The sequence below is a fragment of the Symsagittifera roscoffensis genome, chromosome 3 (assembly GCF_963678635.1).
Source record: "Symsagittifera roscoffensis chromosome 3, txSymRosc1.1, whole genome shotgun sequence".
Lineage (NCBI taxonomy): Eukaryota > Metazoa > Xenacoelomorpha > Acoela > Convolutidae > Symsagittifera > Symsagittifera roscoffensis.
In genome coordinates, this window is record NC_087064.1 from 68,552,889 (window position 1) to 68,609,188 (window position 56,300).

Below are 56,300 nucleotides of genomic sequence, written 5' to 3' on the forward strand. Positions count from 1 at the left end.
AACTTGCGATCATTTACAAAATCCTAGGATAGGGGTCCTCCAAAAAATTAAGGACCCCTTTCCTAGGATTTTGCTTTACGTGAGGACCCCCCTTAGGAAGGACCCCCCCTTAGGATCCGGGACACGATACAATACTACTACCAACTATAGTTTTTTACCATTAAAATTGTTCCGATGAAAAATTTTTGAATAAGCATTTCTATTGGCTAAATGCCTTTCTCACAAAATCGAAGTCAATATTAACAGAAAAGGTATTAAATCAGTGGAAAATAATCAAAAATATTACAAAATGCGGGTTACAACCGCTTCACTATTCAGATAACCATCAAGATTAATGAGTTCAAAACCATAAGCATTTTTCAGTCTTGAAAACTCATCTGCTTATTATCTAATCGGTCAATATTAGAACCAATGGCCTGGATTTGTTTTCTAATTTTGAGATTTTCGCGATTTACTCCAAGATTTTGAATACTCATTTCTGATTGGCTGAAAAAGTAAGCTAAAATTAATATCAAGCATTCTGTCCTTCAAGCATGAGGGACGCCACCCTAAAATTAGTTTAGTGTATTTTACGCCTTTTTGAGAGTTCTTAGTGAAATATGTTTGCTTGAGTTTATCTATGAAAATTTTTTGAGCGCTGTACGAACCGAACCGCCTTCGAATGTTACTAACAGATGCAAAGCGTTCATAAAAATGTGAACCAAACATTTTGTAGGTTTTTTATTCGCGTTATTTTTTTTCATAGTTTTGAATTAAACAACATTTTTTTAATCTACAATTTACGCTTATATCCTTCACCTCGACCAAAAAAGTGGTCTACATCAAACCTACAATAGTAAAAAAAACTTCTGTGCAAGAAACCTAAAATGATCATGTAGCAGACTTTTCGTCTCAATTAAAAAAGTTTCGCATTTTTTTAATGGAAAAAAAGTCAGAACTATTAGTTTGATTTTGTTTTTTTCTGAATGCGTTTGTAAATAATAATTTTCGTTTAAGTGATCGTATTGCCGAAAGTTTTCTTGGATACTATTCAATCGGATTTTTCCGGATTTTTTTTTTTCATTTCACTAATCAGAGACAATCTTGGAATTGGGTATGGTTTCTCCGATATATTTGGTCTACTTCAGATAAACTTCGTAGAGAGTCGAGTGTGAATTCGTTAAAGCCTTTTCAGTTGGAATTCAGACTCCAAAAGAAAATTTTTAAAAAAGTTGTCTCAGATTCGACACAAACTTGTTTGCTTATTTTAGGAAAGGTAGGATAAGGATATAGATATGATAATTAGATGGGAAAGGCCAGTTGACGAGCTGTTCAACTTAATACGAAGACCCGCTTTTCTGAGTTGACTTTATTAAGACTAAATTTTCTATGGACAATGAATATTTCCTCGCCACCTCACGCAACATCGATTACGCGGATAGTCGTTTTTGAATATCATTTACATGACCGACTGACTGTTGACAAGGGAAAATGAATGTCTTACTTAGGGATTAGCGAAGCGGATATAACACCTGGTACAATATTGCATTGCACATCAGATAAAGAGAGAAACAGTTAGAAAAAAGCACGCCACTTGGAAGATTTAATCCAAAATCAGTCTTTGATAGTGGCAGCAGTTCATCAAAAAGCTGATGGCTTAAACCTATTTTTCCTATGCTTTGACTTAAGTTTGATTCCAGTTTACAAATTATAAGTTCTATGAATTAGTACAGACAAGTGTTTTTATTCTCGAGTTTTGATTTGAATAGATATGTGCAAATAAATGAGTGCTAAATTTGAACTTGACCCCCTCTCTCTCAAAGCAGTAAATGGGCGAAAAGAGTGACTAAGTTCATGAGCTGAAATACACTTGTGGCTCTAGTTATGGTTCTTTCATGGGCGTGCGAGGAGAGAGTTGAATTACTATATCTGTCTGCTAGCATATAATGGAAGCATGGCCTCGTGCTGATCAGATCGACATAAATCAGCCACAACAGTCACAACTGAAAGGAAAACTATCCACCTCCGAATCAGCAAACATGCCTTTGACCGACAACAGTTAGTAGTTATAGGAATATTCACACTCAAAATTGTAAAACGAAGTTTTTTTTTTCGTTTTACAATCTCTTTCGCACCCTAAAAAACGTTAAATTTTTGAATATTTCTCAGTTTGTCATTCTGTGATATGACTAGGTATATCTAATTTAACTACGCAGGAATAAGAATTGTTTAAAAGTTTAAAAGAAAAGAATTATCCTTAATAAAGTAAAATGCAAATCGACAAAAGTATGTAATTATCTTTCAACGTACATAAGGCAGAGTGATAAAAGTTCCAAAGATACCTTTCTCGACTTCGTCACATTCAATTTCAACGTCTATCTAAATACAGCTAAGCTAAAAACGGTACGCTATGCGGTACCACTCTTACCCCTCCACAAAAAAGAAAAGTAGTTTTTTGGGAAATGAATACATTTAGCGCAAAGTTCACGCAGTGTCAGTTCAAGTTTCAAGAATTTGAGCAAGTTAGAGTTTTGGTGAACTCTTTATAAAAACTTTAATTTTTAATATGTACTGGCGAGGAATCTAATTTACCTGCTGAGACGGGGACCGAGTCATCCAGGGTAGATCCTTTTGGTGTAGTTTTTCTACGGCTTTGATCGCGTGCCTGACTGGGTTGCCAAGAAACTGCGTTTGACGCTTGTTCCGTTCGGAAGATGTCAATGTCAGAGAGGTATTGTCATTTTGATCGTCTTTGTCTTGCACTGGTAGTTTGGCAGGTGAAACAGTTAGAGCAGAGGTGGTAGCTTTTGGAGCTGCGATATGGCGTCTGGAGCTTTTGTCACTAAGATGGGGCGGCAATCTAATGGTTTTGGCTGCGAGTTTGACGGTGACTCTTCTGTGGATGATATTGGGATAAGCTGTCCCAATGTCTTATCATGTGCTCTGACGGCTTTAGTGCTTTTCTCTTGATAGGAAGAGAAACAGCAACAATTTTCTCAACAGGCGACAACGTCACAACAGGAGGTGGGATCACCCCACCCGAGCTCGATGAAGATTATGTTAACTCTACCAGTTGGGCTGTCTTATTCAACGAGAGAATGGAGCGTCTAAAACCTGAGATGCAGGTTTCGGTGCAATTTTGCGGAGTTTTGAGCTTGTTGGCTGGTTGAAGTGATATGATTTTGGAGATTTGGGAGATGTTGTTTTGGAGATTGCTGTCATATTTTGATTTTGGCGGTTGTAGGACTTCGTTATCAGATGAGGATGTTGACGATTGGTGGGTTTATTTGGCAGAGATTTTGTGGCCCTCGCCTGTTTTTGAAGAAGGCTGTAGGGCTGGTTCGTTAGAGTTATTGATTCATTTTAACCTGATAGAGATGCGGTTCTTCTGAATAATGTTCCAGTTCGATGTAATGAAAGTGTTACTAGTAATTTGATATTTGTTTCCGGAAAATTTTTTCAAATAGAGGCTTTCACGATTTGCGATCTTAAACGGTTCCAAAAACTTCCACCCGATTTGTCGCCGAATGATGGGTATTTTCCAATTTACTTGACATTTTCACGTTGGTTGTATTGGCCGGAAGCGACCGAAAGCGAAGAGTTTCATAGGTTAGACTGTTCCGTAAAGAGACGGCAAGTGGCAAGTGTTTATTCGATAGAGACTTCAATGCTAAAGCTCCTTCGTCTATGCAGAGTGTCTTCTTCTGGACCATCCATTCGCTGGCAAATTTGACGAAGGATTTCAAGCAATTGTACCAGAGAGTGTTTGCCATTTATGTTGACTTCATTCTGAATTGAGAGCTCAAGTCTCTGCAGTCTTACCCTTTATGCACAATTTTAACTCTTGACCAGCTGTCGTAGGTTTTTCAGCGTTTGTGTACGGTTGGTGCGTCTCTTGTCAAGTGTTCTTTATCTAAGTTATTTTACTAGTAAAGTTTATCTAGAAAAAAAGACCATGGTGTGTTAAGTTTCCTGCCAAAATGACGTTCGAAATGTGTAATATTGGCCCCTGAATTCTATTTTAGACGAACACTGTTAACGAGTAATTTGAGAGAGTCTCGAAAATCTGATGGGTTATTTTTTTCCGGAAGCGACCGAAAGCGAAGAGTTCCATAGGCTAGACTGTTCCGTCAGAACTGATAAGTTTAGTCTTACCAACCCCATTTGCGCTTTGAAATGATCTGAAGTGATTTTTTGACCAGACCGCAACCTCTGTGGTCCCGTATGAGGCAAAATATATGTTTGATGACATTATTGAATGAAATTTTAGATACTATTCTATTCTAAAAAATCGAATCCAACTTAAAATCTTTGTTTGGTGAGTTTTTGGTCAGGTAGAGGTTTTGAGGAATTAAACACACTGGAAGGCTTTAATTTCTTACCAAAAACTGTGCATTGAGTGCAGTCCTTGCAAGTGCTGATTACATCCCTGTGAAGTCTGAGCCGCCCGACATATTATATTAGACTGCGTCAATCAGGGCTTTTCTGCCAGCGTGCGACATGTGAAGTCTTACCAGCACTGTTCGTTGAAGACTTTGGAGAACTGATAAGCGATTACCTATTGCAGGTTCATGTAGTATATTGGTCAAAAGTCAATTTTGCAAAATCTTTTGTAATATTTAGCGTTCACTGCTCGTCGAATGAGCTACAGTGTTGAGTAGTCCGATGTGAGTTTGGCCAGAAAACGATGTCCAGACTTCCCATAAGTCCATGTAGCGATCTTCTGTCCTCTGATGTGTTATTCTTGTGTTTCGTCGAGACCTTTCATACTGATTGGCGTTTTGCATACCTCGCTAAACGTAAGATGGATAAGGCTGTTGCATACGTCTGGCGGAGAGAGACACTTTTCGATATCACCGACTTTCGTCTGAGGTGTCTTGCTGAGGACACCTGTGCGTCGTGTCACGAACGAATTCGGAGAGCGGAACTACCTCATTGAGCAATCGGTCAAAGCTTTCATCGCTATGAGTGCTTAAGTTTAGTCTGCAGGCAGATATCACTCCTGAAAAGTAGCAGTTTTTGTTATTTAAATGAATGGGTTTCGGTCGGTTGTATTCTTTGTAAAAATGGTAGTTGGAATTGGAGTTATTCTAAGGTATGTTGGGTAGGATTTCCCAACAAGAATTGACGGACAATTAAAGTCTGATTTTTAATAGTTCCCAAAATGCATGAACCGCTTTTATTCGTCGGAGAACGCCGTGCTTAATTCGACGCGCTCTAGTAGTTCTGCTGACCCTGTAATGCTAAAATCGGGTTGGCTTAAAATGAAGTTGATATTTTAACTCCCTCATGTGTAGATGCGTTAAAATGCGTGCTGTAATTTCTTTGATTTGAAATCATAAATAAAATTTGGTCGCTCTCTCACGAAAAGTATCCAAATTAATTGCTCAATCTACTGGTTGAATAATTGGGGACCTGTGGTTAATTACAAATTTGAGCGTTGAAATTCGATTGGGTAAAACCTAGGGATGAATTTTTTGCGAATGAAAGCCCTGTTCTCGCCGCTTTTTTTGCAGAAAAAGCCGGCGAAGTCTGTTAGATCTGATTGAATAAGATTCGAAAACCGGTGTAAATTGAAAATTATAATTTTCGGCCAGTAAATTCTGAATAAAAATGGTAAGAATTTTTTACACCGGATTTGTTGAGTGAAAGTTCCCGAACGACTTGGAAGTAGAATAGATAAAGTTTACTGGGCATTAAGGTCCATTTCTCTGTTCGATTTGGTAGTTCGTTCAGATGCTACTAAATTGTCAATCGTACCGCAAGCTTAAAAGAGTTTTTCAATCGAATTATCTACAAATTCCTCATCATAAAGAGATGAATAAGAGGCTGAAGTAAATGATAATACCCAGTTTGCAGCCTGCGATATGATATACTTTGAAATTGAACAGTAATATTATCAGTCTCTCTACCCATATAGTAAGTCACGATTCGTAGGTCTTGTTTTCGCGGTTGATTTTGAGAGCTCATATGATGGCTTTATGGTCAGTTAAGGTCTCGAAGTAATTTCTCAAAAAAAAAAAATTCTGTTAAGTTCACAATACCATAATAATGCTAAAACCTTGAAATTTCTAGTACTGTTTTGGTTTCTTGCACGTTTTGGAATCTGGAAGCAATGAATATAGGTACCCAGGATCTTTGAGATCTCGCTCAAGGGCGGAACCCAAACCAGCGTTACTAGCGTCATATTTCCTTTTTGCGTCACAGCGGTACGTTTCAGTTATGCCAGATATTAGCTTCAGCGTGTCTTCGAAAGCTGGCTGTTGGTCGGGTCCGGAAATAATTTTTTTTTCTCAAATTTTAGAGATGGGCTGAATTTGTATGAGTATTTCTGAAGGATAATTACCACGATAATCTGTTCACTGAGAATTCACAGGTCGACAATCTTAATGCAAAACGTTCTTTATCACATTTCAGTAGGATACACATCTACTGTTGCGTTATGTTGTGATAATGAGCCTTTTGATACTCTAAACTGTCGTCTAGGAAACATATAAGTTGGCAAATTGGATATATAAGGTCCAATGACGTCAGCCAAAACTTATCAGTTTCTTCCGAAGTAATGAATTGAGTTGCTATATCCAGCTGTTGTAAAAAGTTGGGCATTTAACGGCTCTGCCTCCATGGTTAATTCACAGTGCCATTTTTCTTAGCTGTGATTACAACTGGAGCTACAATACAAAGTGTTCGCTGTTATCTTCATTGAGCTTAACGATTTGACCTTCTTTTATCAAGTTTGCAATTTCGTCGTCCACCTTCTGCTGGATATGATTAGGTATACGTCGGATTTTCTCTTTTACTGGAATGATGGACTCCTTAAAGACCGAGTGTACTTTTTCGGATTTTGATCTGCGTATTCTAGAAAATAATTCACAGTGATTTTCGTGTGGGTATCTCTCTAGAATCTCGGTTTTTCGGATTCAGGATCGTTTGAGATATTACTTACCATTTAAGTAATGGTTGAGTTGTTTGGATTTCCAGTAAAGAGTGAGGATCCAGCCAAAGTATGCATCTTGTTCGGTTTTCTGTGACCAGAATTTTTCTCTCTTTAGTGAGCACCCATATGAGGTAAAAACTGAGGTAAAAGGCGAGTACCGTGAATAAGAATGGCTTAGCGATTTTAATCCAATTAAACAGTATCAGTACGTGATTCGGAAGTAGAAATGATTTTGGCATTTTCCCCAATAGGACAAAAATGTCTGCCGTCTTTTTGTTGATAAAAGAGGAAAAGAGGCAGGGCTGCCTGTGTAGATAGTCGCCCTAAAATAAAAGTTTTTTGCCCTCAGGGTGATTTGGAGGCATTGGATCTTCCCCGTAGCCAAATTTTTACTTCAGTTTTCTTTTTTGAGTTCGGTTTGGATTAAGTTGCTTGAGGATGAGATTAGATGAGCAGGTCGCTATCAACCGACCCCGAAATCAAAAAGGTACTTAATTCAGTCTTACTATCGAAAGTGACAGTTTGCAGTCTTCTTTTGCTGTTGACCCGGAATTTTCGCTAATATTAACGACGTTGCATTTAGAGTTGCCTTAGCCAAATGATATTTCTCGTCGAAAGACTAGCAGATCACATTTTTTGCGGAGCAAGTTGCTCTATGATTTTGTGAAAAATCGTTTGCGCAAAACAACAAGATTTGCTGCATTTAGCTGACTGATTGTTGCTCGATTTCTGAGTGTTTTGCACTCTTGACATACAATTCTGCTCCTTGATTATCAATTACATCGAGAAGGCTGGTTCTGGCTTAATTTTCAATGGTTGACTTGATGAACGAGTGAAAGGATTAGAACCCATTTGCCTTTGGAGGGTTGATGCTGTTGCGTAACTTTTCTCATGAAGTAGCGCCGATTTCTTCGTCTCTTCAAAAAATCTCCAGGGTGAAAACCTAGTTCTTTTGAGACGTCTTCGAAGCGCATGTTTGCAATAAAAAGGTCACTATCAACTTTTTTCTGAATCGCGACTGACCATCCACACTGGGTCGCCTGGCCCATGAACCGTAAGAAAACGGACTCAAGGCAAGCTTTCTCGGATTGTGAAGAGTTGTATAAATGCATTCGTTCAACTATTTGATTCTTCTCCTTCTTGAAAAGTGATTCACAATGCTCGTAGAATACTTGACAACTGGTTTTGGTTAGATCTATATGAGCGCAGTTCTGTAAAAGCTTGACTTGTCTATTTGGTCAGCTTCATAAAAAAATACGTTAGGGCCAATTTTTGGTCCCGTTTTTGCGTCTTTCAGAACTCTCCTTTTTTTTCGTATTTTTTTCGTATAAGAGTCGCATGGCTTTTCTGGTCCAGGGGGATGATCGTCGAGTATTTCATCTGGTGGGTGCAAGAAATCATTGGGGTCGCAATGTTCCTTCAAGGTGATTGCGAGGAAAAATTGTCCGATCCAGGTTTTCCACGGTAGAGGTGGATCAGCTGTTGCTTTTTGCCAATCGACAGGATCTCCTAATAGGTCTGATCAGGGGCGGATTTAGGGGGGCGGACGCCCCCCCTCAGGGATTCGAACCCCTGCCAACCCAAAGGGTCCCCCCTTTGGTAATTTTTAAGAAAACCATTTTTGGCCGACCGACCCTAAAAATTTTCTAAAGGCGCCTTTGGCGCCAATATATACTAGTTTTGAGGGGGAGCGCGCGCCAAAAAAACGCGTTTTTTTTGTCAAAATTTTCCAAAAAGTGCCCAAAAACGGCTTTTTTGACCTGTTCTTTCGGCCTGCGGCGCAGAAAATTTGGCCAAAACAGTGTCTTTTTACTGCTTTGGGAGAGCTCCGAAAATCAATCTGATCGACCTAAAAAAAAAAAGGTCGTCAAAATTTTCGAAAATTTTTTGAAAATCCGCCCCCCCCCCCCCCCCCCCTCGAGAAAATCCTAGATCCGCCCCTGGGTCTGATTGCTCATTGAGATTTATAACTCATGGCTGCGCCTTGTGATATGTCTAGGTATAAATAATCTAACCAACTAGGAATAGAATTGTTTTAGAGAATAGAATTATCTTCGATAAAATACCATACAAACCGACAAAAAATGTGGTTATCTTTCAATGTACACAAAGCAGAGTTATATTAGTTCACAAGTTCAAACGTCAATCTCGAGATATCTTTCTCGACCGTCTATCTAAGTGCAGCTAAGCTAAACACGGAACGCTGTGCCGTACCACACCCCTTCAAAAAAGAAATGTGAGCGTTTTTTTGTGGATAAGGTATACTTGTTTTGACGCTCTCTTTTGATCATCAGTATAGAGCATTTGTCGTTGTAGCCTAAAAATGATAATTGATTGGGCGCCGCAATATCTGGGGAGATTCAATTAAGGACAAGAAACTCGAATCTTTACTTGACACCGTTTACTACGCCTCGTTTTGTGTCAAGTGTTATTTTGACCTCGATTGTTTGATACACCTTGAAATCAATTGGCTGAAAAATAGTCCAGGTTATTATCAGTTGTTGCATGATTCCAGTTAGTTGTCCGGACTTAGTTTGTGTTCTATTAAAAAGTGGATTCATTTGATGATAGTTATCTTACAGGTGGCACCCGTCACCGGGGCAACCCTTCATCGGCCGTCACACCTATCAGTCATGGCCTAGGAGGGGGAATTGGCGTGGATAGAAGTAGACATGGTTCCAATGTAACCATGGTGGGAGGAGTTACACCCCAGTCTCACAAGCGGAGTTTACACGGTGGTGACATGGATGGCAAGAAAGCAGTATCTAGTACCACTACTATAGTTGACGATGACGTCAACAGGCAAGTAATCATGATTTTACTGGTTAGTTTTGGTAGCGCACAACTTTTGTAGTGTAATTTTATTTAAGTAAAAATTTTGTATAAGAGTTGTACTGCGAAAAATGTAGAAAACATCAATCTAGTGCTGCCTCATTCATTGCACTGACTTATTAAATAGATTCTGTAGAGAGACAAATATTAATTTCCAAGAAAAAAAATTCAAAAATTTCAACCGATCAATCCTGAAAATGCGCCAATTTATTCTAACTTTGAACGATACCGCGCGCTAATTAAAAGACTTTTTTTCAAAAAGCTGGAGAAAAAAATAATAAGTAGCACCATTGATTGTCTCTAATTTTCTCTTTTTTTCTCTATTTGTCTCAAATTTTAAAATTATATCTATTTTTTTGTACCTGCAGGAAGGAAAGTGAGGATGGCTCCAGAGAATTGTTGGCACTGAAGTGTTGTATGGACTGTGGCGATGGAGTTGTGGGAGTGGCCTGTCTTCACATTGCAAGTGTGGTCATAGCTATGGTCCTGCTAGTGGCCGCACTCTGTTTCCACTTCCTTCTTTGCTTCAAGCTTGGTAAAAAGAAGACGGGTTTTCGACTTCTTCAATGCTCAAAAATTTCCTTTTGACACTATTTTACGACTTATAATTTTGACCAAAGCAACCTAAAGTGTTAAGGCGACCTTCGAACTCAATATAAATTCTAACTTTGGAGAAACGTACCCCAAAAAAGAGACTAAATTTTAGTAGAAGGTAATCTAAAAGCGCTTAATGTTTTATTCACTCATGGCATATTTATTCAATGTTAGCCAACAATTTTTTTTCTTCCTCACATCATAATGTTCGATTTAATTTATTATATTTCTTATTATCCTTTTCTCGTTGTTTTTTACTTTCATTAATCTTAAAAACTTGTTCAGCCCTGTTCCGGGACAGGAAGGGTGGCGTGAGGGGATTCGGAGACCACGAGCTGAAACTGGCTCCCAATGAGTTCAACCTACTCTCCTTCCTCCTGAACGCAATCAGTCTACTCGCACAGGTTAAAAAATTTCAAAGAGATTTGGCCTTTTGATTTGGAGAAAATAATCAACGAAACGTTTACTTTTTCGCCTTCACCTCATACAGTGCTGATTTAAATTATCCGGACTAAAGGTGTGAAAATAAAACTGAACAGGGCGTTAATATTTAAAAAAAAAACTCTCATTATTCAAACTTAACAATTTTTACAGATTCCTGCTACATTCAACAATATATAAAAAACTTTGAAAAAACGAAACAAAAACCTTGCTACCTTTTTATGGGCTTATTTTCGCTTCGGAAAAAATTCCAAGTTTTGGAATTTTCACAAAAAAAATTCAGTTTACATAGAATATTGAAAAAAACTAAAGTTCCTAAATCTACCGCGTGGGATTTTTTAGAAAAATGCCGTAAGTTGGAAATTGGACATTATTGTAACGCCAAACAGGTCGGTCGGCCGAAAAAAACTACCGAAAGAGACGAAAATTATATTTATTTGATAGCAAAAAAATATCCTTTTGCGACGTCTCAGGAGCTTCGAATGAAAATTGAACCAGCTTTGTATTTATCCGCCAGCAAAATTCGATCAATTTTGGTCAAGAAAGGACTGAGAGCACGAGTCAGCGCCAAAAAACCCAAAATTTCGGACATCAACAGAAAAAAACGCAAAAAATGGTGCCAAAATTTTCGAGAAAAACCACAAAATTTTTGGGAAAATGTGGTTTTTTCAGACGAAACCATCGTTGAATTATACTCCAGTGCCAAGATTTATGTGAGACGACCCCCAAATATGCGTTATCATCCCAACTATATTACTCCAACGGCAAAATTTGGAGGAAAAAGGGTGATGTTTTGGGGCTACATAAAATTTTCTGGGGAAAGAGATATTGTAGTCATCGACGGAAACATTAATTCTGCCAAATACTGCAAATTACTTGAAACGCACTTGATGGAAAATATCTATCTGGACGAAATTTTCCAGCAAGACAATGCCAGTTGCCATAATTCGAAATTTTTGACAAATTTTTTCCAGGAAAATGGTTTTCAAGTTTTGGAAAATTGGCCCCCACAATCTCCAGATTTGAATATTATCGAAAATTTATGGAATTACATGAAACAGAAGATTCGTGAAAAACACCCTACAACATTTAAAGAACTTATTCGTCAAGTTTTTGAAACATTTTTGGCAATTCCGGACGACTACATTCATCGGTTATATCGGAGCATTCCTCGTAGAATAAATGCAGTTCTTAAAAATAATGGTTATCAAACCAAATACTAAATTTGTTGATTTTTGTTTAATTTTTATCTGTATTTGTTAATTAGTTATAAAATTTTAAGTAAATGTCAAAATAAAGTGTAAATTAGGTGTTAATATTAATAGAGTTCTGAGTTTTCACATCTTTTCTTAGTCCGGTTAATTTAAATCAGCACTGTATGAACATGAATTTATGCAAGCATAGTGATTTTACCTGCTAGGTGAACAAGAAAAAAATCGAAAAGTCAATTTTTGAAGAGAGATTTGTGCACATCTAGAAACTGCACTCAGACAATTCAATCAAGCTCAAATGAAAACATGAAAAAATTCAGACAAAAAAAATATTTTCTTTGCAGCCAGGGGACTGGCCTATTAGCATGTATGTGCACATAAAAGATTGCCGTTGAGTCGTTCGCAGCTTCAGAATTAGGTTATTCAAGTTTACGATAATAAATTGCGTGCACATTACCGAATGTTTAGTTATACGAAAATGAAATTTTGTAGTTATTTGAAGATTGCGGCTACATGGTTTTTTTTGTCTGAATGAACACTTTGTTGAAACAAGAATCGCTTCAGCCAGAATTTTCAGTTAGTTTTTAGTAGTCTATGTCTATCAGAAAATCTAAAATGGTTTTCTCTTTCACTTCGTGCCCGGTAGATAGAACGCTAGTCGAAAACTTAGTTTCTCTTTAGGATATTCAATGGAAATTAACAGACAAAAGATTTGAAGTTAATAGTTCGGAATAACATTCTATATTCAACACATAACGTTTCTGTACGTCATCTTTGCATCAAAACACTGACAGCAAACACGAAAGTTTGCTGTCAAAAACCTGTCTACGAAGTCAAACAAGGTCAATTTTAGATAATAATTTTCGTTTTTACGAGCTTCCGTAATTTAATTACGCAACTATTACATAACATTTACATAACTGTTATGAAATTATTAAGCAAAAATGTTCATATAAGGGTAATTAATTCCTATTACCTAATCACAACTAAATGGCCATATGGCGATGAATGGCTCGAATCCACGCCGAAGCGACAAAAAATTAAGCGTGGAGGTAGCGCTTGCAGTGATCAACGTGATCAGCCGTTGCGACAGAAGAAAATGAAACGGAGGGCTATTCCACAAAAAATGGTTGAGTGTAAGTGCCCTAAGTTTATTTGGATCAATGCTAACGGATGTCAGAGGAAATGCATTCAGAAACTGCTGCACAAGGCCGAAAATTGTCTGAAAGACTTTTTTAGACATTTTACGACATGTGAGGATCGAATTGAACAATTTCTTGCAATTATGTACAAGCCCTTCTAACGAGCCAACACATACTTTCTATACTTTCTATCCTGTACAACAACGGCTGGTGCGAGGTCGTGCCACAATCGAGTGCAGAGAAGAAGCTCTTTCTCTGCAATATCGAAGTTTGTTCCATTGTCACACCAGATTTTTGATAGGGGTCCACGCCTAGCGATTAACCTCTCCACTCCCATTACGCAAGATAAAGTCCATAGACTAAACGAATTCTATGTGGATAACTCATGTGGTCAAACAAAAGAACAAAAAATCTCAACGTTCTCGAAACTCCGGCTAATCGTTAAATGAGCCTAAGTAGTCAAAGTCGAAATTATTGAAAAGCGACTGACGGTATCCTGTGCGCCCGACTTTTACTTCAGGCAAAAACAGTGTGACAATCTTCTTCTTCATTTTATGGCACAACACGCAGGTAGAGTCAATGTTGCAAAGTAACGACGTTAATTCCAAGACGGCATTAGTTGTCTGGATGACCGAACTTAGATAGTCCAAAGGTTGATGCTCGCGATGATTGTGCAGTAAAAATACAAATAACTTTGCTATAGGGTGTTTTGCTCTAGATTTTTTTTCTCAAGGACAACTTTTGCGACCTTTTTACCAGAGTAGACCACCAGTATCGATGAATGGGAAGATGTTGCGATAAGGTTTACATTGCTTACACGTTTCTAAGAATTTAAAAATTTAAACTTGACGCCAAGCTTCTCTTGGAAAGAGAAACAAAATCTTGTTTTTTGCATTTTCGAGCTCAGAAGATATTTGTTAAAATTTGCTCCACGGTAATAACGGAACTTGATATTGGGTTCGATTGGTGCCGGGCGTTCGATGAATTGAGAGGTGGTACCATTAACATCATCAGAGGGAAATTTGACTCTTGTTCTAATGACTACGTCAATTTCTGGAAGGAAGGGCCTGTTAAAGGTTCTGAAGCAACTTGAACCTTATGTCCATCGGCCCTCTTTTAAAACTTGAGGGCCCGTACCCGCGGTTTTTTTTTCTGGTGTCGAATTGACAGATTTCATCGACGATAAGGACATCCAGTATTTCGCGTACTCGATTTGCGAAAGAAACTAATTGCTTTGATGACAAAATGAGTCACTGCAGCTTAATGGCGCTGACTTTCCACGTGATGACATCGTTTATATTGACAGTGATTGCTTTATCAGTATCCTCCTTAAAGTGTGTGGCAAAAAACGCAGCTTTCAGTTTAAGTTTAGGGATAGACAAATCTTTCAATAGCGCAGCTTTGGCTTTATCTAGAACGATGGAGAATTTGGTCTCTTGAATATTCAATTTGCGCGCACGAAGAAAACCAACTGCCTGAAATTTTCTTGAGAACTGACGTCAAACATATACAGTTCAGTTTTGTCAACTAGACACAAAAAAATTGCAGCGCGGGTTGGTTTGCTGTCAAAAGTTGGGTAGGCCAGAATCCCACTCAAGGAACTTTTAGTCAAGTTTTCCAGAAACGGGTCATCCCATTGCTGACCCCCGGGTCTACGGCTTTCTTTCTTGAAGAGAATGGCTCTTACCGTCTATGGAGCGACTCATCCATTAGAGTCGAAAACTGATGAGACAAAGCGTAGGACCTTGCGCTGTCTAATTTTCATTTTCAGTTCTCAAAACTCGGCTGTGGCAGCTAATGTGTCATTTATGTGGTGCTATTTAAAATTTAGTACATGTGATGCTCTGACTGCACTGCCTAAGATATCCTAGACTTGATCTACTTCGTCGCCCGACGTATTTCAATCATTTTGTATATTATTTGCATTACTTACAAACTTTTTCATTTTGAAACTTCCAGTCTCAGAAGTTTTATTAGGTCTTTTATTAATTCAATGCTTCTTTGAAATGTTTCATGAAATCGAGATAAGTATTCGAATAGAACTTTTTCAACATTGCAGAAGCTGCGTGTGGAAAAGAGGCTTGATTGCAACGAGCGATTTTTCTGAAGTGGGTAGTTAGCACAGTTGGGGCTCGGTCCAGAGCTCTGAAGGTATGTCGTTCGTATTCGTACTTTACCACTTCGGCTGTGGTATCCTCCAACCACAGGAACCGCAGTGATATCTGATCATCGGCAATTACACCAACGTGAAGGAACATTTCTTCAATATCAGCAGATACGGCATATTGATGCTGATTGATGGAACCCCATTCATACGGCCAGAATGCTTTGAAGCAAATCTGAACCGAACGGAAGAACTATTTCGAGGAAAGAACCTTGAAATTTGGATGCTCCCATGAGGACGCACTCAAGCTGTTTTTCCCGGCTTGTTGGGGTTAATCACCGGGGGGGGGGGGTAGAAACCACTCTCTTGTGGAAAGGTTTGTCGGATCGTAGGCAGTAACTTTGATAACATAATTTTTGTCATATTCATCACATAAGGTTTTGCATACGACTCTGCAAGTGTTTTATGTGTTTTTCTAAACAGTGACAACGCGGAAATTTTTTGTTTGATAATTCAGAGTTGATTTAAGCGCAGAACTTGCCAACTGAGTATTTGTGATCATCATGTATAAAATTTGACTCAAATAATGATACGCTTTTTTATCGGCTGAGTACTAAGCGTCTTAATGGTTGTAGGCGTCTTAATGATTCGAGGTTTTATCAGGATTTTACCCGCTCTTGCAAGCTTAGATCCTCCATTGTTCAATTCATATAAATAAGATCAGACAACTGGAAAAAAAACAGGGCCACTAACACCTATGCAATGGGAAAACGAAGTCCAAAGCGAGCTTTTCGACTTTTATCCTGACAGAAACCAAGATATCATGGACATCTTGATCTAATTTATTTCCATATCCGCATATCGAAGTACCAGGTTCAATGTGAGGTTATATTTTTTGCAACTTAAACTAAACTTAATATTGTCATAACTCACATAAGCGTAGACAGAAATGAAATTTCCGGATGAAGTTCAGATCATTAAATTTTTTTTCTGAGGCGATAACTTCAGTTGAGTTTAATCCATTTACAGTTAGCTTAACTTTCCGACCTGTCAGCTAAATCTACCAGCGAGATCAAGTGATAACAAGAGTCAATGCACGTTGAGTCAGATAACAAAAGTGAAGAAATAAGCACTGGATAAAATTTATAAACTTATGACACGCATTAGGCGTTTGCACTAATTTTTGATGTTGCACAAGTGAAATTTTGTTTTACGTTTGGCTTAATTTTGTTTTAAGTGTAAAAATGTTAACAATTGTGGGGAGTGCACCCACAAAACTTGTTATTTTTTGCAGTACGGGCCAAAAAAAAGTTGCACTCAGCTCCATGTAAAAACTCCTTTTGAGAGCCCATGCAATCGGATTTGAGCTAATCTTTTCGTCTAAGGACTTTTTTTAAACATTTGTCTTTCTGTAAGGCAAAAAAAACGGAATTTACACTCAGCATAAATTTACACCTAGCGTGTTGAGGTGAGATTTTTCTTTGAACAAAATTTCATGTCCAAAATGGTTGCTTGCTTGTCCAAAGTTCTTTTGGCGGCTTTTGTGGCTAAGAGTTTTCTTCCGATTTACAAAATGGGCGCATGCCCTCAATTGCTTTGGATCAGTCTTAGAGCCAATCGTTGAACTAATGAGGGGGCGTGCAGATCGTGCCTTAGAGCTTGGAGTGATTTATACTTTTTCCTATTAGGTGGAAGCTTCTCGATAGCTCTATCAAGAGACGTTGCACTTTCGAGGTCGGTGGTGTACTACAAAATTTGGAACACACCAACTAATTTTGTTGCAAAATTTATGATGGTATCGGAGTTATGCATCATAACGAGCAGTGTCTTGTTGAGTTCATCAAGATGTGCATTGACAACCAGTTGTGGTCGACCAAATTGTCGCTCAAGTTTCATGACAACATCCTTCTACGTTGCGCCACTTTTTATCAACTGCGCTATAGCAAATTTTCGTAGTGGTGATCAATGTTTTGGGCCTTGTTGACCTCTAAACTGCTCGAACTATTCGTACTACTCGAGTGCAACACCCTTTTTTTCGCGTTGAAGTGTTCATTTCGGCATTGAGTTCTTTTCACTAACGATGATGACGTTTTTCAAATGTTTCAGCGATATCGGACCAGACATCGATTGATATGCGGAAGAAGCAAAGTAATGTTGCTGCCATACTATTGTTGGTACAAAAACCGGCGCGCTGAAAGAATAAAGCAACGATTTTTGGCGAAAGCTGCGTTTACTTGCCTCTCGTTATAGGGTTAAAGTGACCAGTTCCACAAGCATTATATGAACTATCTGAAGCAGATGGTTGCATCATGGGTATGATATACGCAAAAACTCTCATCTGTGGCGCACTATTATAAGCTACATTATTAAGTGCAGAAAATGATGAAGCAAGCACTCAATTATTCATATTTGTTTTGTCATGAACCAAATGCGGATGAGTAAATGGCGGTTGTACCGAAGCAGCGCATGTGGGCTGAGTGAGACTTGTATGCGAAGAGATGGTTCAAATTGAGTTGAACAACTGATGTGACTTAAATAAAGATATGTTGACTGGAGCAGTCATTGACAAAGCTTCTGTTGATAATGCCGCTCATAAAGAAATGAAAGAAGTCGGAGCTGGTGGAGAAGGGGTGGTGGTGGTGGGGTGGTGGAAATTGTTTTCCAAAATAGTGAGTGGTTATGGTTTCAACTGATGCTGACGAGAAGCCAACTAAAATTAAACAAGTTGGAACAAAGAAAGAAGTAATTCCGGATAAGTTGTATCGCTTTGAGAGGATTATTCGGGGATTGATCTTGATATAAGCAGCACTTGAAACGTTTTCCCCAACCCGGTTTGAACGAAAGACTGGGTGTATGTCGTCATCAAGGTTCAATCGTCTCAAGCGAATACAGGTATAAATGCTGCTCAGCAAAATGATTTACAATGAAATGACAATGTTACTTTGCTTGACTCATCTAGCAGTCAAGCAAACTGACATTTTCTTTCAGTCTAAAACATTTTTGATGAGCAGCATTTAGACCAGTCGCCGCTTGAGATGATTGATTCTCTATGGCGATATATACCTAAACTTTCGTTCAAGCTTGGCTGGGAAAAACTTTGTAAGTGCTCTTTATGTGAAGATCAATCCATGAATAATCGTCTTTAAGCTCGTGTTCGGCGAATACAGCCTCAATCGTTTTCCATTGATTGTCTTCGTTAAGTTTTTCTGTATTTCAATTTCTTCCCGAAGCAGTTTTGAAAAATTTAGTTTTTGTCTGCGTTGATTTGAGGTCTGAGGCAGCCATAGAGCGCGTTGAGCTGTATCTATTTGATCTGCTTAAAGCGGCAGAACGTTTCAATTCTTTAGATTTTTCATTTTCATAATCCAAATGTAAAATTTCAGACGAGCTTACTTACTTCTGTGTTTCTTCAAGTAAAATGTCGAGGGCGTCAGTTCTTTTAAGACCTCGCTCTACTTGGCTCGAGATTGTGCTCAGCGAGACTAAAAAATTCATCTTTTTTTCTTAAAGCGTTTTCTAATGCTGCTATACACTGCTTGGTCAACCTTTCATTTTTTTAACTACCGCTTCATTTGATCGGAGAGAGTCTCTGAGGCTAAAATTATGTACGTTCAAGATTCATGTCTCGTCATAACTGAAGGTTCTGTTCAGAAAAGTTCCGATGCGTTCTGCCTTCCCTATTGAATTGCTTGCTGCGGATTTTTTGTTGTTGGAGCATGTCTGAAGAACATTTCCCTTCTATTCAAGTTTTTAGCCAAACACACGTTTCAGCTCAAATAGCATGTTCGGCTGAATCGACATTTTTTTGCGAAATCGACATTTTTAGCTTCATCTACACTTTCGATATTTTTCGGTTAACAGGCAGTTTTTCATCCGTATTTGTGAACTGGACGTTTAAGGGTACAGTTGAAGATACTACAATTGCGGGTACTGAAACTAGCTGGTACTATCAATAATGAAACAAAAGTCGAAACAAATTGGATTTGCTTGCGTCCGTTTGTTGATCAATTGGGTCGTCTTGTTTTCGTCTTAATCATCGGCGGACCATGTTTTCTATTGCTTCGTGTCCGTTAGATAGCACGCTTCTCTAATATTAAAATGTTCTAATACATTTCTCACTTTTGCCTATAATCTCAAAACATAACATTTCTGTACGTTAGTTTTGCAGCAAATGACTGACAGAAAACCCTCAAGTTAACAGCCAAAAACTTGTCTACAAGTCGGACAAGGCCGATTTCAGATAAAATTTTACGTTTTTACGAGCCTCCGTAGTTTTTAGATAATTATGTAACTTTTACTCTAACAGTACATATTTATTGCATATCTATAATAAAATTATTAACTAATAACAGTCATAAATGGGTAACCGAACACTATTCCCTATCCATAACTCAATGGGCTTGTGGCGAATAGACCGACATAGGTTTGTAATGTTATCCTAGACCGCTCGGCCATCAGCTCTTATTCAGCTTTGTTTTTAATGCATTTATAATTCAAGCTGATACTGGCATTTATTTTTGCCTTTCACTCATTCATTTCAAACAGAAACAAATGCAGTTAGTTAATTACGTTCCAGTGGAAACTTGTGAAGACTTAGCTTGGTTGTGAACGATGTTTTTGCAATATACACGAGCCCTTTAAGGTACGGTAATCAGTGATTGTCGTCTAATTTTTTAAATGGTTTCAATTAAAATTTTTTGATTAACGTGAATTTGAAATTTGACTCAAAAACCACGAAACTCTTTTTTTTGGCTCACAGTTTAGTCAAATTGTCGGTGGCTAAATAGTGGAGTTCAGTCAAAAAATTAGAAAACCTTTTTTTATTTTTTAAAGAGTAGACAAGTCACAAGGGGAAACGTCATTGAAAAGACAATTACTATATAAGCCAATGAGAATCGAGAACAGAGAGCAAAGTTCATTCAAGTTTGCTTGACAAGGCTTGCATTCTTTTTTCAATTTTGATTGGTTTATTTAGTATTTGTCTAATTTATGACGTGTTTCCGTGTGATTTGACTCTTTTTTGCTGCGTAACCCTTAATAGTGTATGTGAGGGGCTATTCTCATGCGCGAAGGACCGAATGCGCGAAAAAATCTGTGGGCCGATGGCGGAAGACAAAATTAGCCGAAAGTCATTTTTTAAAAAGAAGTAAATGCCATTCAATTAAAATGAACTAAGTGAAGCAATATTTTGCTTCTTTCATAACGAAACTTTTCAACTGTAAAATTTGTCTCAATTCAGCGGCTGTCAGTGACAATTCGAAAATTTTGCATATTTTTGCCGTTTTTATGTTCGGTTAATATCAATATTCAGTCCCTGGAAATGTTTACTTCCTTTCCAAAATTTAGATTACTGAAATCTGATTCGCTGATTTTTATTTTCGCGCATTCGGTCCTTCGCCTATGAGGGATTCCACCGTGTATGTGATTTCAAATTGGCTCAAGAATTTCAAATTTAAAATTGGCTCTATAAGTGTTTTATAGCTGAAACTTTTGTTTGAACATTGTTTGATCGCGCATAAAACGTTTCTAGGTTTAAATTGTTCCATCTAAGTTTTATCTAACGTTTTTGAAGCAAGCAGGTTAGTTTGTATACGAGCAGAAACAAATACAAATGCATCAAAAAGATTCCTTCGATGAAGGCAATGTCCTGATTGTTTGGTTTGATCACTTTCTTGTCCCGGATGTAGCTTCTCAAAAAGCAAAATTATTAGGCTAATATAAATTTTGAAGTTTCGGCCCATGTGGACAATCTACCCCTTCAAAAGGCAACTTTTTAGCTTAAAATAATTTTTGAAACTTTGACCCATGTGGACCATTTCCCCCTAAATACCCCAAGTGAACAATGTCGCCTAAAAGTATTTGACAAATTCCAGCAGTAAGGCCTGCAAGCGTTATGCTCAATTCTGATTGGCTTTAAAATATTACTTTTATCCAAGTGAGTAATCTCCCCCTAACTTTATTTATGATGAAATTAATTCACTTGGTCCTAATTTGCGATTTTTGCTGTTATTCTTCATCGCCGTCAAAATTAACTTGTAAATGTTATTTTTTGAGTTTTATAGGGAACACTTAAAGTAAATTACCTTAAAATTGGGTTAAATTTTCAACCGATCGAAAAAAGGCACTTTACACGCAGCACCTAGCATATTCAGTTTGAAGATGTTCACTTGGTTGGTTTGGATGGGGGAAGGTAGCTTGTTAATTTCGTCCACCATTTTATTGATAAGTCTTTAAAAGCGCGCACAAATCAAAAAACCGCATTCCTTTAAGAAAAATGATTACACTTGAAATATGTTTTTTATTTTAATTTTAGTAGCTGCTACCTTGGTTGAAGGATTAAACCTGAGTTTGGTCCGATTAAAAACCAGGCCGAGTATAAAAACTTGACTTTCCTCTTTGATTGTCCGAACAACAAGCGTGCTGCGCATTTAGCATAGATATTCCAATCACAATACGCATTGCAAAATTTTGATCAAAAACAACAAATTTTAAAATAAATGATAAAAGATTGTTTTTCCCCTGTTTTCCCCCAACGATTTCTAAGATGGATTAAATCTCCGCTTACGCGTTAATAGCGCGAAATATATCGCGTGTTAATTGTCCAAAATTGGCCAATATTTAAACCCCCTTAACTTAAGGAAAAATGATCACAGGTGAAATAACTCTTCAAATTTAGGCTCAAGACAACAGTATCTTTTGAATAACAAAAAAACGTTCGTTAAAAATGACTAGTTTAAATGTCGAAATTTGACTAAAGAAAAAATTCACCAGGAGCACAAATATTCTGTTACTTTCCTTACGAAAGCCGGAACAATACTTTCATGAAAAAAGTTCTGGGAATGTGTGAAAGATTTGCACTAATGTGAGTCTGAGATTAGCACGTCGTCAGCGAGCTTGCTAGACAATGAAACAATTAGAGAACGAATAAGTAAGATGTAACTCAGATTGACATATGAGTGCTTATGATGCTGCACCACGCAATCTTCTAGCGATAAAAACAAAATTGAGCTTGGACAGCGAAAAGGTTCGGACCAATTTTCTTGACATTGAGAAACTTATAGCTGCAGTTTTCGGATTTCAAATCCCGGTTTCAAGAAATGCGTCAAATAAAACCTCACAGACCTCCCATGAAGTTTTATGACTTTAGTGCAAGCGCGCAGAAAAAAAGCGAAACCCATACTATAGCTGCTTTACGTTCTTGGACAGCTTTCGGAACTGAAGGATTCGAAATAATTTAAATTCTTTAAAGAAATGAAGTTCTTTATTGGACAGCTATTTGTCTATACTTCGGGTAGACTCTCGATAGGTGGGTGCGCATTGTGCTTTCAGTCTATCTACTCCATTTTAGTTTTTGCAAAACAAATTTGATTTTAAGTTTCCTTAAAAAATGTGTAAATTTCATTGTTGTATGTGTACTTATACGATAATGGAGAAATTATTTCTTTCTCTTTTTCTTTCTTTATTTATTTCCTTTTTTTATAAATATTTTGGCTACTTTTTTCGTTGCAGATAGCCTGGCAGTATTTCTTGTGTTGCAAGGTGAAGCTGAGTTGGGGACATCTGGGCATCGGAGAGTTCCTCATAGTTATCTGCTCGTTGTCTGAGTAAAAAATTAGGCCTAGCATAAACACTTATTATTTCTCTTAGAATGCCGGAGTAACGAACGTGCTGTGCCAATAGCATAGATATTCCAATCACAACACACATTGCAAAGTAATAATGAAAAACCACAGCTTTTAAAGTTAATGAAAAAATTCTTTTTTTTTTCTTTTATGCCAAAGAAAATTTTAAGGTCAAGAAATACGTGATTAGATGTTTTTCATCGTTGTCCGATATGTGGTACCTTCGAATACTCCTGAAAAAGAGGAGTCAAAACTAGGACTAAATTCGTCAATTCAAATAAATTGAACAAAATTTTTCGGATCAGGGCGAAGCCCTGAAAATTCTGGCTGCCTTTTAAGGTCTATGGAACAAGAATAACTTGAAAAAGTTTGAATGTAATAAAAAAGGAAGCTTTTGTAAGTTTGAGATCTTTTTTTTTGAAATTCATCACAACACACGCCGGAAAAAGTACAAAAAGATAGATTTTGCTCCTAGTAACAAATAATTTACGGCGAACAAGCCTCCATCAACCAATTTGGAACGATTTCTAAGACGGATTAAATCTCCGCTTAAGCGCTATTAGCGCTAAAAATATCGCTCGTTAATTGTCCCAAATATGCTTTTACTTTTGTTAAGAAAGTGAGAACAAGAAGAGATATCGGAGCATTAGGAGTTACTTCTTTACGAAAGTCGGAACATTAATTGTCATAAAAAATCCGTTAATTTTGTTGCGAAAGTTGTGAAAGTGAGAGAATACAGTGCTGATTTAATTAATTCGAAAATATTGATTGAATTTTGAAAAGTAAAACGCGTTTTTCTTAAAATGGGACAGATATAGACAAAAATTGATAAAAAAATTGTTGCTTAAAGATTATGAGAATCAAATGGTGCAATTTGTAGTCTAAATTTCGTGCCCATAACTTTACCCCAAAATGTTAATTTATTCAAAAACGATCATTTAGTCCTTGTTTAGTCATTAAAAACACTCAGAACTGGTTTGTTTATTGAATGACAAATCTATATCACTTCAAGCCTCTTATGTAGCTTATCAATATTTAAGAAAAGCATAATCGCCAAAATTGTGTGCAAAAATTTCAAAAATGTTTTTTTTTTAAATGTTGTTTTTTATATAAAAAGTCAATTTTTGGCTATGAAACGAAAATAAATGTTTTCAGAATAAAACTGAGAAAATTGTTTCCTTCTTAAATTTTGGTGGTCTACAAAAGAGGCTTGCAGTGATATAGTTTTGTCAGTAGACAAACAAATAGATTTGGAGTATTTTCTGATTGACTAAACACTGCCAAAAATGATTGTTTTTGGGGTCCTCAGTATTCTCATAGCCATAAATGACCATCGCTGAGAGTTAGTTTCACCAAGATGCACTATTCTTAGAGGGTAGCAAGTTGCCTAGCTACCCACCTTTACGAATCCGAGCTTTTTAAAATCACCGGGTATGAACCCTTCCTAAAATTACATCACAGGATCCACAGTGCTAAAAGCATTGTGGCGGTTACCATTCATGGCAACTTCGGGAAAGCCTATTTGCGACAAATAGCTTTCTCAACATCAGGGGATTCTGTAGAACACAGTTCCCCGTTTCTGGTCTCCACTAACACAGAAAGTTGTACCAAAAGTCGACTCTATCCGAAGACATGTGAGACAACTAATGGCAATTGGTCTGGTGGCTTTCAAGGCCGTATCCAGCCGGGGCATGCGTAACACAGAAATGTCGAGTGACACCCAAGGCTTGCGTTTGCCGAAGCAAGGCTCCCCAAGGTTCGCACATACATCTTTGAGCAATGAGCAATGCGGCGTGTGACGTTCGCAGAAATGGTCTCGTTTGATGAACCGTCGGTGACATACTGGAAGCACGTGATCCAATACTCGCGCAGGTAATAGGAAGTACAAATACCTGCCCGACAGCTCAAAAGCTCAGACCAAATCCCAAGGAAACACCGGGGTAGATCCGGTTACTGCGAACCCCACCGCAAAGGACTACACCACTCGAGGAAGTGTCACACTAACTTATCCCTTCCTAAGATTACATCATAGGATCCACAGTGCTAAAAGCATTGTGGCGGTTACCATTCGTGGCAACTTCGGGAAAGCCCATTTTCCTTAAATAGCTTTCTCAACATCAGGGGATTCTGTAGAACACAGTCCCCCGTTTCTGGTCTCCACTAACACAGAAAGCTGTACCAAACTTGGGGTACAACCGGAGTAGATCCGATTACAAATAGTTTTGGAGTATTTTCTGATTGAATGAACACAGCTAAAAATGATTGTTTTTGGGGTAAACTTTCGGACACAAAATTTTCGAAACAAATTGCACCACAAATTTTTTGATAAAATTTGAAGCAAAAATGGTTTTCATATTTCTGTCATCATTTTGCGAAAAACACGTTTAAATTTGTAGTTTTGATTCAATTTGTCCGGATAATTTAAATTGGCACTGCAGGAATAAAAAAAATAATGACTTGATAAATTTCATGAATAAAACTCAACTTAAATTTTTCATAAGCGCAGTAGAGAATGTGTGAAAGATTTGCACCAATATCAGTGTGAGATCGGTAGGTCATCAGCGACCTTTATCGGCAAGAAACATATGAGAGAAGCAATATGTAAGAACAATGCAGAAAGACATCAGTGTGCCAATGATGCTGAACCACACATTCTGTTAGCGATAAAATCGAAATTGAGAATGGACAGCGAAAAGTTCTGGACCGTTTTTCTTGTCCCTGAAAAACTTTCAGCAGTAAGTTTTGGATTTCAAATCCCGGTTTCAAGAAATGCGTCAAAAAAACCTCACAGACCTCCTTTGAAGTTTTATGAGATTGGTGCGAGCGCGCAGAAAAAAAAACGAAACCCATACTATAGCTGCTTTACTTTCTTGGACAGTCTTCGGAACAGAGAGATTCAAAAAATTTTGAATCCTTTAAGGAAATGAAGTTTGTTAGATTGCTATTTGTCTATGTTTTGAACAGACTCTCGATAGGTGGTTGCGTATTGTATATTTTGTCTATCCACTCTATTTTGCTATTTATACAACAATTAACTTTAGGTCTTCTCAAAAAATGTTTAAAATTCCTTGTTGTATGTGTACTTATACGATTATGGAGAAATCATTTCTTTCTCTTTTTCTTTCTTTCTTTATTTATTTATTTATTTCTTTATTTATTTCTTTTCTTCTTTTTAAAAATATTTTTGCTACTTTTCTCTGTGCAGATAGCGTGGCAGTGTTTCCTGTGTTGCAAGATGAAGTTGAGTTGGGGACATCTGGGCATGGGGGAGTTCCACATAGTGTTCTGCTCATGGACATCCCACCTGCTAGTCTACAACGGGGCCATAGCACTCGAAATTGCACACTCTTTCACAGGTCACACAATTAACCCCCATTCCAGGAACAATGAGAAAATTTGGAAATTCAAATTGAACCTATAATCCTTGCAAAATTGACCTTAAATTGCCGAAATAATTAATTTTGAATCCCAATTTTTGAAAACAGAATTTACATAATAACGCAAAAAGTATGTTTACATAAGCATCCAAAAAACTTCAGCCTTGAATGTAGGGAAATAATAGGAACCAGGGGCGGATCTAGGATTTTCTCGAGGAGGGGGGGGGGGGCGGATTTTCAAAAATTTTCGAAAATTTTGTCGGCCCTTTTTTTTAGGTCGACCGAATTGATTTTCTGAGCTCTCACAAAGCATTTAAAAGACCCTGTTTTGGTCAAACTTTCTGCGCCGCAGGCGAAATTTTGAATAACAGGCCAAAATAGGCGTTTTTAGGCACTTTTTAGAAAATTTTGACCAAAAAAATTGGGTTTTTTTTTGGCGCACGCTCTCCCCCCCCTTGAAGTAAGTATATATTGGCGCCAAAGGCGCCTTTAGAAAATTTTTAGGGTCCCACACCAAATATGGATATCTCAACATAGTACAAAGGGGGACCCTTTGGGTCGGCAGGGGGTCGAATCCCTGAGGGGAGGGAGCAGAAAGCTCAAAAAACGAATGTGAAGCATTAAAATAAACTAGTACAAGCCCAATAAAATCAAACTAAAATTAGGAGGCAATGGAAAAAAGGCACCACATACGTCTAAAAGTAGATCTGGAAAATTTGAAAAATGATTTTTCGTTGTCCGAATGTTTTCAGTTTTCCAATTTTTATAATACTTGGGCTAATACGAGATAAAATCCTCGTTGCTCAAGTGGTTTAGGAGTGGAAGTTAATTCAGGGGTTGTTCTCGTTGGCGTGGGTTGGTTTAACTTGATACTTGATTCGAATGTTTCATTGTGGTGGTTGGTGTAGTGTACAGTGGCGTGGAGTGGGGAAGTTGTCTGGTGAGTGGACTGGCCTCCTTCCTCCTCCTCCTCTCCCTCAGACACCAGTTCAATTCACTCGTCAGAAACCAACACGCAAGTCATATATTCAATGCTCCTTCTAGTTATTATTCGCTAATCAAATCAAGTAATAGTCAAAACATACATGCACCCAGGGGCGGATTTAGGGGGGGGGGGACGCTTCCTCTTCAGGGGATTCGACCCCCTGCCGACCCAAACGGTCCCCCCTTTAGTACTTTTTGGCCGACCGAAAAGGCGCAATTTTTTGGTCAAAATTTTCCAAAAAATGCCTAAAAACACGCCTTTTTGGCCTGTTTTTTCAAAATGTTTAAACAGTGCTTAGGGAGAGCTCGAAAAATCAATTCGGCCGACCTAAAAAAAAAGGTCGACAAATTTTTTCGAAAATTTTTGAAAATTTTTTGAAAATCCGCCCCCCCTCGAGAAAATCCTAGATCCGCCCCTGCATGCATCGCTCTCTCCCTCTTCCCCAATATATTACCCTCTCCCCTCCTCGGTCCTTTTCGCTCTTTTCTCAATTTTTTGTAAAATTTTGCTATGCCACTAAAGTAGAGATAGAAAGACGTAAATTTCATAAATGCGCCAAAAGTCACAGGTCCAGTCAGGGGCGGATCTAGGATTTTCTCGAGGGGGGGGGGGGCGGATTTTCAAAAAAAATTCGAAAATTTTGACGACCTTTTTTTTTTTTAAGGTCGACCAAATTGATTTTTCGAGCTCTCCCAAAGCACTTTTTTGCCTCCAATTTTGGCTAAATTTTCTGCGCCGCAGGCAATTTTTTGAAAAAAAAACAGTCAAAAAAGCCGTTTTTGGGCACTTTTTGAAAAATGTTGACCAAAAAATGGCGTTTTTTTTTGGCGCGCGCTCCCCCTCAAAGTTAGTATATATTGGCGCCGAAGGCGCCCTTAGAAAAATTTTAGGGTCGGTCGCCCAAAAATGGATTTCTGAAAAAGTATCAAAGGGGGGACCCTTTGGGTCGGCAGGTGGTCGAATCCCTGAAAGGGGGGTGGGGAGGCGTCCGCCCCCCCGCCCTCCCCTAAATCCGCCCCTGGGTCCAGTCATATTGAAAATTTCGCCAAAATCTTAATAATTCTTGAAGATTTATCAATGATAGCAAAGAAACTTTTAAATACCTACAGCTTTTTCCAAGCTACCTAAGCTTCCAAACATTAGATATTATGCAGGCTGTCTTAGATCATTCAAACACCAAAATTAAAAGAAGTTTTTGACCATTCGAACCCTTTTAGACACTCATTCAACACAACTGTTTCAAAAGACAAAATGTGTTAATCTATTGAAATAATTGCTCTAGATTAGAATCCCTTTGTCTCACTTACCTATTAACAAATTCCAGGCAGTATTCATTCGGTTCGATTTGTCGGCTTTCGGCTCGATAATATTGCAGTTGTTTGTGTAGGCTTCGTTCCTGTGGTGTTGGAGTGGGGTAAGTGTGTGTGAGAGGTATCTGGGCCACAATGCAGTGGGGGTGTGGCTCGTACTCCGAGTGACTGACTTCATCTTCTACCTGGGACTCTCTCTCCACCAGACTGTGGGTCTCTCAGTCCTCCTCTCTGATCTTGTCATATTTCTCATCTCCCTCTTCGTCCTCATCACGTAAGTGTCATCTGTGATTAAATCAGTTCACGAGTCCGTTTCAGTTGTAGTTGAGTCATTTATTCATTTATACTGTCAATCGAATGTCAATCTTTCTTATCTAGTTCTCGTACTAACAGGTAGTGACCTTCGGAGTTGTCTGTCACCTTCGGCCGACCTCTAAACCATTGTCTCCGATCTAACTTACGAAATCTAGTCATCCTTTATATCTGAAATGTGCAGTTTTGATTAACTTTTTCAACATAAGTATTACAAACCATTTGCTTTTTGGCGAGTTTTAGCCCCATGCATGGTATCAAAAACTATGGTAGCCCCGCCTCACCGCTAGTTTTGAAGTCATGGAGGAGCTTTAGTTCTTTAGTTTCTTTGCTGGTGGTGTCGGTCAGGGGCGGATCTAGGATTTTTTTGAGGGGGAGCGGATTTTCAAAAATTTTTCGAAAATTTTGACGACCTTTTTTTTTTTTAGGTCGACCAAATTGATTTTCCGAGCTCTTCTAAAGCACTAAAAGGTCCCTGTTTTTGCCAAATTTTTTGCGCCGCAGGCAAATTTTTGAAAAAACAGGTCAAAAAAGCCGTTTTTAGGCACTTTTTGAAAAATTTTGACAAAAAAATCGCGTTTTTTGGCGCGCGCTCCCCCTCAAAGTTAGTATATATTGGCGCCAAAGGCGCCTTTAGAAAAAATTCTAGGGTCGGTCGGCAAAAAATGGATTTCTTAAAAAGTACCAAAGGGGGGACCCTTTGGGTCGGCAGGGGGTCGAATCCCTGAGGGGGGGGGGGCATCCGCCCCCCCTAAATCCGCTCCTGGTGTCGGTTGTGGGGGAGGGAGGGGGGTTTAGCGTGGGCTTTTAGCGGAAAAAAGCTCAACTCCTATACGCATATCTTTTTTTTTCTTTCTAATTGTGTTATATTGTAGACTATTCGTGGTGGAGGTGTTTGTGTTGGGAGATGTGAGTACCCTCTACTTGTGTGTGTGGCCCTACTGCACCCTAATTTTCCTCAACACCCTCCTCTCGAATGTGGGGGGATCGAGAGTACTCCAGTCCTACTTCTCTGCATCCCTCCTCGGCATCAGCTGTTTCCTCTTGTGTATCAAAGTGGTCGTCACAATGGGTAAGACAGTGATTTATTAAGAGGCGGACTTAAGATTTTCTCGAAGTGGAGGGGGGGGGGGGGCGAAAATTTTGGCGACCTTTTTTTAAGGTCGACGAAATTGATTTTCTGAGCCCTCCCAAATCGCTTTTCGGACCAAATTTTCTGCGCCGCAAGCAAATAGAAAAAACTGTCAAAAAACGTTTTTAGGCATTTTTGGACTATTTTGACCCCCTCAAAAGAAGTATACATGGGCGCCATAAACTTTAGAGCATTTGAGAAATATCATTTAAAAATTGAAAATGAATATGAATTGATATTTTTACAAACGCTTCAACAGAGCAAAATTTTGAAACTTTTTCAAGTACCATTCATTTTTAAAACATAGGCGCTTCTTTCAAGATCAAAAAGCTGAAAAAGGATCTTAACAGTTCTATGAAACTGATCAGTGTGAGTTTGAAAAAAAAGTATCAAGCAAAACGATGAATGATTTTACCCTTGTGCCAGGCTGTTTTTGGGAAAATATTTAAAAACAGCAGCATCAAACACATTAAATTTTACTGTCATGAAAAAATTAACAAAGATTGTGTGGATCGACAGATGAATAAGGGATACCTTATTCAACCCAAAAATTCAGTAAATTCTACCAGTAAAACTGCAACTATAAGAAAAAGTATATTTCCCATTCAACAGACACTGAAATTTTTGTTGAAATTTTTCTTCTGGCTGAATTTATTGACACTCAGATTATATTTTGCTTTCGAAATTATGAATGAAGCATTTATTTGCACAAATAGGAGAAAGAAGTAAAGTCATCTTGTAAATTAAGCCTCACTTAAGCAAAAAAAATCCAACAAAAAGCTCAGACCAGTTTTTTTCGACTCTTGGATAGTGTTAAATATTGTTTTTCGAAATCTGGGTTGCCATCAATAGCTTTAAACTCATTCAACATTCCAAATTGGCTCAAGTAGTCTTTGATTCAAACTTAAATCGATCGGAGAAAGCTTGACCTACTTGATGATTCCTTGCCAACCCTCAAAAGACTGCGATTTTTTAGCCACCGGCAAACACTAACTTCAGATGAAATAAGCATCAAAAACCGTAAAATTTGTTTCATATCATCCATCAAAAATGCTTAAAAGTTTTTTTGTCTTAAAATTGCCAATAGCGTGAAAATAAGCTCAGAGAGGGATTTATCCATTTATCGGAGACACTTCATAGATTTATCTTGAGTACAACAACCTAGCGTTAAATGGATACTAAGGGTCTCGAACTATTTTTCCACTGCTCTTTTTTCATTGCTGAGATGCGAGCAATAGCTTTTCTTGGCGGTAGTTTAAAACAGAGTGCCATGCACCAGCGGATTTGGGGGGGGGGTGGGGTGTTTGGGGTGAGGGTGCGGGCGTTTTTTCCTTCAGGGATGGATTCGACCCCCTGCCGACCCAATGGGTCCCCCTTTGTACTTTTTCAGAAATCCATTCTTCGCTGGCTGACCTTAAAACTTTTCTAAAACATACTAATTTTGGGTGTTGAGCGCGCGCCGAAAAAACGCGATTTTTTGCTCAACATTTTCCAAAAAGTGCCTAAAAAAACGCCTTTTTTGGCCAGTTTTTTCAAAAGTTTGCCTGCGGCGTAGAAAATTTGGTCTACATGTGGTCTTTATAGTGATTTGGGAGAGTACAGAAAATCAATTTGGTCGTTCTAAAAAATAAGTCGACGAAAACTTAGAAAATTTTTGAAAATCATCCCCCCCCCCACTTCGAGAAAATCCTAGATCCGCCCCTGGTGCCATAAATTCTTTTTTTTCAGAGCTTCGGAACCAGTCGCCAGAGAAGGAGAGTTTCAGCTACATGACGAGTGAGTTCCAGTTTGTGCTCAACACGAGACAGGGCAGAAGTGCGAGAAGTAGGAGTGCCCGGGCGGCCACTGCCATGTCCGCAACATCCACCCGCGGACCACAACACCACCAACACCACACACCCTCAAATGCAAGTGGAACACTAAAACTCCATTTGATTCGAGAAAAGCAAACAAAAACATTTACTCGTTTACTTAAATGCAACAAGTCTTAGGAGGTTATCAAGTCTTGCAACCTGTTTTTAACCCTGCAATTACATGGTAAAAAGCCATTTCGTTTACGCACATGGAAATAATGCAAGTATAACTCTCATTCTGATTATGCAATCGGGCTAGCGAGCGTAGTGTCATATTACGAAGTCCTTTTTTTCAACCGAACTAACAAAAAAAGCTCATTTGGTAGCAATTTCACTGCGGCATAGCATTGGCAAAAAACCATCCGTGGCATTTAAAAGTCTGCTTTATTGGTGGCTAGCTTTATTGACTGTCAAGTGACCATGGCGCAGACGTAATAATATTCAGATCGGGGTTATGCTCCGGTAAAAAACTAGCTCAAGTAATTTTTTTCTCTTTTTTTTCTTTTTTTTCTTGATTTCGTATTTTTACCTTTTAAGAGCTAACTTCTGCCATTTTTTTCCTTGTGTTTGCGAAGCGAACTTTGCCTTCGTGTTAAATTTTGTGAAATACAGGGTGTCACAAATGGATCACATAAATTTTACGCAAATTTCACAAAATTGTTACGCTTTTTCATACGACAAAATCCTAATACTTTGCATTGACTTTTGGACCATTTTCACGTGTACAAGGTAATTTGACATTGAGCAACGTTTTCGTTTTGCTTCAAATTTCTCAAGCAAATAGATGAGAAAGCGCGTTAAATTTCTCTCAAATTTATAAATTGCTCTTCTCTGAGCAGCTCTCGTGTTGGTAGTAAAAAAAAAAGTTGCAAAAAATGCGCCAGCCAAAATCGTTTTGTGGGAAGTTTGTAGTGAATAGACGCGGAAAAAATCCATGGTTAGTGGACTATTTGAATTGCCGCACAAGATTTATCCGCGCAACGTGCTAGATTTGAATGCAAATACTTATTTAATTTTCCAGAGTTTTGCGATTTGTTTTTTTAGGGGGCCTTCTCGTGGAGCATTGTATCAGAATTTCTTGAGACACCTTGTATCAACCTTTTATGCAATTAGACTTTGTCCTACAAACATTTAAAATACCCAATAGTCGCTAATTTTGTTTGAAGCTGCCACCACAGCTTGCATTTAGTTTGGATAGCGAGTACTATAAAAGCAGCAATAACTCAGTTTTTAACTCAAATTTTTCCTTTTTTTTTGCTATTACAAGGCCCAAGTTTCTATAGTTTCCGCCCACAGATATGTGCAATGTACGTTCGGCTGCACATTAGTTTCATCGCGGATTCCTCAGCAAGCGAAGTTAGCTGGTTACTCTGAAATACGCAAATGTAGAGTTTCGCAAATGTAAGCTGATTCCGCAAGTTAAAGAGGAAAGTAATTTTGTTTTTCATTCTGAACTAGACCAGTTATTGCGTAAACAATAGTGATCTATAGCTAGAATTGATAACAAGCAAATGCAGAATTTAAAAGGAAGGACTTAACTAATCTTAGTGGAAACCAAAAGCAAACCTCAGTTCATTTTGTAACTAAATTTGTGAATATACTCTTTTAGCATTGGGAATAAATTTTTCATTATTTGACAATAGCAGTTTTTGGTTGGACTTGGTAATATGCATCTGATAATATATGTGACTAAAACACTATTCAGCATATCAGATTATCAGTTCGAACTTTTCTGAGTTTAATCTCCTAATTTAGATTGAAACTCGGATGAGAACAAAAATTTTGCTATTTGTCAATTTAATTTCAGAAAACTAATTTCAGAAAACATGACAATGAGGGCTAAGTTGAAAAAATATATATGCTTCAGCATTATAAATTAGGAAAAAGCTTAGCTATTGGTTCGTGAAAACTAAAACAGCAAGGAAGATAAATAAATGGCAATGTCCTGGATTTGGCAACAACACTTGGCCGTTGACTCACTTTTAAAATGTTTAGTTGCGTTTTGTTTTTCGTTACGCTTAAGATTAGCAAGCGTTATCCACAATCGAACTCTAGATTTTTTTTTCGTTTTAAAAACTAGTTTAGTTAAATCAGTTGAATCATTTTTGATTCTAGTATGCTGCTGACTTATCAATGTTCTGAAAATTAAAATTTAATTACTGGCTACTAGTTACTGTTGGTATACGCTATAACTAAAATTCAAACTATTGTATTTATAATAACGAAGTTTCGATGTCAGATTTTATGCTGTTGACTTTTAGCAACTTATATGGCTATTCTCAATACTATTTAGGCCTTTTTACAATATGCTTTTTTGCCAAAAATGTTTGGTAAAATTTACGCTATTCTATTTTTTTTTTCAATTTTGGTGCATAGTTACAACATTTCTACCAATTACTTTTCAGATTGATAAGATTGTTGCACCTATTTTTCAAAGGATCAAAGTAAGCCCCACAAAGAGTTTTTTGAAAAATTTAATAATTGGATGATTTTTATTTCGTTCAATTTTTACTTTATTTTTCCAGTTCCTTCTTCAAGTTGTACATCATTCGAAGTTGCTTATCACTTTTTGAGCGTCAAAGTGCTTTCATTCTATGATTCTTGTATCGCAAGTTGTCCAAAGCTCAGCTTTGCTCATGTGTCCAATATGAAACAATCGCTGTTCTGCTTTCAGGGGTTCTGTCAATGTAATAGCATCAAAATATCAAGTTTTTTGATATTTTTTCCAATATTTTTGCAACATTTTGTTGCAGTTTTTGATTCGTTGCTTTTTGTTTTATTCTTGTAGAAATTTTGTACTGGAACTGATATTAATGTGTTTTGTGCTGAGCGAAAGAAGTATCTACGATTTATTTTAATTGATTTTTTTTTTACTTTTCGTGAAATTTGTTCTTGCTTAGTTTATCTGAAAACTTTTGGAACGCTTTGATAAGTTTTCTTCAAAAAAGTGAAAAAAAAGTTTACCTGAAACGTCTCTTTTTGAGTCCATAATAGCCTCAATTTGTTGACTTTTTTGAAACGTTTTCAAGTTTTCGAAACGTTTTTAGTTGATTTTTTCTCAAAATGTGTTCTCAAAATTTTCAAAATTTTTTTTATTGGAACCATTTGAAAAATATGGAAGAAATTTGTATTCTGTTGTGTTTAAGTTTGTTTTGTTTTCCACGCGAAATCTGATACCACAAATAATTATTAGATTAAGTCTAATTAAATACCAAAATGAAAATCTTCCAGTCGTGATTCGAACGATCTTTAAAAAATTTCAAAAGGTTTATCTGTATTGAGAAAAACGGGTTGAAAGTTCATTTTCAACTAGTTTTTCAATCAAAAAAATTGTTTTTTATTTTAATTTTGAGAGCTATTACAATACTTTAAGTATGCTCAATTTAAGCCTAAAAGCATTAGTTTAATAAATTAAAGGGTTTCTGGAGTGTTTTTGCGTGGTTATTGGAATCTAAAGTTTCAAAATATTCAAAAATGTTCAGCAAAACAGCCTGAAATTCAGCAAAACAGCTTTTTTTTGAATTTTTTTTTCCAGTTTTTTTATTTTTTTTTTCAAAATGTTTATTTTATTATGACATTAGACTGTGTCTTTATTATAGTCTTACGTCAAAGCGTTTTATCACACCACGCAGAAAAAAATTTAATTTTAAACATAACTCTTTAGCAGTTTTTTATCGACTATAGTCGGAAAATTCTGTGCTACTCGCACAGTAACCGGCTATGCTTTTTTGAATGATAATGCAAAATAATTGGGCAATTAATTAATTGTATGATGTTAGTTGTGAATGGTTCAAAATTCTCATTTCAGCTTCAAAGTTCTGCAATTTGTTTGAAGCAAAATTTAAACAAAGTGGCTATAAAAGTTTTCTTTTATTTGCTGGCCTTCAATGAGCTCTTTGTTCTTTCAGGCTAAAGTTTTTCCAACTTGTCTATCTGTCTAGTTTTTGACAGCTCAGATTTTTTATATTTTGAAAATTATACAGATTCGGAGCTTAAAAATGCTATTTAAATAATTAATTTCGAAAAAATTTCGTTTTTTTTTCGTGCTATAATATACTTCAAAGCTTCAAACTAGTTCGAATGATTTTTTCACACGAAAAGTTCTATGTTGTTTATTGTTTATTGCATCGCCTTTTTGTGTAGAATAGGTGATTTTACTTTATTACGTGCCGTAGTAACCCAAGCTTAAGATTTATTTGTCAATAAATTAACTAGTACATCAAATACGTTGTCGAGCCGAAAAGAGTTTCAAGGTTGCAAAATCTAGTCTCACTCATACCAGAATGAAACAAAATAAAAATGAACCAAAATTGGCAAACTCTCCACCCTCAGATTCAAAACCACTGGGGCTAAATGTAATAAAAATCAGACTGGCGCTACTGGAGATGATTTGACCAAATATGTACAAATCCGGACCCCTCAAACCCTCTGGCCTAGGTGGTAACTGTTCACAGAAGTGTAATTGGCACTATCAGAACTCGGTAGCTAGCGGTTTGAATGAGACCAAAGTTTGTATGTTACCCCCTGGACCCCTTTTTCATTTTTATGTTCTAAGCAACAGTCCTCACACCTATATTTTGGTAGTCGTTTATCAGACCCTAAGAAACGCATGAATCCAAAGTTTTGAGATACGATAGGTAAGAACAGGGTACATCTTGTATTAAGACTTTTATCAAATCCGACGTTTGGACTGGAAGTTATTAGCACGTGGGAACAACGTCTCAAAGAGCGATAAAAGACAAATTGGTTTTATGGCGGCATTAGACGCCGGACACGAACACCGAAAAAAAACTCCGTGCGAGTAAAATCTTTTTGGCGACTTCTTCCGATGTTTACAGTCCTTCCCCGGAATTAAAAATTTTTGACCCGAGAAATGGGATAAATTGGGAAGTTTTAGTCCGATATGAGAGAAAGTTATTGAGTAGGACTTCACTGAAAACCTAAAACTGTCCGAGGAAGTTTGACTCCGGGTGACACCAAGTTCACCTTATGAATCAACCTTGGGCGTTATGACCCAAATTGCACGGTAAACCCAAGTAAAAACAGCGGAAAGTGAAACTTTTCTTTTAGAAATAACTACTGGGAATAGAATGTGATCATTTAGTAGGAAGGAGGTGCATTTAGGGATGAAAGGGATTAAAGGTACATTTAGGGGACACGTTAAAACTTGCGGCCTTAAAACATATTGTTACTTTTCTATAGAGTTAGATTAGTGGAATTAAATAAAGTGAACTTGTAAATTATTGAGTTCAATTTGGCTCGGTGAATCACTTTCTAATCGAATTTCAACTAGACCGAAAACGACTAAAGGAGATTGGCAATAAGAGGAGTGAGGCAAGGTGAAATAAAACTCCGAAATAATATGAGTAGACGGGATATTCTCTGGGCTTCCAGAAGTTAGTTTTTGGCAAAATTGACCCCTATTAGACGAACAACGTTGCACTGATAGTTAGAATATCGGGATTGGAATAGAGTCTAGATGGATTTTTTAAATGCATGAATTGATTTGTATACTCATGAAAAGGGTCTCCCGCTACCTTCGGCAGTTCGGAACGTCAACCAGATATTTAGATTTAAAACCCTGGAAGGCTCACTGAGAAAACATAGTATGATCGGGTGATTTAATTGAACTAAAGGACTAGAGTTCACGGAGGTCAGGAATTAGTTGATTAAGAATGTATGATTGTCTGCTTTGGTCGAATTGTGACACTACCGCATACCGGGTATCTAATAAACGTGACAAATTACTAAAGAAACCATCGGTGATAAAAGAAACCGAATATAAAAGTCGGTGGTATAAGAAATCGAACGTGGCACTGGTCAGTGTTGACAAGGGGATGGGTGGAATAAAAACTATTGGCGGTGGAGTGAATTTCAAAAAATTCCAGGACTGCTGACAAAGAATGGCGTGACTTTGACCAAAAAAGGGAACAACGACAAGTAAGGGTTAAAAGAGGACGCTATTGCTTAAAGCGAGGTTAGTTGTGTCTCTTAGTAGTTTAGCTGATATGAAGCCGAGTTTAGCAGCGGATTGAATTATTTGCGTGTGCAAATTGCGCTGTTGGAGTTGTTGACTAGTTTGGGATTGAGTCAAGCAAAGATTGACGAGGGAGTTAACGGATCGATTGAAGTAACGAAACGCGGGCTTCTTTATGGAATATTTTAGTAGTAGTTAGCTAATTAAGAGCTTGGTAAATTACTTGTTCTGTGTCGCGGTTAAAGAAGAATTTATGTAATGAGCCCACCTTTTGTTGAACTGGATATAAAATGCAAGAGGTGAGAAGGGTGAAGTTGCTGAGCTAGCTAGACTTGCTAGAATAGTGAACTTGTTGAAAAAAACTCGTTGGGTAAATTGGTTTTGGCGACTTCTCCAGGCGTTAACAGTCCTTTACCGGAAGAAATGATGTTGGACCTTGGAAATGGGATAACTTGTGAAGTACTACTCGAATATGAATGAGAGTGGTTGAGTAGGACCCCCATGAAATCCAAAAACTGTCCGAGGAAGTTTGACTCCGGGTCGCACTAGCTAGAAGGGTGAAGTTGCTGAACTGCCGAACTATCTAGAATTTTTTAATCACACAATTCCCCCCCCCCCCCCCCCCCCCGTGCTTAGAGGAGACATCTCTCCAATTATTCCTACACTTTGTGAGAACATGTGCCAAAGGGGAGACTGTTATTAGCGAGGGGGGAGAAAATGAGTTTTCAACGTAACTACTGGATTTTTATCTCAGAACTGTACTTGTGTCATCCAGCAGTAGTAATTTGAACATGTCTGCCTTTTAAAAACCGGTTTTTATCAGAAACATATTTTTATGTTGGTTGCAAAACTATCAACTTAGATTTTGTACAATTGTCTTTTTTCCCTTTTAATTGGCTTGAAATATTTGGGCTAATATTATTTTGGCTTATAGACCTCATATTGCATTGTGTGATGAGCAAAAAAGTGTTTTAAACATGTGCGTATTTGAGGGTGGATCTAATTTTTTTGAGTTTTCAGTTTTCTATATGCAAATAATATTTTGGGTCAAATAGTGTCTGCTCAAGTGTTGTTGGTTGGCTTTGTTACCGCTTAGTAAGTTTTGTTCCGTTGCTAGTTTAGCCTTAATTGACCTACTTAGCAATTTTTCTCAAAATTAACTTTTTTCAAAACAATTCGAAACAAATATGAGCAATTTATACATGTTCCCCTGAATCGGGCTCTCTGAAAAACATCATCCCAAGTTATTTGTTCAAACTAGGACTTGGGGCACAGTCAGAACACACAAAGAGGAGGTGTTGGGGGAGGTGCACACAGTCGGAAGATATCAGTGGCTTATCGAAACCAGAACAACAGCAGAACCAAGACAGCAGTCGTCTCAGTCACTCACGAGAACAATGCATCCCCTGTCCATTTGAGGTTAGAACACAGTGCTACAATTGATATTACAAGTAACGCGAACAGTTTGAACAAAAAAGCAAAATCTATAAAGCCGGAAAAACATTTACCATTGGACCAGTTTTTGGCAAGTTGAACTATCCTTGATACGCGTTAAGCCAGCAGATAATTTGCTATCCGCATAACAAAAGTGATATAATAATCGCAGAGGCGAAGCTGAGCTTCGCATCACTTGCGATACAAAAATGAAAAACAGTGATGAAAACCAAAATCAAAGAATAATAAAAATTTAAAAGAACTATTCATGACATGAATTGTCTCACGTGAATTAAAGAAAAATGCGGTAAAATCTTTTAATAATAGCATGATTTGTTCCTAACTAATGAGTAATAAATTTGACTTCAACAAAGTGACATTCAAGATATGATCACCAACTTGTCTTGAATATCTGGCGACCACAACTAGAATTTGAAGTCGGCAAGGCAACAGAGCGCGGATTCATTGCCCCTCAGCTATTCAGCCCCCTCACCTTCAAGACATCCTACCTCCAACAGGACAAGGGCCTACATACGGGACAAGAGCCTTTCTCTCTCCAACAGGAAAAGGGCCTACCTCCAACAATACACGGGCATACATCCCAGGACCTATATACATCGGCCTACATACAACGGGCCTGCATCAACGATCTACATACAGGAAAAGGGCTCGCCTCCAACACTACAAGGGCCTACATACATTTCGAAAGGGTTCGAACTCCCCAGGATCTCAACATCAACATCTCAATTTCAAGACTCAGGCCAGATCCAGTTTCTTACAAACTTTTCAACCCTATAGTCAGACTATCATTCAAAAACTCAAATCGCAGAGACGAAACCCATTTCTGCTAAAGTTTAACGCTCATTATTTTCATGCTACAAAACTTAACAAAAATTTGTGTTTCCGAACCCTAAAATCTGCAAGATTCTCGTAAGTTTTTGTAAACTTGTGAATCCCAAACTAGCACATAATCAAAAAAAAAAATCATTGTGCTTGTACTTGTCAGCCAAAACCCACACTGTGCTAGATTTTTCAATTGTGCTAAGCTTTCGTACAGTTTTTTTTAACGAAATCTACAACCTCCAATGTGAAATCTTAGTGCTGAATTGGTCAATTTGTTTTTAATCCTCGGGGTACTAAGGTAGTACCTAAACACAAAAAAAAACAAGGTTCCCACTTATACAAAAAAAAATACTGATAGCCAAAACCCGATAGCCAAAACTTTCTAGCCAAAACTAGCTGCTGCGAATTTTCAAAAGCCTATTTTTCCGAAACGTTTTCTTTAAACCCATATCTAAAAAAGGTTTTACTAGCCACATCTACAAAAGTTTTACAAAAATTTTGAAAGTCTCAAAATTTTTTTAACTCATTTGAACTCTTAAAAAAAGAAAAGAAGAAAGTTTCACCGCTTAGTCCTTAACCATAATTAAAAAGCTCATAACTGCGTGAGCTGTAGCTCACTTTGTTTAATTAACCACCGGGTTAACCCTCTGGCTGGTTGACTTTAACAAAAAAATTAAACGTAACTTATAGTAAAAACCTTGAGAAAGCTCAGAATAAAAGCTTCATTACCGGAACTACTTTGCGATCGCTGCCATCCGAGCTCGTAAACTTTTAATACATATTTTCTACTCTTTGTACTACTTTCTTGAATGGCTCCAACAAAGCCGACCTTACAACAGCTACTCAATCAATGGAGACGCCGCTACAGTACTTTCGAGGAGCTTGAGGAAGAAGTAACGAGGCAAATAGCCAACTCAAGCGAAATCGAGTACGTTAAACTCAGTTTTGAGGAGATAACCACTTGTTTTGATCTGCTTGATACGCTCGCAGACGACTTAGCCGCGTTTTCTACTCAGGAAGCACAAGACTGCCTCAACACTGCTTCAACGCTACGAAAACGAAAATGCGACCTACTAATCAATGTTAGAAAATACGAAAAGGTCTTAACAAACGATGGTTCAATTTCCACAAGGTCTAACAGCCCACTTAGAGTGCAAGGCACATCTGCAACAGCCAGTGTACCAGTAAGAAGCTCAAATACTACTGAAAGCTTGGCCAACAACTTCATCAGTACTACGGCTGCCGACTTCTCAACTTACACATCCACATACGGCTTGAGTACATTCGACTTAGACGCTCCCCAACGCTACAGTTTCCCACCTCTACCGGGAACCAACAGAGCTATGGATCAGACAATCAACGGTGTCATCACTACTTCTACAACTGATTTCAGATCAGTCTCACCGTCTGCAAACCCATGTACTTTCAACTTTCAAGCTCCTCTACGATACAACTTCTCGCCTCCACCAGTTTCCAATGAAAATCACATTTGGAACGACAACTCAAGACACGAAGCCCAGATGTCAACTGGCAATAACCGATATGGTCTGCTAACAACTTCAATTGCAAATAGTCCTGCTACTACATCTGAACAGTTCGTTACCAACCGCTTCAACGACCATCATAGGACTATCCTACAATCACACGAACAACAACGCAACAGCCTTTTCGATAATGAACAAAGACACGTCACCAACCACACTACCAGTCATCCGACCACTGCCATCAACTACAGTTTGAAAGGATTCAAATTACCAGATATAAAACTACAAAAGTTTGACGGCAACCCACTGGAGTGGAACAACTGGTTCGAACTCTTCCAGACTGCGATTGGCAACAACCCACGCCTAAGCCCGGTTGAAAAAATAACTTACTTGCAGTCACTTTGCACTGATAATGCTAAATCTCTAATAGAGAGTTACGGAACCAATTCTTCTCAGTATGAACAGGCAATACTTGAATTAGTGCGTAGATACGGTAACCCAAAATATGTGGTGTCAGCGTTCATCAGGGAACTTGAAAAATTTGACAAATTGATACTAAGCGAACCACAGGGCTTTATAAGATACGCTGCTTTCCTACGGAAACTAATCCACAATTTCGAACTCAACGGCTACACCGCTGATCTAAATTCTAGTAACCTGACCCGACTTGCTCGATCAAAACTCCCAGTAAGTCTACTAATGAAGTGGGAAGAACACTGCGTGCTGCACGATCTCGATTATGCTACACTCAAAGACTTGACGCAGTACCTCAATAACTACTCGCGAGCATGCGAGAACCTGGACATAGAGCCGTCGACTCCAAACCAAGCGGGACGAAATCGCCAACCTATAAAGCAACAACAACCCGACAGCCGACCCAACCAATTTACTTCTATGTCCAGGCAAAACTACGACAAATCTTCAGGAATATCAGCAAGACCAACAACTTTAACATGTCCAATAGATAACCAAGTTCACTATGTTGGAAAATGTCCGGACTTTTTGAAACTTCCCGTAGATCAACGGGCAGAACTGGTGAAGCAACATAAGCTGTGCTTCAACTGCTTAGGCCAACACAGATTTAGTGAATGCACATCGTCCAAGCGATGTTTCATCAACAACTGCGGAGGGAAACACCATTCAACTCTACACATCGACAAAAAACCATTTCAAACGCACAACCAAAAATCAAATAACATGCAGCTTGGCACTACAGTAACCAAGCCCTCGGAACAAGCTGAAGATCCAATCCAAAATATGAACAACATCAGAAATCAGTTACAGTTTATGCCGGTAACACTGTTTAACAATGGCATCAAACTAGATTGCTACGCCATACTCGACAACTGCAGCAGCTGCTCATATATCGTCAGCAAAACAGCTGAAACACTTCAGTGCAAACCAAGCCAACAACTACAGCTTAGCGTACGAGGTGCTTTCAGTAAGGACAAAGTGTCTTCCTCGCTGGTCCGGCTTAGTATCGGACCACATAACGCTACAAAACCTACTTTCACCCTACAATCAGTCTATTCAGTTGAAGCTCTGAGTTTTGACGCTATCGACGCAAACAACCTTAACAAAACGTGCTCACTCTACAATCACCTTCGACATGTCAACTTTCCTGAACTAGGCGACAACACAGTTCAAATTTTGCTTGGCGTAGATGCTTTCTGGAATATTGCGGAGCGCGATATCAGAAAAGGTCCTACAGGCACCCCCTACGCTGTAAAAAACCTACTAGGTTGGACGATCACTGGCCCACTCAACCAGAAATCTAATAGTTCCGGACCAAGTTCACACTCAACTAACTTCATTGACTTAAATGATCAAGAAGACGCTAATCTCACTGAATTAGTGGAAAATTTCTGGAAAGTAGAAGGATCAGGCATCCAGGAAGATAACAAAGCTACATACTCTGATAAAAGCAAACGACAACTAAGATTTATGGAAAAAAGTATTGAGCACGATGGAGATCGCTACAAAATAAATCTGCTCTGGAAAAACGAAATAAAATTGCCAAACAATTATCCGGTAGCTAAAGCTCAACTGCTATCGCTACAAAAACGGCTCAGAAAAGACCCTGAAACCATGCAACTCTATGAAAAATCGCTTACTACCGACCTGGAAAATAACTACGTCAAGCCCGTTACTTTCCAATACCCGCAACCTGAATTACTTTGGTACCTCCCACATCACCCTGTAACTAATCCAAACAAGCCCGGAAAGGTACGCAGAGTGGCCAATGCCGCCTCAACGTACAAAGGCGTCTCGCTGAACTCTTGCCTCGAAACTGGACCTGACCTCCTGAACAACATGTTTGGACTTCTACTACGATTCCGGGAAAAACCTGTGGCTGTATCAGCGGATATTGAAGGTATGTTTATGCAAATAGGTATTAAAGATGAAGATCAAAATGCGCTTCGGTTCCTTTGGCCTACTAAAAATGGTATCAAACAATACCAATACACGCGACTTATCTTTGGTGCAAAATGCTCACCATCCATTGCCATCTTTGCGCTTCATCAAACAGCTGCCGACTACTGCATAACCAAACCCAGTATTGCTCAACTGCTTCACAAAAGCTTTTACATGGACGACTTCGTTCACTCGTTCAACACGACACACGAGGCTAGAGACTCTACTACGCAACTAAAATCCTCCCTAAGACAGGGGGGATTCAACCTAACTAAGTTCGTATCTAACACTAATGACGCGATCTACTCCCTTGATGGAGGCGAAGTTTCTACTATTGCTACAGTGCATCGTGTTCTGGGTGTCAAATGGGACACAACTGACGATACGATGTTCGTGCAACCAACAACCAATCTAAATAATACTACATCATCTACACTCCGAACAGTTCTTTCTACAGTAGCAAGGGTTTTCGACCCCTTAGGCATCCTAGCGCCGTTTGTCATAAAGCTCAAAATTCTTCTGCAAAACTTGTGGAAGTCTGGTATCTCTTGGGACGAAACAGTGCCCAGTGACTTTGTTCCGATAATTGACAAATGGGTTGACCAATGCAAACAAGTACCCCCTGTTAGACTGCCGCGCTTACTTGGTCCACAGCTGTCACCTAGTGATATACAGCTTCATGTTTTCTGCGACGCGTCGCAAGACGCAATGGCTACGTGCATCTACTTCCGAACTGCTTGTAGCTCTGGCATACACGCTACTTTCTTGATTGGCAGAACCAAGGTAGCACCACTGAATCAAGAGAGCATTCCTAAACTGGAATTACAAGCCGCCCTTATGGGTGCTCGGCTATGCAAGTTCGCTACTGATGAAATGCGATTAAAGCCCCACTCCACTCACTTTTGGACGGATAGCACTACTGTTTTGTCCTGGATCGCTTCACCTGGTAAACTGAAAACTTACTGCGCAAACAGAGTTGGTGAAATACTTACATTATGCAAAGCCGAACAATGGAAACACATACCTGGTAAACTCAACCCAGCAGACAGTGCTACACGAGGAATTGAACTTAAAGACGTAGCAAAACTCTGGCTGGATGCACCACAATTTCTACTCAACAATGAGCCTATTTGGGGGACCAACGAAATAATGGAACAAAGTAATGCTACAACGGTTAGCCCCTCAGCTACACCCTTAATCGATTCTTCCAGGTTTTCAGATTGGTTTCGATTAGTTCAGGTCACAGCTCGGGTTATAGTTTTTGTCGATACACTTAAGGGAAACGGCAAACGTCCCACCACTATGGAAGACCTAGAAAAAGCTAAGCTCCTCCTTTATCAACAGTCCCAGCAAGAAACCTTTGGCGACACCTACAATCAACTACGAACCAAGCAACAAGTTCAAAACAAAGACAAACTGCAACAGCTGTCACCTTTTCTCGACAACGGTGTTATTCGCGCGCGAGGACGACTACGAAACTCACCTTTACCGGACGCAACAAAGTATCCAATAATTCTTAACGCAAAGGACCCAATTGTGCGTATGATGATCGAGAGCGCCCATCGCCGCTGCATGCACCACGGCACTGAGTACATTCGCAACTACCTGCAACAAAGTTTTGTCATTATTGGGCTCCGAAAAAAACTCAGACAGATAAGACATAACTGCTTTCTCTGCAGAAGATTCCAAGGCAAAGGGCTACATCCAGTCATGGCCGACTTACCGCCCGCTCGTTTCGACGATCCGTCTGACGACCCATTTCCGTTCAAAAACACAGGAATTGACTATATCGGGCCATTCTACATAGCAACAAAGGATACAACTGAAAAAAGCTATATTTGCCTCTTCACATGCCTCTCTACTCGCGCGGTTCACCTGGAATCGACAGACAACCTTACTACGAACAACTGTATAACGGCAATTAGACGTTTTATTGCTAGGAGGGGCACACCTAAGCTTTTGATCTCTGACAACGCTACTTACTTCGTCGGCGCGCGTAAACAACTACGCTCAGAACCAAACAACTTCAACGAAACCACCCTAACTGAAACGCTACAAATCCACAATGTTGAATGGCGCCTAAATCCTCCGGCTGCCCCACATTTTGGCGGCGTGTGGGAGCGACTCGTTTCATTGATAAAACGAGCATTCTTACTAAATCTCGGTTCTGATCGACTATCAAGAGATCTATTTGCTACTATCGTAGCCGAGACCGAGGCAATCCTCAACTCACGTCCGCTAACTCATGTCAGTAGCGACCTTGACGACGACCTTCCACTGACACCCAACCACTTCTTAATGGGTCGTCCATTCGTCTACGCTCCAGCAGCAGCCTTCTACGAAGCATCTACCAGTAAACTGTCCAACAAGTCCTGGAAGCGAGCAAAAGATAGACTTGACAGCTTCTGGAGGCGTCTACTTAAAGAGTACGCTCCGACTCTCATCAGAAGGACTAAATGGACGCAACCCGAGGAACCACTCGAAAAGGATGACCTCGTGTGGATACTTGAGGACTTTACACCACGAGGCATCTGGCCACTGGGTCGAGTGTTAGAAGTTTTTACCGGCTCGGATGGCATCGCGCGCTCTTGTAAACTGAAAACAGCCCTAGGTACTTTAACGAGACCAGCGGTGAAACTTGCCCTCGTAACCCCAAAAAAGAAGATTTAAGACCACTTTAATTGTTTTACAACAACAACAAAAAAAAAAAAACTTGGCTCAACTCCTTCCCCTTCGGTTCCAAATAAGATCTCCCTCCCCCGAGGATATTCATGACATGAATTGTCTCACGTGAATTAAAGAAAAATGCGGTAAAATCTTTTAATAATAGCATGATTTGTTCCTAACTAATGAGTAATAAATTTGACTTCAACAAAGTGACATTCAAGATATGATCACCAACTTGTCTTGAATAAGAACCTTCAAAAATCGTTCAAAAACCTTCATTAAAAACGTACAAGGAGCTGCAAAAAACAAGTACCGACTGGAATCCAAATGCCGAGCTTTGAAGTCAAGTATGGGTCTTACAGAAACTTCGAAAAAAAGCGGAACTATCGAAAAAAAGTTTTACGGGAACTAAGGCAAGAAAACATTTAGACGAACGATTCCAAAAAATTACGAAAACTCAAGTTTGCAACAAAAGGCCCCGTCCGGATGCAAATCACAATTTTTTGCCGCCTCAAGCAGATGTGTTGCCTCTAAACGAGTTGCTCCATCTAATTGACTGAAGTTGAATTTATAACTAGCAGACAGGAAAGAAGCCATTGAATTCGAAATAAATGAAAGATTTTCAAAAAACCTGGACTCAAAAAAAAATCAAAATGGTGTCTGGAATCATGTTCTGCTTTCGGAAAACATGTCCAAAACACATTCGACGGCGTTAATTGAAATTTCAAAAATTAAATAACAAGCGGCAACTGGTCGGATTCAGACCCACAAATTTTGCCGTCCCAGGCGTATTTGTCACCTCCAGGCTAATTGCTGGAGACGCATAAAAGTTTGAATTCATTATGAACTAAGATACAAGTTATTCAAGCGGTCTGCTCAACAAGTTGTTAACCCGAAAAAAAATCTGTACTCCGATTTGATAACGCTTGCGAATCGCAAGCGTAAATATCAATTTTTTTCCAGTAACCGCGACATTTCTAATTTTGACATTTGATGCCTCATTCTTCTTGTTGACGGGCAATATTTATTTCAACTGTTGTCGACTATTGTCATTTTTTGATTGCATGCATGCTTGTGTTTGGTTTTCAGTCAACGAAATCAGACTAGAGCAGTGACTCCAGTGAGCACCCAGACCACAGCCGGAGGTGAAAATGAGAGACAGATCCAAGTAGACCAGTACCACAATCCCAGGGCAACGCCCCTAAGCAACAACAACAACAATAACCAGATTTACAACAATAACCAAAATAGCTACAATAACAACACTAATTCAAACGACAACAATAGTAACGGGGGAACCGGGCAGCAGAATCATCAGGAGTGGAGTGCCTTGGAGGACTCGGGAGTGTCTTTCATGGAGTTCCAGAATGAGTTCTGTCGGCACTATCCTAACTACGGATTCGTTGATCACGAGGAACAGGAAATGTCGCCTCAGCCTCAGTAGCTGAATTTTTTTGATGGTGGTGAACTCTATACTTCGATCATCCATATCTTTCTATTGGAGGGAATTTTTCATGCGTCAAAGTAGTCAGAAAAACTCTTTTCAATTTACACAAAGAACATGCTCCTGCCTTAAGACTAATGATCTTAGATAACTCTTAATGATCTTAATAAATAAGATGGAAACCGGGTGACAGTTAAATATTCATTACCTTCCTTTGATGCTGAATTAGAAAAACCTTAAAAAAGCAAAATTACTTTCATCTATAGCGAAATCATCATAATAAGATTCGAAATTTTAACTGAAAGCTTTTCGTTTCTTTGAGTTCACTAGAGATGCTGGGAATAAAACTACAAACTAAAATAGTTGGATAAAGATGTTGCGTTTTTATGTCAATAGATAGTCCTTATCCAGATATCTTAGAAAAAGTTAGTAACTTTCGACACAAACCAATTAATCGCTTGTAAGGTTCTTTACCAATTGCGACTTTTCAAAGCTTTATTTGATTTAAAATTATCACAGCCATTTTGAAATGTTAGTTTTCGAGAAAATCTGACCGACCTTGAGATACGAAAGCCAATGATAAAAAAGATTTGGTGCTAAGATTTTATGCTACTTTTCAGTCCCAAAAAATCTGTTTTTTTTTCTTCAAATTTCCCGTTTATTTGATTTTTGAATTGACCTGTTTAAGAATACAATTTGCACGAACTACGTTGATAAACTAGTCTTTTTTCTGGAAAGTGGGCAATCTTTCAATTGATACCCTTTTCTGAAAATCAGTAGAAGTTTCGGAGAAAAATTGATATTTTCTCTAATACATTCGGAAATAATTTTCCATAACGAAAAAAAAAATTCAACAGACGGGACGCCCCATCAACCCTCAGGGATTGGACCCCCTGCCGACCCAAAGAGTCAAAATTTTCCAAAAAGTGCCCAAAAACGCGGCGCAGAAAAGTTGGCCAAACAGGGTCTTTTTAATGCCTCGGAGAGCTCGGAAAACTAATTTGGACGACCTAAAAAAAGTCAAATTTTTTGAAAATTTTTCAAAAAACCTTTCCCTCCTCGAGAAAACTCTAGATCCGCCCATGAGCGGAGGGGAGAGTTAAAATTGTGTTTCCAATGAAATGATCCAAAATTAGGTCATTAAGTCGCTAAAAAATAGGCCGAAATAATTTGGGCCGCGGAATTTATTTAGCGAAACAAAAAAACAAAGAAGGAAATACGAAGTCAAGGTAAGTGAAATTACAAATTGTAAGAGTAGACCAAACACTAAAGGAGCGAGAATTTTGGAGGTACTGCAATGAAACAAACAACACCACGGATCCTCATTAAAGCATCTCAGCAAAAAATATAGTTTTTCTCTCAAAACTGGAGCTGCTTTTTACAAAGATAACTAAACCAACACAGAAAGTAATCATAAACTTTCTGTAAAATAACACGTTTTTCATCGCAAATGTTGGGGCTTTTCTATTGCGCGAAGGACCGAATGAGCGAAAAAACTCGTGGGTGAAGGACAGTAAACAAAATTAGCCGAAAGTCAATTTTTAAAAAGAGGCAACTTCCATTCAAATAAAATGAATAAATGAAGCAAAATTTTGCTTTTTTCATAACGAAAACCTTGAAATAAAAAATTTGCTCCAATACGGCGGCTGTCAGAGGCAATTTAAAAATGTTGCATATTTCTGCAGTTTTTATATTCGGCCAATTTCAATATTGAGTCCCTGGAAATGTTTACTTACTTTCAAATTTAAGATTACTGAAGTCTGATTGGCTGATTTTTGTTTTCGCGCATTCGGTCCTTTGCATATGAGGAATTCCGCCCGCAAATGATCATCATTAACTCGAATTGTCTCGATATCTACTCATCATAACGAACAACACAGATCAACATTCTCTTAATTGAAATCCATCGCACAAAAACCTTGGTCATAGAAATCTTGCACATTCTACGGAGCCTCGGTGGATAATTGAGCAAAAAGGCGCGTAGCATAAGGATAAACCAAGCTACCATGTAAGCCAGCCAAAAATAGAAGTTTGTTTTTAACTGCGTTGAAAATAGAAGTCAAAAATAGAAGTTTGTATATAACAAATAGAAGTTTGTTATATAATAGCTTTGTAACAATTATGCAACAGTTATGAACGCCATGTAAAGTTCATTCATATGACGTAACCATTCGGCTGGTTCATATACAAACTCTGCGTATTTTTAGTTGGTTTATAATTTTGCTGGTTTATTTACACTCATTAAGCAAATACAATCAATAATTTAATGAAAAACGCATTTCGAGTAGAAACTTGAGTAGGAAACTAAGAATGTTTTTTTTTGTTCTTAATCACAACCACAAATAAAAGCCAGCTGACGTCAGAGCTTAAAAAAAACTGATGAATTAATGTCAAGATCAAATTGTGCGATTTTTTTAAAGATCACTGTAAATCAAGTCACAAAAGTCTACAAAAGTTTTTGAGATATATTTTTCTTTTTGAGTCGTTCAAATTTCTCGCTGTTCAAGCTGTGCTATTTGATGTTGTCGGTGGGCAAAATCTAGCAGTTTTATAGTTTTATATTGACAAACGCTGAGAGGCTAACGTCCGCCCTGCTGCGCCATGTGTTCTTGTATATAGTCAAACACTATATTTTTAGCGAACAAAAGAGAATTGCAAACTCACGTTTTTCATGAGTGAGTGTTGTAAAATAACACGTTTTTCATCGCAAATGTTGGGGCTTTTCTATTGCGCGAAGGACCGAATGAGCGAAAAAACTCGTGGGTGAAGGACAGTAAACAAAATTAGCCGAAAGTCAATTTTTAAAAAGAGGCAACTTCCATTCAAATAAAATGAATAAATGAAGCAAAATTTTGCTTTTTTCATAACGAAAACCTTGAAATAAAAATTTTGCTCCAATACGGCGGCTGTCAGAGGCAATTTAAAAATGTTGCATATTTCTGCAGTTTTTATATTCGGCCAATTTCAATATTGAGTCCCTGGAAATGTTTACTTACTTTCAAATTTAAGATTACTGAAGTCTGATTGGCTGATTTTTGTTTTCGCGCATTCGGTCCTTTGCATATGAGGAATTCCGCCCGCAAATGATCATCATTAACTCGAATTGTCTCGATATCTACTCATCATAACGAACAACACAGATCAACATTCTCTTAATTGAAGTCCATCGCACAAAAACCTTGGTCATAGAAATCTTGCACATTCTACGGAGCCTCGGTGGATAATTGAGCAAAAAGGCGCGTAGCATAAGGATAAACCAAGCTACCATGTAAGCCAGCCAAAAATAGTAGTTTGTTTTTAACTGCGTTGAAAATAGAAGTCAAAAATAGAAGTTTGTATATAACAAATAGAAGTTTGTTATATAATAGCTTTGTAACAATTATGCAACAGTTATGAACGCCATGTAAAGTTCATTCATATGACGTAACCATTCGGCTGGTTCATATACAAACTCTGCGTATTTTTAGTTGGTTTATACTTTTGCTGGTTTATTTACACTCATTAAGCAAATACAATCAATAATTTAATGAAAAACGCATTTCGAGTAGAAACTTGAGAAGGAAACTAAGAATGGTTTTTTTTGTTCTTAATCACAACCACAAATAAAAGCCAGCTGACGTCAGAGCTTAAAAGAAACTGATGAATTAATGTCAAGATCAAATTGTGCGATTTTTTTAAAGATCACTGTAAATCAAGTCACAAAAGTCTACAAAAGTTTTTGAGATATGTTTTTCTTTTTGAGTCGTTCAAATTTCTCGCTGTTCAAGCTGTGCTATTTGATGTTGTCGGTGGGCAAAATCTAGCAGTTTTATAGTTTTATATTGACAAACGCTGAGAGGCTAACGTCCGCCCTGCTGCGCCATGTGTTCTTGTATATAGTCAAACACTATATTTTTAGCGAACAAAAGAGAATTGCAAACTCACGTTTTTCATGAGTGAGTGTTGTAAAATAACACGTTTTTCATCGCAAATGTTGGGGCTTTTCTATTGCGCGAAGGACCGAATGAGCGAAAAAACTCGTGGGTGAAGGACAGTAAACAAAATTAGCCGAAAGTCAATTTTTAAAAAGAGGCAACTTCCATTCAAATAAAATGAATAAATGAAGCAAAATTTTGCTTTTTTCATAACGAAAACCTTGAAATAAAAATTTTGCTCCAATACGGCGGCTGTCAGAGGCAATTTAAAAATGTTGCATATTTCTGCAGTTTTTATATTCGGCCAATTTCAATATTGAGTCCCTGGAAATGTTTACTTACTTTCAAATTTAAGATTACTGAAGTCTGATTGGCTGATTTTTGTTTTCGCGCATTCGGTCCTTTGCATATGAGGAATTCCGCCCGCAAATGATCATCATTAACTCGAATTGTCTCGATATCTACTCATCATAACGAACAACACAGATCAACATTCTCTTAATTGAAGTCCATCGCACAAAAACCTTGGTCATAGAAATCTTGCACATTCTACGGAGCCTCGGTGGATAATTGAGCAAAAAGGCGCGTAGCATAAGGATAAACCAAGCTACCATGTAAGCCAGCCAAAAATAGAAGTTTGTTTTTAACTGCGTTGAAAATAGAAGTCAAAAATAGAAGTTTGTATATAACAAATAGAAGTTTGTTATATAATAGCTTTGTAACAATTATGCAACAGTTATGAACGCCATGTAAAGTTCATTCATATGACGTAACCATTCGGCTGGTTCATATACAAACTCTGCGTATTTTTAGTTGGTTTATACTTTTGCTGGTTTATTTACACTCATTAAGCAAATACAATCAATAATTTAATGAAAAACGCATTTCGAGTAGAAACTTGAGTAGGAAACTAAGAATGTTTTTTTTTGTTCTTAATCACAACCACAAATAAAAGCCAGCTGACGTCAGAGCTTAAAAGAAACTGATGAATTAATGTCAAGATCAAATTGTGCGATTTTTTTAAAGATCACTGTAAATCAAGTCACAAAAGTCTACAAAAGTTTTTGAGATATATTTTTCTTTTTGAGTCGTTCAAATTTCTCGCTGTTCAAGCTGTGCTATTTGATGTTGTCGGTGGGCAAAATCTAGCAGTTTTATAGTTTTATATTGACAAACGCTGAGAGGCTTACGTCCGCCCTGCTGCGCCATGTGTTCTTGTATATAGTCAAACACTATATTTTTAGCGAACAAAAGAGAATTGCAAACTCTAGGAATTTATTTTATAATAGAAAGAAAACGTTTTTCGTCAGAGGCGTAAGCGAAATTTTTCGTCAGAGGCGTAAGCGCAACAGCGCTGAAGCAAAACAATTTAGTTGAATGACAGAATATAAGAAATTTCAACATCGAAAACCCTATTTTAAAATACTCCGTCAAAAAGTGGGATACAATTTTTCTTTGAATTGACTCGCGGTTTAATTAATCAATTTGAGAGATCTGTTCTAATTTTGACCTAATTTTCAAAACTATTACAAAACAAAAACTTGAAACATTTGAAAAATCAAATTTCAAACTTGAAATTATTTAAACCACAGACCGTTTCAAAATGTGCGAAGGCTACAGAAAAACGGAGTTTACTTCTTCAGTTCATCACTTAAATAATGTCAGGCAACTAAGCTGACAAAACTTCAGGCGTCAAGGCTGAAGATCAAAATACCAGCAACGAATGTTTTTGGGTTGATTTATTTTGTTCAAAATAATATATTTTGATATCATTATACTTCAATATACTCTAAGTTGATAGATTTTGTAGATTTTGTTCAAGAAGCAAATCGAGCAAATAAAAGGTTCTTTGTTAGAAAAACTTGGAACATAAACAAACTTAAAGCTAAAAAAATACACAGAAGATAAGAGGATTGTTGCACCACATACCAAACTTTTATACTTTTGCCTCAAACTTGTCTAAAAAAATTCTTTTTAGGAAAAAAACAGAACAGGTGAGACATTTAACTTTTCAATTAGTTTTAGAATTCAATTTGAAAAGCTTTAACAATGCCAACTATTCTTAAGCAGACCGGTTGAGTAAAATTTCAAAAAATACATTTTTTTCTTTGTTTATAAAAAAGCTCTAAGTGAGGCCACTAAGCCGCGCTGTGTAAAATGAAACCTTTGATGCCAAAGAGAACAAAACGAAAACAAAAAGATAAGTTTTAGCTGGCAATTTAACAATCAACATCAAAACAAGTTTGGAATACAACGGGCTTTGAACATGCAGACTTGCTCAGAATATGTCTGTTATTTGACTAAAGTACAAATATAGACATGACAACCCATTCCAACCGACTTGTACCCAGTTGCAATTCCCTTGCTTATCGCAAGGGGAAAAAATGTTGTGGGTAAAAAATAATATAAGTATTTTTCGTCAAATCAGAATTACTTTAAGTGAAAAATCTACTGTAAAAGTATTTTGATTTTAAAAAGATTTCATTTTATCGATTAGTTTTACAGTCAAAACTGTTGTCATCTTTAATGAATCCAAAACCACAATCATTGAACATGAATCGAAGTGAATTTTTATAATAGTTTTGTTTTACTGATACTAATGCCTCTTCCAAACACAAAGTGCGTGAACTTCGTTAAAACCATTTGCACGATAAATACTACTGGAGCAAAGTGGTGCTTAGATTTACTAACGATTCAAAACAAACTTTAATTGCAAGAAGCTAGTGGACAAAAAGAGACAAAAAATATAAATGATTTTAGCAGAAACCATTACAACTAAAAAAAAAAAGTTAGTCTCAAATGTTCAATTTGAAAAAAATAATAAAAATAAACACTATCACCATCCTCAAATAAGCATTCAAAATCACCCAAAGAGGAGCCGCTAAGCCGACATTGTTTCAGTAAAACTAATTTTTGCTAAAAAAAAAAGCTAAGAAAAAAATATTTAAGTATTTTAAACTAAAAGTTTATATGCTCCATCCTTCCTGAAACACAGAAATATAAAACATAGCTAACAGACAGGTGTAAGCGAGTCAGGAACTCAAGAAAGCAGAAAAACTGACTTTCGATCTTCTGAGATGAAAACGATTGGGCTTAGAGCTCGTTGAGTTCCTAGAACAATTTTTGATCGACAATTTTGCTTTGATAAAATTAACCCAATTTGAGAAATCTGGATCGAAACGTAATTTTTATATTCCGCCAAGAAATCTGCAAAATAAAATTCACTTTCGAAACTAGAAGTTGATTACTTTTTTATGACACTTTGATTTTTGATGTCTGATAGTTGACTATGGGCATGGGTTGAGACCAATTCTTTAAAATTTTAAGCTCAAAATTGAATATGACAGCAGTTTATTTTCCGCTCAACAGGTGGTTAAACACAATTGCTTGCCTTAGCTTTAAAGATTTTTTCTTTATGCATTTTTTCTCTGATTTCCGCTTTTGATAAAACACAAATTAAAAAACTGGATTTATATGCTATTCGCTATTCGCTGGGTTATCTGAAAACTAAAATTCACTGTTGTAGCTTAAGGTCAATCTCTATTTCAAGTTTATCCTTGCTCTTCCATTATCGCAGACCAATTAGAATCCTAGACAAATATAAATGAAGAAACATAACAGCTCATACATAATCAAGGACGGACGATTAGCTAAATTTCGGAGATTATTTTTTATTTAAAAAATCTTCAAATTAAAATTGCTCAAATCAAAATATGCACGTGACAATCCGGGAGTAAGAAAATAGCAGACCGCCAGTAATCCGTAGAGTCAAGTTTTCTAAAAACAATTTTCACTTTACATAAAAAAAATTCCAATCGGGACAAAAATCTCAGATTTTAGGATCCCAAGGCACGCAATTTATCACTATACCAAGTGGGAAGGGGCCCAGAAGTTGTTACTCTTGCGATAAGCATGAGTATTGCAATCGGGTTTTAGACTTTTGTCCCATAAAAAAAACTTTTCACGAAAAAATTGAAATGCTTATTTTCAAGACATGCTCAATTTCTTGAGGTTCAAATAAATCTACATGCATTTAGGTAGCAAACAGGTGTTAAACATTTACAGCAGTAATTGTTTCTTCAAATAGTTTAAAAATTCGATTTTTTTGGAGTAGTGGTTTTCGGCCTAGTATTTGTCGGTGCATTTCGCATTTTTTTTATGAAACAGTTTTGGCTTGGGTTTTATTGGTTGATTCAATGTTTTTTGTGTAGTGCTTAAAGCCAAAAAATCCTGTGCGACAAAATCAGGGATTATTAAAAGCATGGGTTTTCTTACAGTATAGATTACTTTC

General features: G+C 37.8%; 1 protein-coding gene across 2 annotated transcripts; it reads left to right on the top strand.

The window, feature by feature from the left end:
• The first annotated feature begins 1,543 nt into the window (after positions 1 to 1,543).
• LOC134842363 (uncharacterized) lies at positions 1,544 to 48,236 on the top strand. Of its 2 annotated transcripts, XM_063858660.1 has the most exons (12): positions 1,544 to 1,634; positions 1,862 to 2,037; positions 9,499 to 9,722; positions 10,121 to 10,283; positions 10,628 to 10,746; positions 26,068 to 26,218; positions 27,148 to 27,254; positions 28,612 to 28,808; positions 29,722 to 29,918; positions 31,707 to 31,885; positions 39,070 to 39,227; positions 47,741 to 48,236. In XM_063858660.1, exons 2-12 carry the CDS (start codon positions 1,926 to 1,928, stop codon positions 48,093 to 48,095), a joined length of 1,962 nt encoding a protein of 653 aa, XP_063714730.1. In that variant the 5' UTR covers positions 1,544 to 1,634; positions 1,862 to 1,925; the 3' UTR covers positions 48,096 to 48,236. The 2 variants fall into 2 exon arrangements, with proteins under 2 accessions (XP_063714730.1, XP_063714729.1); XM_063858659.1 differs by having other exon boundaries at positions 1,548 to 2,037.
• Positions 48,237 to 56,300: the final 8,064 nt, after the last annotated feature.

Bases quoted from the DNA above. Each gene is read 5' to 3' on its own strand.
- LOC134842363 (XM_063858660.1), top strand. From the start codon at position 1,926: ATGGAAGCATGGCCTCGTGCTGATCAGATCGACATAAATCAGCCACAA. The intron at 10,747-26,067 runs GTTAAAAAATTT...TTCTCTGTGCAG, and splicing joins CAATCAGTCTACTCGCACAG to ATAGCGTGGCAGTGTTTCCT. The intron at 31,886-39,069 runs GCAAGTGGAACA...TGTTCAAACTAG, and splicing joins AACACCACACACCCTCAAAT to GACTTGGGGCACAGTCAGAA.